At 47.1% G+C, this 72,089-nt stretch overlaps 3 protein-coding genes across 10 annotated transcripts in view; 1 reads left to right on the top strand and 2 right to left on the bottom strand.

Moving 5' to 3' along the window:
• The window catches only part of LOC144945293 (adenosine receptor A2b-like), a 23,489-nt gene extending 10,936 nt beyond the window's left edge, over window positions 1-12,553 (bottom strand). The window contains exons 1-2 of the mRNA XM_078873701.1: window positions 11,932-12,553; window positions 30-758 (exon numbers count right to left, since the gene is read on the bottom strand). Coding sequence (XP_078729827.1) covers window positions 30-388 — 359 coding nt within the window. The 5' untranslated portion in view covers window positions 389-758; window positions 11,932-12,553. The remainder of the gene's footprint in view (window positions 1-29; window positions 759-11,931) is intronic.
• A 12,220-nt stretch (window positions 12,554-24,773) lies between these two features.
• On the bottom strand, window positions 24,774-61,269 carry SPECC1L (sperm antigen with calponin homology and coiled-coil domains 1 like). 8 transcript variants are annotated; one of them, XM_078873693.1, is made up of 18 exons: window positions 61,127-61,269; window positions 56,081-56,297; window positions 54,090-54,219; window positions 48,411-49,567; window positions 47,152-47,535; window positions 46,503-46,826; window positions 45,491-45,686; window positions 44,685-44,758; window positions 43,097-43,320; window positions 40,631-40,818; window positions 38,483-38,583; window positions 35,498-35,591; window positions 34,760-34,834; window positions 33,994-34,165; window positions 33,538-33,646; window positions 31,863-31,979; window positions 29,930-29,989; window positions 24,776-29,699 (listed from the first exon to the last, which is right to left on the bottom strand). In XM_078873693.1, exons 2-18 carry the CDS (start codon window positions 56,258-56,260, stop codon window positions 29,610-29,612), a joined length of 3,675 nt encoding a protein of 1,224 aa, XP_078729819.1. In that variant the 5' UTR covers window positions 56,261-56,297; window positions 61,127-61,269; the 3' UTR covers window positions 24,776-29,609. The 8 variants fall into 8 exon arrangements, with proteins under 8 accessions (XP_078729825.1, XP_078729819.1, XP_078729820.1 ...); XM_078873694.1 differs by lacking the exon at window positions 61,127-61,269 and adding an exon at window positions 60,982-61,116; XM_078873695.1 differs by having other exon boundaries at window positions 24,777-29,699; window positions 33,544-33,646.
• Window positions 61,270-66,241: 4,972 nt separating this feature from the next.
• On the top strand, window positions 66,242-71,351 carry TIMM22 (translocase of inner mitochondrial membrane 22). Its single transcript, XM_078873704.1, has 4 exons — window positions 66,242-66,541; window positions 67,640-67,836; window positions 68,741-68,813; window positions 70,115-71,351. The coding sequence occupies exons 1-4, from the start codon at window positions 66,292-66,294 to the stop codon at window positions 70,189-70,191; spliced, it is 597 nt and encodes a 198-aa protein (XP_078729830.1). The 5' UTR covers window positions 66,242-66,291; the 3' UTR covers window positions 70,192-71,351.
• The last annotated feature ends 738 nt before the right edge of the window (window positions 71,352-72,089 follow it).

Below are 72,089 nucleotides of genomic sequence, written 5' to 3'. Positions count from 1 at the left end.
GCGAGACGCGAGCGTGTGGACACACTCACCGCAGCGGCTGGCGGATGGCGATGTAGCGGTCGATGGCGATGGCGAGGAGGCTGAAGATGGAGCTCTGCGTGAGCACGAGGACGAAGCAGGCGAGGAAGAGGCAGCCGTGGAAGTGGCACGCGAAGCCCGCGCTGATGGTGACGGCGAACGGGATGGCGAGCAGCCCCACCGCGATGTCGGCGGCCGCCAGCGACAGCAGGAAATAGTTGGTGGGGTTGCGCAGCGCGCGGTTCAGCCGCACGGCCCAGCACACCAGCACGTTGCCGCCGATGGCGAGCAGAGCCAGCACGAGCTCCAGCGCGATGTACACCACGTGGAACGTCTCGGCCGCCGTCTCGTCGTGGGGCAGCGCAAGCATGCTTGGCGCCCCCCCCCCCTCCGCCTCACCCCCGACCCTCGCTAGCGAGCGCAGATCGTGGCCTCCGCCGCGCCCTCTCCCGCCGCCGTCACCACCGCCGACGCCGTCGACAACGGCGACGGGGTCGGCGGCAGCGCCGGGCGCTCGGGTTCCCTGCGGTGGAGGCGGTTGTCCTCGTGGTGGCGGCGGTGGTGGCGGCGGAGGTGGTGGCGCGGGCGCATGCTGTCCGAGCCTGCCGCTGGTCCTCCTGTGTCCCCGGTGCCCCCGACGAGTTGGGAAGCGAGTGCGTCGTACGCGTCACCTTCGCCCGGTCGTCGTTCCGTTCGGGATGTTGTGCGCGGGGCCACCGGTCGCTGGTGCAGGTCGGACCCTGAAAGAGAGGCGCGTACAAGTCTGGGTGTGTTCGCGCGTCGTGGAACCGACGCGATCGGTCCGTCGGGTCAATCGCTTTGTGTCACAACCACTGCTGACCATACTTCACCACGCCGGCCAGTGCAGCTCAGTGAAGAATCATGGTCTTGCAAACTTAGATTGCGAGAAACCTGGCAGAAAGCTGTATTTGTGTTAGCCAACGACAGCAGCTCGCTCTCCGCGCCAACGATTAAACGGCGCCAGTACCTGGCCTCACCGTGGGCAATGCGGAGTTGCGGGACGATGTTCTGTTCAGTCCTGGTGGTGCTCACGAGATGGGCAGCCGCAATAAATACAGGGGAGCAACTGGGGGCTTCGATGGGCCATGGCTGGTAGGTGGGTTTTTTGAGTTTGGGTGGATGGGTGGGTTTCGGTGGATGGGTTTGCGTGAGTTTGGGTGGGTGGGTGTGATTTGTTGGGTGGGTGGGTGAGTTTGTTTTATGGGTTTGGGAGGGCGAGTTTGTGTGGTTTTGGGTGGGTGGGTGAATTTTGGTGGGTGGGTTTGGGTGGGTTGGGGTGGCGTTTTAGATCTCTTCTGCAAATATTCATAATCTTGCCGCCATCCCCACTGTGTAAATAACGGCACGCGATTTCCCCGAACCAACACCATGGCAATGAAGTTGAAAATACCACGAATGAAAAGCAGCCAAACACTGACGAATAATCATCATCATAAGCTCAACTTGTATCGCGCACAGTATTGGCTCACTCGGAATTGTCATAAGCCATGATTATTCCTACGCTTGTTTCAGCCAGGAAAGCCTCACCGAGTCTCAAGAGGTCCTTTTCAGCAGGAACTTGGCAGATGTTATTTCTGCAGCAGTGAGGTAGTGGCGATGAGTGCTGTGTATCATCCCAAATGAGTCATTTGCCTTTTTACAAATTGGCCCATGACGTATGTACTTATGTAAGTTGAACTTCTTTTGCACCGTACGTAGCCAACCGTGCTAATCGGAGGTGGGGGGGAAGGACGAGGAACTAAAAACCGGACACAATGGCCTACTCTTGTGAACGGCGTCACGGGATCATTCAAAGTCCACTGTGAAGCACACGGCAACGGAGTATTAAAACTAAAAAAACTTTTTTTTTTTATTTTACCAGGTAAGGCCCACCGAGCTATTTAGCTCTTTTTCAGAAGTGATTCTAATTGTGGAGGGAAAAACCGGGGGGACCCGGAGAAAAATCGACATGACCACGGGGAGAGAGACGCAAACTCCAAATATACAGCAAACGTCAGGGTCGGGATCGAACCCACGACCACCTGCATACCAGGCGAGGTAGTTGTTGTGATTAACGCACCCGCGCAGTAACAACCAGGGCGGCCGCTGCAAATGAACCGCCAACGTATGCAACTACCCAGCCCCTAATATTACCCCTACCTACCTAGCCCAGCAACTACCCAGCCCCTAATACTACCCCTACCTACCTAGCCCAGCAACTACCCAGCCCCTAATACTACCCCTACCTACCTAGCCCAGCTTCTACCCAGCCCCTAATACTACCCCTACCTACCTAGCCCAGCAACTACCCAGCCCCTAATATTACCCCTACCTACCTAGCCCAGCAACTACCCAGCCCCTAATACTACCCCTACCTACCTAGCCCAGCTTCTATCCAGCCCCTAATACTACCCCTACCTACCTCACCAGGCAGCTACCCAGCCCCTAATACTACCCCTACCTACCTAGCCCAGTAGCTACCCAGCCCCTAATACTACCCCTACCTACCTAGCCCAGTAGCTACCCAGCCCCTAATACTACCCCTACCTACCTAGCCCAGTAGCTACCCAGCCCCTAATACTACCCCTACCTACCTAGCCCAGTAGCTACCCAGCCCCTAATACTACCCCTACCTACCTTACCAAGTAGCTACCCAGCCCCTAATACTACCCCTACCTACTTAGCCCAGCAACTACCCAGCCCCTAATACTACCCCTACCTACCTAGCCCAGTAGCTACCCAGCCCCTAATACTACCCCTACCTACCTAGCCCAGTAGCTACCCAGCCCCTAATACTACCCCTACCTACCTCACCAGGCAGCTACCCAGCCCCTAATGCTACCCCTACCTACCTAGCCCAGTAGCTACCCAGCCCCTAATACTACCCCTACCTACCTAGCCCAGTAGCTACCCAGCCCCTAATACTACCCCTACCTACCTAGCCCAGTAGCTACCCAGCCCCTAATACTACCCCTACCTACCTTACCAAGTAGCTACCCAGCCCCTAATACTACCCCTACCTACCTAGCCCAGCATCTACCCAGCCCCTAATACTACCCCTACCTACCTAGCCCAGCAACTACCCAGCCCCTAATACTACCCCTACCTACCTAGCCCAGTAGCTACCCAGCCCCTAATACTACCCCTACCTACCTTACCAAGTAGCTACCCAGCCCCTAATACTACCCCTACCTACCTAGCCCAGCAACTACCCAGCCCCTAATACTACCCCTACCTACCTTACCAAGTAGCTACCCAGCCCCTAATACTACCCCTACCTACCTAGCCCAGTAGCTACCCAGCCCCTAATACTACCCCTACCTACCTTACCAAGTAGCTACCCAGCCCCTAATACTACCCCTACCTACCTAGCCCAGTAGCTACCCAGCTCCTAATACTACCCCTACCTACCTAGCCCAGTAGCTACCCAGCCCCTAATACTACCCCTACCTACCTAGCCCAGCAACTATCCAACCCCTAATACTACCCCTACCTACCTTACCAAGTAGCTACCCAGCCCCTAATACTACCCCTACCTACCTAGCCCAGCATCTACCCAGCCCCTAATACTACCCCTACCTACCTAGCCCAGCAACTACCCAGCCCCTAATACTACCCCTACCTACCTAGCCCAGCAACTACCCAACCCCTAATACTACCCCTACCTACCTAGCCCAGCAACTACCCAGCCCCTAATATTACCCCTACCTACCTAGCCCAGCAACTATCCAACCCCTAATACTACCCCTACCTACCTTACCAAGTAGCTACCCAGCCCCTAATACTACCCCTACCTACCTAGCCCAGCATCTACCCAGCCCCTAATACTACCCCTACCTACCTAGCCCAGCAACTACCCAGCCCCTAATACTACCCCTACCTACCTAGCCCAGCAACTACCCAGCCCCTAATATTACCCCTACCTACCTAGCCCAGCAACTATCCAACCCCTAATACTACCCCTACCTACCTTACCAAGTAGCTACCCAGCCCCTAATACTACCCCTACCTACCTAGCCCAGCATCTACCCAGCCCCTAATACTACCCCTACCTACCTAGCCCAGCAACTACCCAGCCCCTAATACTACCCCTACCTACCTAATCAAACAGCTAACCAGCCACGAGTACTTATAGCACGGGCACTGACCCGACTTTACCGGAATCCAAAAGCACGTGTTGTTGTTGTTCTATGGTCAGTCGTGTTACGTTAAACAGCGGCCCCGCGTTAAACAGCGGCCCCGCGTTAAACAGCGGCCCCGCGTTAAACAGCGGCCCCGCGTTAAACAGCGGCCCCGCGTTAAACAGCGGCCCCGCGTTAAACAGCGGCCCCGCGTTAAACAGCGGCCCCGCGTTAAACAGCGGCCCCGCGTTAAACAGCGGCCCCGCGTTAAACAGCGGCCCCGCGTTAAACAGCGGCCCCGCGTTAAACAGCGGCCCCGCGTTAAACAGCGGCCCCGCGTTAAACAGCGGCCCCGCGTTAAACAGCGGCCCCGCGTTAAACAGCGGCCCCGCGTTAAACAGCGGCCCCGCGTTAAACAGCGGCCCCGCGTTAAACAGCGGCCCCGCGTTAAACAGCGGCCCCGCGTTAAACAGCGGCCCCGCGTTAAACAGCGGCCCCGCGTTAAACAGCGGCCCCGCGTTAAACAGCGGCCCCGCGTTAAACAGCGGCCCCGCGTTAAACAGCGGCCCCGCGTTAAACAGCGGCCCCGCGTTAAACAGCGGCCCCGCGTTAAACAGCGGCCCCGCGTTAAACAGCGGCAAGTTCGAGTCATAAGGGGTGTTGGGGGGGGAGGGGTTAAACAACAAAAAAATCCAGACAAACACGAACATCGCACCGCCCGGGCTCGGGGTGCGAACTTGGGCTCCGACAACGGAGAAGGGAAGCGACGCCTTTGCAGGGGGAGTGCTGATAATGGAAGGGGGTGGAAGGGGGTGGGAGGGCGAGAGCAACATCGGAGTTGTTCTACATTCCCACGGGAACACTGTGGGAATGTGGAATATCCACTTATTGATTCCGGGCGGGCAACTGAGAATAGCCGAGCGAGTGAACACTGTTCGCTCGAAATGTGAACTGGAAGAGGAGAATCTCTGTACCACCCTACCCCTTACGTGTCGTCACCATCAAACGCTTCCTCATGATCGCATAGCACGAGTATCGTAGTCGTGCTAACAACAGTAACATAATTTCGATTTAAAGCTTTCGTGACTGCAGGGATTAATCTTCTTGGTTCTTTCGGTAAAGTCACGTAGAATGGAAATAATAAAATAATAAAATAAACATTATAAAATAATTCTCACGACGTTTCGGCCACAACGCAAGCAGCCGTCCTCAGGTGGAGAACAGGTCTGTCGGAAAGACAGCGTCTGAATGGTCTTTCCGACATACCTGTTTTCCACCTGAGGACGGCTGCTTGCGTTGTGGCCGAAACGTCGTGAGAATTATTTTATTATGTTTTATTTTTATTATTTTATTATTTCCATTCTACGTGACTTTACCGAAACAACCAAGAAGAAGTAACATCATTGATCTGTCCAGGAAAATACCGGCGAGTCTCAAGACCCTGTTCCTCGGCAGGGCCACGCTAATGCCGGGATGGTTGCCCACATTTATTTTAAGATATTAAAGTCGCTCCGCTCGCAAGAAAGCAACGAGTGTCCCCGGAGAATGCCCACCACGGTTTACGAGAGAGCACAGCGTCGTTCATTAGACCGCTTACCGCACGGATGCGTTCATGAACCAACTCTCCCCACCATTTCAAATCCTGGCCACCACCTGCCGAGCAGTCCAGCGAGGTTTTGATGTAGTTTCAGCACTCTCTGTGTGATCCACCAACACCTGGACCACAAGGCGTGCGCCAGGTGCTCTACTGTGAAGCAGAAAGTGATGTTTCGGTGCAACGGCCCTCATTCAAAGCCACCCCACTGTATATGCCACCGTTACAGCTGTAGGCGCAGCCCTGCAATCGCTCACTCACGCCACACTGCTGGTGGAAGGGCCTCCACTGGAGAAAGCTCAAGAGACCCCCCGCACCCACGCTCGACCGCACCACCGCACGCGAGACCGCGGCTCGACTCACTGCGGTGTGACACACGCACACTGCGGGGTCAGGGGTGAGGCAAATCTGTGGCTCGGGTTAGCCGCGTGCGGCGGCCCCTTGAAACGTCGTACTCAAGATTGTAAATTCTAGATTTTAAGCTTTCGTGACTGCAAGGATTCATATTCTTAGGTTTTTTCGGTAAAGTCACGTAGGTAAAAAAAATTAAATTAATTAAAATAAAATAAAAAAAATAAAAAAAATCACGACGTTTCGGAGGCAACACAAGTCTCCGTCTTCAGGGTGGAACAGTCACAGCACGACAGCTGTATCAAGTGAGAGAAATTCCAAGAACACAGTAATTGTATATATACTGGTTGAGGGTGGGGGGAGCCAACGTAGGCCCTGGATATTATTATTGTGAGGTTCGGTGCGGCTGAAGCACGCTGTTAGGAATGAGCCTTTGTTGTGTAAACTAGGTGCGGATGATGTAAAGGGGCGTGTAAAAGGGACTGAGCCTTTTTGTTATGTAGAGATGGTGCGGCTGAAATCGCTGCCAGGAAATTAGTCTTGTAAATGTTGTGGCATGGCTCTCCAACACACCGGTGTGCTGTACTCGTAACGAATTGGCACGTTCTGTTGACGTGGCAACCCTTACTAGTTGGCCGTGACGGGTGGTGGCGGGTTTAACGACACATTTATATATTTACGCGATCTCACCCAAAAAAATCTCTATTATGGATATTACGGAAATATTACATCTAACACCGCGACGTCAAAGCGCGGACCTCCCCGGCCCCCAAAGCGCGGGGCCCTGGGCGCTCGCCCTACGTGGGACGGAGGCTCTGGCCGCAGTAATTATCGCTCGACTCTTCCGAGGGCGCGTTCTGGTGCGGTGCACGACGCGAGGCGACGGGGGGGGGGGTAAGGAGGAGAGAGCCATTCCGCGGGGTTGACGAGCGCGTAATTAGGGGCTGGGGGATAAGAGGTGGTGGGGGGGGTAGGGGGAGGCTGGTGTTGTTGAATGTCTGCTTTTGTTGTCGATGCGGTTGTTTAAAAAAAAATCTCGAGTCCCTTTACGACGAATGCGGCACGCGCTGTGCGAACGCACTCGGCACGCGCACGACCACAGCCAGCAGGCGCAACTTAATTACTTAATTGCACACGGAGAAGCGGATTGTGTGTGTGTGTGGCTAAGCTCGTGGGATAATTCTGATGCTGGTGCCCGTGTTGGTATAAATATACCCAACTGTATGGGATTGCTCCTCGTGTTGGTGATGTTGGCCTGTAGTGTGCGTGTGTGACGATGTTGTACTCTACCGATGAACGGTGCAAATGTGATTTGCACGGACCAAACTCTTAAAACACGGGACATTTGATTGTATTTCGATTTAAAGCTTTCGTGACTGCAGGGATTCATCTTCTTGGTTCTTTCGGTAAAGTCACGTAGAATGGAAATAATAAAATAATAAAAATAAAATGTTTTCTTTTTATGATTTTATAATTTCCATTCTACGTTTTATTATTTCCATTCTACGTGACTTTACCGAAAGAACCAGGAAGACATTTGATTGTATTTAATATTGAGAACCTGTAACGCGGTTGTTTTTGTTTCATGGGACCTCCTTTGCCAGTATCCAATTATAAGAATAGGTTTTCCCCTTTTTTCTGGCAACAAAACAGGCGTTAAGATGCCAAAAGGTTGTTCGCCTTTTGTCGTCCTCTGGTCTAACACCATTTGAGACTAGGCTCTAAAGAAAGCCGTCTCTAGTGTGGATCAATCAGTTTCAAAGACAATGCATATACTGTCAGAGCATGTTTTTTGTTTGTATTTTCACCACAAGTATCTGTGGTTAATACAGACATTATTCCTTGCAAAAAGGTTCCAGTTTGGTAAGTTTACATCTTAACGCCTGTTTTGTTGCCAGAAAAAAGGGGAAAACCCTATTCTTATGCGGTTGTTGTTGTTGTTGTTTTTCACTCATTTCTATTCGCATAGAAATGAATGCGGTTTGGTGACCCCGGGGTCACACCCGTCCAAACGAGTTCATCGTTCAAACGTCAAAACTGTCCAAACTTCCACAACGTCCAAATTGTCCAAATGGTTTAAATCGTCCAAACGAGGCTCATCGTGGTCTTTCGAGTGCTCACTCTCCTGCTTAAACAAAAATCCACTTGATTGCAAACAGCCGCGTTCACTCAACTCGCACGCGTCCAATATTGTGACTCACAATTGATTTCTGCGTTGTTGCTCTACAGCCATGTGCGTGATGATTGTGTGCAGCCCCATCGTGTCTGATGGAAGGTGGTGGCTGCAAGGGGGCTCAGCCCCCCCCCCCCCCTTTTAAATTATTCGTGTAAAGTTGAAAAATATATCGCTACAAATATCAGAAGAACGAAGCGACCGGCTCACCCCCCAGCCTTGCCTCGTTGACGCAGGGCGTGACAGATACCGAGCGGATTGCACAACCGCATAACAGCAAGCGGCAAGATCGTATCGTCACTCGCTGTTGAGCGTGTAACGGTCAAGGTTTGTTTAAAGTTTCTTGAACACCGACTTTAGCGTTCGTAGTCCCGTCCGCCCACCCACTTGAGTTTTTGTTGTTATGACCCACCCCCACCCACCCACGCTCCTGGACTGTATGTGTTTGACGCGAGACGCGACAACAGGTTGATAGGAGACGGTGGCTCGCAATCGATGATCGTTTTGATCATCGAGATGTTCGTTGGGTAACTCGGAGGGCGCGTATGCACGCGCGCGCTCGTGTCAGCGACACGAATGTTGAGCTGATGATGATGACGACGACGACGCAGATTACTTCAATTATTTCAAATTGTAACGCACCTTCGCCACGCGGCATTCGACTCTCTGAAAGACGGGGAACGACTTGGGTGGTGCGAGGAGGAACAGGATTCGGGATGAACGATTCATCGATTTCAAATGGAAGTCGCAATTTGAAACAATGCGATTAGCAAATCGCAAATGCTGCGATTTTTTTGCGATTTTAAAAGTCAAATTACTTATTGGAATTGTTTTATTTGGTATTACAGTATAACTGTTTTTTAAATGTAACTTCATTTGATTGTTCTATTTCAATTAAAACGTTTTAATAAATACATATTGGAAGCAATTCATATCTTAAGTTCTCACCCTTGCATTAGAATATATAGAGCAGTTCATAGTTTGATGGTATCATGTGGTAGCGCTCCATCATCACATGTTTTAAATCTATTACACAGTGAATATTGAACTGAAGCTTGACTTTAAGAAATATAATCGCAAATCGCAATCGCAATATCTGTCAGAAAAATCGCAATTAGATATTTTCCCCAAATCGTTCACCCCTAAACAGGAGTCGAGCGTGGAAAGGCAGCAGCAACCAGCAGCAGCAGCCAGCCACGCGGTGAGCCGGTGCCAATTTCTATCCAAAGCTTTGCGGTTATCTATACGTCGTCAGAATATTTATTTAAGCTGGAGGAATTCGATTAGCTATAACGCTCCTTTTCACAGACGTCAAGTCGGTATATATGCAAGGCGTTGTCGGCCAATGAATGAGTGTTTACACGTGGGAGGAAGCTGACGCACCCCGGAGAAAATCCACGCGTGCGAGGGGGAAACACTCTATCCCGTACAGACGGAGTCCACACTTTTGCTGTACCGCCTTCTCCACGCAGAGCCTGTGGTTACGGGCGTTTCACACCATCTGTGTTGTGATCCAGCAACCCTCGCAGCTGTCCCCACAGCGCTGGGTTACAGGCAGCCACGTGCTAAGCCACGACAAAGTAACGGAACGACTTCACCCAACAACGAGAGATGATTATCATCAAGGTGCTCATATTTTAAATCATTATACGATGATAATTCTGAAGAGCTGAACAGACGATGACAATCGCGGCGATGATGGTGATGTTGCTGCTGCATGAATGAATGAATAAACCAACCTCAACACATTCGTGAATAACAATGCTTTCAAGGGAGCATTATAACGGCCGACGATTCGGGCAACGGCCCTCTTCCATCGCACATTAATTTACTTACAATGACAGTGACGACGCACGAATAAATCGCCGAATACAGTAGTAGATGATGGTTATGATGCATAAATACATCAATGACTGGATGATGATGATATACATCCATGCATTATAATTAAGAGGCGTAAATGACTCACCATGAAGTACACGGTGATATGACGTGTCGGTCAATCAAGAGATTCTAGATTTGAAGCTTTCGTGACTGCAAGGATTCATATTCTTGTTACTTGATACAGCAATCGTGCTGTGACGGTTCCGCCTGAAGACGGAAGCTTGTGTTGCCTCCGAAACGTCGTGATTTTTATTTTACTTTTATTAATTTTAGTTTTAATTTTTTACGTACGTGACTTTACCGAAAAAACCCACGAATATCAATGAAGAGATGCTGATTGCTGCAATGAATGGATGATGATGAATGGATGATGATGATGATGAATGGATGATGATGAATGATGATGATGATGATGAATGGATGATGACAGCATTCTCTCTACAAAGCAACTCTTGAAGACCCTCGCTTGCCGAGGAACGGAGAGGACGAGGCGAATCGGAAGCACCACGACCATCGCTAAGCGCTTGAGCCGCAATCACCGAGCACGATCCCAAATACAAATCTCCACTTCTTATGCCCGTGACACTGTGTATTAGGTGACACAAGGTGCGATTGAACAGGCAACATGCACATTAGTGACGCAGGTGCAGTGCTTGTGTGTGCACGTGTGTGTGTGTGTTATGAGTGCCGATTTTATCTGAACCGGTCATGGGCCTCCCCTAAGTCGACTCAGCCTCAAATGAGTACCCGGTTCGGTGTGTAAACGTCCCCACTGGGGAGACAAAGGCGGCCGGGCGTGGTGTTGGCCACCCACCCCCTCGTGTGCCGTGCCGGCCTTCATTAGGTGCTCGCTAACAGCACTTGCCCCAACAGTCTGTTCCAGGCTATACGGGGGATCTTTGTCTTTATACGTGTATGATGTGTGTTGTGTGTGTGTGTATGTTGTGTGTAGTGTGTGCATGTTGTGTGTGTATGTTGTGTGTAGTGTGTGTATGTTGTGTGATGCATGTGTGTGTATGATGTGTGTGCGTATGATGTATGTGTGTATGCTGTGTGTATGTATGATGTATGTGTGTGTGTGTTGTATGTTGTGTGTGTGTGTATGATGCATGTGTGTATATGTTATGTGTGTGTGTGTATGATGCATGTGTGTGTATGTTGTGTGTCTGTGTGTGTGTATGATGCATGTGTGTATGTTGTGTGTATGATGTGTGTGTATGTTGTGTGTGTATGTTATGTGTGTGTATGTTATGTGTGTGTGTGTTGTGTGTCTGTGTGTGTGTGTATGTATGATGCATGTGTGTATGTTGTGTGTGTATGTTGTGTGTGTATGATGTATGTGTATGTTGTGTGTGTATGTTATGTGTGTATGTTATGTATGTGTGTGTGTGTATGTTGTGTGTCTGTGTGTGTGTGTACGTTGTGTGTCTGTGTGCGGTAGTGTGGTAATTAGCGCGCTGCGCTACGAACCCCACTCACGGCCAGCAACCCCAGTTACGAATATCTGAACCGGTTCTGGGCCACCCATAGGTCGACTCAGCCTTAAATGAGCACGTTGGTGCGGCGTGTAACACATCAGCAGCAGTGGGGAGACAAATGCGGCTGGGCGTTGCCAACAGCACTTGCCGCAAGTCTGTTGATGCGATACGGGAGATATTTGTCTGTGTATCTGTCTGTGTATCTGTCTGTGTGTATGTCTGTGTGTATGTCTGTGTATCTGTCTGTGTGTGTTCGTGTGTGCGAGATAAGTTGACTGCGCAACAAACTGTCTCAAACTTTTACCACCTCACCTTTTACTTCGGCTGCAACTCCATCTCCAGCACCACCACCATCACCACCGCCGCAATCACCACATCGTTCTCCATCCTCCTCGTGTCGAGCTGTCCAGCGATCACGCCGATTAGGGGTACGCGTGTCGAGGGACGTTGCGACATTGCATCAACCCCACCCAACCAGTCACCACCACCACCACCGTTCAAACCCACAGCTCTTGGGAGTCGTAGGTCACAGGTGAGCGCAGAGTTCAATCCCACTCCATCGCTCCTCGGCGAAGACGCCTGGGTGAAGATGACGAGTCCACCAGGGAGGTGTCAGTAGCACGAGAAAGTCAAATAGCCCGGCGTGTGGAGGAGGCTCTTCATCCAGTGTGTGGATTTACGAACGCGCTCGAAGTGGACACGCGCACGTGCAACGGCGTGTTGGATGGGTTGCTGGACGATGGACGGATTTTGATGTTGTTGTGGTTGCTGCTGCTGCTGCTGTTGTTGTGGTTGATGTTCGTCCACTGCGCGAGTTGCGCAACAGCACCCGGGATCTCACCGTCGTTGTGGTGGTGGTGTTGTTGGTGGTGGTGTTTGTGTGCGGGCTGCTCGACGGCGATTTCAAAACCTCCTCCACCGACTCCTCGGCCAGCCCCCGCGCGTGTGACGACTCCACCCCGCGGCTCACGCTAAACACGCTGCCTCCCTCCCACCCTCCACACACTCACCCACCCACCACACACTCACCCACCCACCACATACACACTCACTCACCCTCCCACCCTCCACACACTCACCCACCCACCACATACACACACACTCACCCTCCCACCATCCACACACTCACCCACCCACCACATACACACACACTCACCCTCCCACCCTCCACACACTCACCCACCCACCACATACACACACACTCACCCTCCCACCCACCACACACTCACCCACCCACCACATACACACACACTCACCCTCCCACCCACCACACACTCACCCACCCACCACATACACACACACTCACCCTCCCACCCACCCACCACATACACACACTCACCCTCCCACCCACCACACACTCACCCACCCACCACATACACACTCACTCACCCTCCCACCCACCCACCACATACACACACACTCACCCTCCCACCCACCACACACTCACCCACCCACCACATACACACTCACTCACTCACCCTCCCACCCACCCACCACATACACACACACTCACCCTCCCACCCACCCACCCACCACATACACACACTCATCCTCGCACCCACCCACCACATACACACACTCACCCTCCCACCACATACACACACTCACCCTCCCACCACATACACACACTCACCCTCCCACCCACCCACCACATACACACACTCACCCTCCCACCACATACACACACTCACCCTCCCACCCACCCACCACATACACACACACTCACCCTCCCTCCCACCCACCCACCACATACACACACACTCACCCTCCCTCCCACCACATACATACACTCACCCTCCCACCCACCACACACACACACTCACACTCCCACCCACCACACACACACACTCACCCACCCACCACATACACACTCACCCACCCACCACACACACTCACCCTCCCACCCACCACACACACACACTCACCCTCCCTCCCACCACACACACACACTCACCCACCCACCACATACACACTCACCCTCCCACCCACCACACACACACTCACTCTCCCACCCACCACACACACACACACACTCACCCTCCCACCCACCACACACACACACTCACACTCCCACCCACCACACACACACACACTCACCCTCCCACCGACCACACACACACACTCACCCTCCCACCCACCACACACACACATACTCACCCTCCCACCCACCACACACACACACACTCTCCCACCCACCCACACACACACACACTCACCCTCCCACCCACCACACACACACACACTCACCCTCCCACCCACCACACACACACACACTCACCCTCCCACCCACCCACCACACACACTCACCCTCCCTCCCTCCCTCCCACCCACCACACACACACTCACCCTCCCACCCACCACACACACACACTCACCCTCCCACCCACCACACATACACACTCACCCTCCTACCCACCACCACATACACACTCACCCTCCCACCCACCACACACACACACTCACCCTGCCACCACATACACACACTCACCCTCCCACCCACCACATACACACACTCACCCTCCCACCCACCACACACTCACACTCCCACCCACCACACACACACACTCACCCTCCCACCCACCACACACACACACTCACCCTCCCACCCACCACCACATACACACTCACCCTCCCACCCACCACACACACTCACCCTCCCACCACATACACAAACTCACCCTCCCACCCACCACACACACACACTCACCCTCCCTCCCACCACATACACACACACTCACCCTCCCTCCCTCCCACCACATACACACACTCACCCTCCCACCCACCACATACACACACTCACCCTCCCACCCACCACACACACACACTCACCCTCCCACCCACCCACCACATACACACACTCACCCTCCCTCCCACCACACACACACACTCACCCTCCCAACCACCACACACACACACTCACCCTCCCACCCACCACACACACACACTAACCCTCCCTCCCACCCACCACACACACACACTCACCCTCCCACCCACCACATACACACTCACCCTCCCACCCACCACACACACACACTCACCCTCCCACCCACCACATACACACACACTCATCCTCCCACCCACCACACACACACACACTCACCCTCCCTCCCACCCACCACACACACTCACCCTCCCACCCACCACACACACACTCACCCTCCCACCCACCACACACACTCACCCTCCCACCCACCCACCACATACACACTCACCCTCCCACCCACCACATACACACTCACCCTCCCACCCACCACATACACACTCACCCTCCCACCCACCACATACACACTCACCCTCCCACCCACCCACCACACACACACTCACCCTCCCTCCCACCCACCACCACATACACACTCACCCTCCCACCCACCACACACACTCACCCTCCCACCCACCACCACATACACACTCACCCTCCCACCCACCACACACACTCACCCTCCCACCACATACACAAACTCACCCTCCCACCCACCACACACACACACTCACCCTCCCTCCCTCCCACCACATACACACACACTCACCCTCCCTCCCTCCCACCACATACACACACTCACCCTCCCACCCACCACATACACACACTCACCCTCCCACCCACCACACACACACACTCACCCTCCCACCCACCACATACACACACTCACCCTCCCTCCCACCACACACACACACTCACCCTCCCAACCACCACATACACACACTCACCCTCCCACCCACCACACACACACACTAACCCTCCCTCCCACCCACCACACACACACACTCACCCTCCCACCCACCACATACACACTCACCCTCCCACCCACCACACACACACACTCACCCTCCCACCCACCACATACACACTCACCCTCCCACCCACCCACCACACACACACTCACCCTCCCACCCACCACATACACACACTCACCCTCCCACCCACTCACCCTCCCACCCACCACATACTCACCCTCCCACCCACCCACCACATACACACTCACCCTCCACATACACACAATCACCCTCCCACCCACCACACACTCACCCTCCCATCCACCCACCACACACATACTCACCCTCCCACCCACTCACCCTCCCACCCACCACATACACACACTCACCCTCCCACCCACCCACCACATACACACTCACCCTCCCACCTTTCACATACTCACTCATCCACCCTCCACATACTCATCCACCCACCCCTCAATACACACTAAACACACGCGCGCTCACTCATCCTCCCACCCACCCCACAATTCACACTGAACTCACAGCCACCCAAACCACACAACCACCAACCACCACCACAGCTCACAATCTACACGGAGCACACAAGACAAAGACCCCCCCAGTCTAGCCTGAACAGACGTTAGGGGCAAGTGCAGTTATCGAGCACCGATGATAGCCGGCACGGGACACGAGGAGTGGGGTGGCCAACACCACGCCCGGTCGCCTTTCTATCCACCTACACGGACATACCCACACACCACTGCCACCCCAAACATACACTCACCTACACATCGTCAACCAACCACCCACACACATTCACCTACCCACCTATATACATGCTCAGCTACGTGAACACATACACACACACACTGACCTTCAATTACCGTGATAGCACACACACTCTCACCCCGCACACACACACACACATCCTGCACTCACCCCACACTCACACACTCACATCCTGAACTCACTCACACACTCACCCAGCACACTCACCCCGAACACACACACACACACATCCTGCACTCACCCCAAACACTCACACACTCACATCCTGCACACACTCACCCCGCACTTACACCCCAAACACTCACACACTCACATCCTGAACTCACTCACACACACTCCCACACTCACTCACACATTCACACACACACACACATCCTGCATTCACTCACCGCACACACACACACATCCTGCACTCACTCACCCCACACTCACACATCCTGCACTCACACACACACCCCGCACACACACACATCCTGCATTCACTCACCGCACACACACACACACATCCTGCACTCACTCACCCCACACTCACACATCCTGCACTCACACACACACCCCGCACACACACACATCCTGCACTCACACACACACCCCGCACACACACACATCCTGCATTCACTCACCGCACACACACACACATCCTGCACTCACTCACCCCACACTCACACATCCTGCACTCACACACACACCCCGCACACACACACATCCTGCACTTACACCCTGAACACACCCACACTCAACCAGCAGACACACACACTCACATCTCACTCACACACACATCCTGTATTCACTCACCCCACACTCACACATTCACATCCTGCACTCACTCCCCCCACACACACACTCACACACACTCACCCCGCACTTACACCCCGCACACACACACACATCCTGCACTCGCTCACCCCCCACACACACACACATCCTGCACTCACACACACACTCACCCAGCACACACACTCACATCCTGCACTCACACACACACTCACCCCGCACACACACACACTCACCCCGCACTCACACACTCACACATTCACATCCTGCACTCACTCACTCACCCCGCACACACACACATCTTGCACTCACCCCCCGAACACACCCACACTCACCCAGCAGACACACACACACTCACATCTCACACACACACTCACCCAGCACTCACACACACAATCCTGCACTCACACACACTCACCCCGCACTCACACACTCACACCCTGCACTCACACACACACTCACCCAGCACTCACACACACAATCCTGCACTCACACACACACTCACCCAGCACACACACACACTCACATCCTGCACACACACACTCACACCCTGCACTCACACACACACTCACCCCGAACACACACACACACATCCTGCACTCACACACACACTCACATCCCACTCACCCAGCAGACACAGACACACATCCTGCACTCACACACACTCACCCAGCACACACACACACATCCTGCACTCACTCACACGCTCACCCCGCACACACACACACATCCTGCACTTACACCCCGAACACACCCACACTCACCCAGCAGACACACACACTCACATCCCACTCACACACTCACCCAGCACACACACACCGAACACACACTCACACACTCCCCACGACCCAGTCAGAGGAGTGTCTTTCTCGCTGCGGCTGTAGACAGCTGTGTGTGTGTGTACGTGAGGTTGTGTGAGAGTGTACGTTATGGGGGGGGGGGGTGTTACAGTGCTTGCCAGGGAGGTGTTCGTGAGAGGGGGAGCGGTGGCGCAGTGGTTAGCGCGCTGCAACCGACGAACTTGACGAGCCGAATTCGATTCCTGCTCACAACCAACGTGAAGTGACGAACGACTACCATAGGCTGCCAACCCCTTATCAGTGCCCTCCCTACCTTATCACAGACCAATTCCAGACCTTATTGGTCACCCCGTGCCCCTTAAAAAATCTCAACCTTCATCCTACAGAGTCCCATCCACATGGGAGAAACACAAACGAATAAGACACAGCACTTTCTTGCCCGCATTCGAACGGCTGTTACGCCGTATGGACCAGAAAATGTTAAATTTCCCTGCACAAGAATACGGACTAAACCGTATGGGTTGACAGGTATGGGATATCTGCACCGGTTCTGGGCCTCCCCTAGGTCGACTCAGCCTCAAAACGAGTACCGAGTGCGGTTGTGTGAACATCGTCACTGGGAAGACAAAGACGGCCGGGTGTGGTAACCGGCCATCCACCCATTCGTGTCCCGTGACAGACAGTCTTCTATCAGAGGCTGGGGGCGGGGGGCATTTGTCTTTTGTATCTGTGAGTGAAGTGCTTCAGTGTGCGTGTGTGAGAGGGGGGGGGGGTCGCGTGTCTTGAGTGTTTACGTGAGTGCGTGTGCACGCGTGGGATAGTGCACAGCTGTGAGAGTGAGTGTGTGTGTGTGCGCTTGTGTATATGCGCTAGATGAGGCGCATCTGTATCCGTGACAGTGCGTGTGTGCGTGCGTGAATTTGTGTCCGTGACATTGTGTGTCTGTGAGTGTGTGTGAGATTGTGTATGTTTGTATGTGAGATTGTGTGTATATGAGAGTGTGTGTGTGAGATTGTGTGTGTACGTGAGATTGTGTGTGTGTGTGAGAGAGTGTATGTGAGATTGTGTGTGTGTGTGTGAGATTGTGTGTGTGTGTATGTGAGAGTATGTGTGTGAGATTGTGTGTGTACGTGATTGTGTGTGTGTACGTGAGTGTGTATGTGAGATTGTGTGTGTGTGTATGTGAGTGTGTATGTGAGATTGTGTGTGTGTGTATGTGAGAGTATGTGTGTGAGATTGTGTGTATGTGAGAGAGTGTATGTGAGATTGTGTGTGTGTGTGAGATTGTGTGTGTGTGTATGTGAGAGCATGTGTGTGAGATTGTGTGTGTATGTGAGAGTGTGTGTGTGAGATTGTGTGTGTGCGTGCGAGCGCTCACTATGCGCGCCCCCGTGCGCCTGGCAAAGAGACCGCACCCCAAGTGTCACCACGCACCTAAAAATAGGGTTCACATCCACACAACCACCACAACCACACATCCACACAACCACCACAACTACACATCCACACAACCACCACATCCACACAACCACCACAACTACCACAACTACACATCCACACAACCACCACATCCACACAACCACCACAACTACACATCCACACAACCACCACATCCACAAAACCACACATCCACACAACCACCACAACTACACATCCACACAACCACACAGCCAACACAACAACCACCACAACCACATAACCAACACAACCACACATCCACACAGCCACCACAACCACACATCCACACAGCCACCACAACCACACATCCACACAACCACCACAACTACACATCCACACAACCACCACAACTACACATCCACACAGCCACCACAACCACAGTCACCACAACCACACATCCACATAGCCACCACAACCACACAACCACCACACGGCCAGCACAACCACCACAACCATCACAACCACTACAACCACAACAACCACCACACGGCCAGCACAACCACCACAACCACACAACCACACAGACAACACAACCACACATACATCACAACCACCACAACCACACATCCACACAACCACCACAACAACCACACAACCACCACAACCACCACAACCACACAACCACACAACCACCACAACCACCACAACCACACATTCACACAACCACACAGCCAGCACAACCACCACAACCACACATCCACACAGCTACCACAACCACCACAACCACACAACCAACACAACCAACAACAACCACACATCCACACAGCCACCACAACCACAGTAACCACAACCACACAGACATCACAACCACAACAACCACCACACGGCCAGCACAACCACCACAACCACACAAGCAACACAACCACACAGACAGCACGACCACACAGACATCACAACCAACACAACAACCACCACAACCACACAACCAACACAACCACCACAACCACACTTCCACACAACCACCACAACCACACATCCACACAACCACCACAACCACACAACCACCACAACCACACATCCACACAGCCAGCACAACCACCACAACCACACAACCACCACAACCACACAACCACACATCCACCACAACCACACATCCACCACAACCAACACAACCACCACAACCACACGTCCACACAACCACCACAACCATACATCCACACAACCACCACAACCACACAGCCAGCACAACCACACAACCACCACAACCAGCACAACCACCACAACCACACATCCACCACAACCAACACAACCACACAGACAGCACGACCACACAGACATCACAACCAACACAACAACCACCACAACCACACAACCAACACAACCACCACAAGCAACACAACCACACAACCACCACAACCACACATCCACCACAACCACCACAACCACACAGCCAGCACAACCACCACAACCACACAACCACCACAACCACACATCCACACAGCCAGCACAACCACCACAACCACACAACCACACATCCACCACAACCAACACAACCACCACAACCACACGTCCACACAACCACCACAACCATACATCCACACAACCACCACAACCACACAGCCAGCACAACCACACAACCACCACAACCAGCACAACCACACATCCACCACAACCAACACAACCACACAACCAACACAGCCAGCACAACCACCACAACCGCACATCCACACTGGGTGACGAGACGTTAATGCCGGGGTCGGGAAGAGGAGAAGGAAACTGCGAACGTTCTCCTGAAGTCGTGATTCAGCGAAACGACTGCGGCAAGCAGTGTCACACAAGACGGGAGATATGGGCATATATTGGAATAATGAGTAATCATTTACAGGTCTTTTGTCGATATACTCTTTAATAAAAAAAGCCTCCCCACACCGCGAGTTGTTTGACCATACTTCACCATCTTCTTGGTTCTTTCGGTAAAGTCACGTACCAGGGAAATAAAAAAAATAATACAAATAAAACATAATAAAATTCAAATAAAGGGAAATAATAAAATAATAAAAATACCGAAATAACCAAGAAGATGAATCCCTGCAGTCACGAAAGCTTTAAATCCATACTTCACCACTTTGCTCGGTGCGGGCTGGGTTGAGGTTTGGGGAACGCGGGTCTGGTTCAGATATCCCTCGCCCAGGGAGTGACACCCCAGCCCAGAGCGCAGTCTGATATCCACCACACCGCCATCGTCCCCAGCACGACGTATCGCCACTGATGTTAGTTAGCCTTGGATCGGAATTCAACTCAGGTTTCGTGCCGTGGGGCGGGGGGGTCAATATTGCAAAGGGCGAACCACTCCGCCGCTGGAACCCGTCTCCCCACGTTGAGATTCGCAAGCGCTGTTTTGAATTCAGTGACTAAAACGATGAAGCCACGTTGGTATAAGTGCACAATCACGCACAATTACACAATCAATCACGCACGCACAATCACACACACACTCACACGTAATCACGCACGCACAATCACACACACACTCACACGTAATCACGCACGCACAATCACGCACAATCACACGTAATCACGCACGCACAATCACACACACAATCACACGCACAATCACACGCGTAATCACACGTAATCTCGCACGCACAATCACACGCACAATCACACGTAATCACGCACGCACAATCACACGCACAATCACACGCGTAATCACACGTAATCTCACACGCACAATCACACGCACAATCACACGTAATCACGCACGCACAATCACACGCACAATCACACGCACAATCACACGCGTAATCACACGTAATCTCACACGCACAATCACACGCACAATCACACGTAATCTCGCACGCACAATCACACACACAATCACACGTAATCACGCACGCACAATCACACGCACAATCACACACACAATCACACGTAATCTCGCACGCACAATCACACACACAATCACACGTAATCACGCACGCACAATCACACGCACAATCACACGCACAATCACACGTAATCTCGCACGCACAATCACACGCACAATCACACGCACAATCACACACACAATCACACGTAATCTCGCACGCACAATCACACACACAATCACACGTAATCACGCACGCACAATCACACGCACAATCACACACACAATCACACGTAATCTCGCACGCACAATCACACACACAATCACACGTAATCACGCACGCACAATCACACGCACAATCACACGCACAATCACACGTAATCACGCACGCACAATCACACGCACAATCACACGCACAATCACACGTAATCTCGCACGCACAATCACACACACAATCACACGTAATCACGCACGCACAATCACACGCACAATCACACGCACAATCACACGTAATCTCGCACGCACAATCACACGTAATCACACACGCAATCACGCACGCACAATCACACGCAATCACACAGTCACGCACAAATGTCGTCTCTTTAAAAGGGGTATTTGATCATAATTAGTATGCCCGTCTGATAAAAGGAACGTGATGGTTTTATTGATTTATATTTTTTGGTTAAAGGCAGTGTGCTAATAATGGGGGCGAGGTTTTTTATTGTCCTTATAATGGAGAGAGCGGTGGCGCACTGGTTAGCACACTGCAAATGTTAACTCGGCGACCTGCGTTCCACTCTCGGCCATCAGCAGTGGTCCGTGATATCTAAACAACTTCCTGGGCTACCCTTTAATAACGCCGCACTGACCAGCGTAATCCAGCAGAGGATATAAGAGCGGGAGACAGAGCAGAGCCTCACCATTCTGGCGAATTGCCCGATGATGCTGGATGCAATTACCAGCGAAACGTCGTACTACTCAAAAATTGAAAATGTCGTGGTTTCACGCTTCAACACACCGGTGGGCTAAAGCAGTGAACTATTTGTCTTTTGTCAACGTGACACTTTTTTACTGATTGGCCGTGTCGGGTGGTGGAGGGTTACGACACATTTATAAATAACGCGATCTAAACCCAAAAACGTTGATTATGGATACAAAAAGGTCTGTAAATATTCATAATTGTGACGATACGCGTGCTCGTAGTCCACCTGCTTCTCTGTTCCAGCAGCCTCTTGGAGAAGTTCCCAGTCCACCTCCACTACACGTGGAGGTCGCCTTTTATCTGCTGCTTCAATAAATCTCGAATTCCCCTTCCACCAGCGAGCTAGCCGTGCTGTCTGTCGACACCTGGCTGCCCCCCCGTTCCAGTGTAGCCCCACGACCGTCCTCCGATGACTGGCCATCTCTCCTCTACCAAGTGTCTGAAAAATTGGACATCTCCATTTTATATTTTGTGCGGCGCATTTGCACGGACCGGCTTTATAATTCCCCCCCCCCGCACCCCTTTTTGTTATTCGAAATCTGCGCCGTTTATTTTATACAAATAAGTTGTTCGTAAAATCGATGGCGAGGATTTCAAAATGCACGTCCTTACAAAAACTTCGTATCCTCCCTCCCGTGGTGTCACGCAATACTCAATGGGAAAGTGGAAGTTTCGGTTATCTAGGCTCGAAACCTTTTTCAAACTGTGTTACTTTTGGTGTCAAATTCAACAACTGATAATGTCACTCTCCTCTCTTGATATTAACGACAGGTTGCTGGGGATTCCCCCCCGCTCTCCCGCCTCTTCTCCTCGGTTGCTTTGCCTCTACACCAGTGTTGTTCACTCATTTTCAGAGGGGGGTCACTTTCGCCGATAAGACATCATCACAGTGTGTGAGGGCAGACGCACATTGGGAGACCATTGCTGGGTTAGACAGCAGCGCGATGATGATGATGATGGGGAGTGTTTACACGCGTTGTGTATTGTCGGGGGCCGCACATCAGGGGACACACTACAGGCTACCAGGGACCGCCAGTAGCCCGCGGGCCTGGCACTAAAGAACACCGACTCTGTGTATCGGCTGTAACGCGTCTTTCAACTTCGTTGTGCAACCGGTAAATATTGAGCGTGTGACTTAACTCGTGATGCTTCGTTGCAACAGGAAAAACGAATATAAAAAGAGAAAGTTGTGAACGATCAAGGGAAAAAAAATTGATCTCTGAGTAGCATTCTACAGCGTGAATATGCTATTAATATCATGTAGATTTTTTTTAAACGCATTACGAGTCGTAGTGAATGATTATAAAGTTACACGTTACCGAGTCCATCCAATCACAGACAGCTGTAATCCGAACGCAACTGGGAAATAATCCACGCAGCGATTATGACCGGATAATTGGAAATCATCCAGTGATTATTACCGGATGATTGGAAATCATCCAATCAGAGTGATTATAGCCGGATGATTGGAAATCATCCAATCAGTGATTATAACCGGATGCTTGGGCATCATCCAATCAGAGTGATTATAACCGGATGCTTGAAAATCATCCAGAGCGATGATAACCGGCTTGGAAATCATCCAGTGATTATATCCGGATGATTGGAAATCATTAAATCGGAGTGATTATAACCGAGGCGCAAGCAGCGGGATTTTACGGAGACGCAATTCAGTTTTTGGAAAAAAGTAAGTTATTAAAACAATTCAATGAATACAACATAAGGACAATTCTAGATTTGAAGCTTTCGTGACTGCAAGGATTCATACTCTTAGTTCTTTCGGTAAAGTCACGTAGGTAAAAAATGAAAATAAAATTAATAAAAAAATTTAATATAGTTTTTTTTTTACCTACGTGACTTTACCGAAAGAACTAAGAGTATGAACATAAGGACAATGTTGTTCTCTATGTACGTTCAGTTAACTTATCCATGCTTCGCAATGGAAATCCAGTTCAGATGTGCGTGATGCAGAAAATTGTACACGCTCTAGCTATGAACTGTACTTTAATAATACTAAAACCACTCGACAAGGTTAATTACGCGTGCCCATTATGACAAGCAATGGGTTTGGCAGAACTTTGCGTTCACAGGGAGCAAGTTGATTTTAACGGAAAGCAAGCCTCGCCATAAATCCGCGTGCTGATTTTTTTTCTGCCGCGTTCCCCGTTGGATTGCAAGGGAACTTTCGCCCTCTATCGGTCGTAAATTAGCATCACCGTACATTGGTTAACATGATAAGCACCTCGTGAAAAAGACCGACTCGGACGATCCCTGGCTGGCTTCGTTCGATCTCAACCGCATTCGCACAAAAAAATACCACGGCAGCATGGCAGCAGGTGATGCACAAATGGGAAAAAAACCTTCGGCAGTGTGCGAAGACTGTGTGGTTACCACCCATAATACCATGGAACTTATTATACAACTATCACATTTTTTTTTTTACCAGGTTAGACCCACTGAGCTAGAGCTTTTTCAAAAAGCCATCTGGCCACAAATGATAGCTCAACGAAGTGGCTTATCATGTGGAGATGTATAGCAGCCAAATACTCTGAACGGCATGTTTCTAAATGTGGAGAGAAACCCCGGGGAGAGAGAGCACGCAAACTCCAAAATATACAGGCGTCAGGCTCGGGATCGAACCCCACGACGTATCCCGTCTCTCGTGACTGGTTAGTGTGGGTCGTGTGGGGGACAGGGTGAAGAGGGGTGGTGGGGGAAGAGGATGTTTGGATCAGTTCATAAAGATCAAGATCCTGTCTGTCCTTCGCTACTCCTGATGTTACCCGTGGCTGGGGATCCAACTCAAATCGCCAAGTTCATAAAAAAAAACAGGATCGTGCCACCACTCTCCCCATGACCGTTCTAAAATCTTCACGGAGCAACACGAGATGCTCATGCTGCATGCTGCGCGTTCATTTGCAGGCGAAGGAATCGACGTCAAGGACAACAACGTGTTTCAACAACCAACCTTTCACAATCTGGGCTGAGCTGCGACACAGGGATAATATGTACTGTTTATTGTTGTCAGCAATATCACTTATCGAAAATAATGTATGTAAAAAAAAAGCATAAAATATGTGTTCATGTACGAGCCAAACGGCTATTTCACGCGACAAAACGTGTACAATCAATTCAATGCAAACCTGCACTTTTGCTTGTAGAAAAGGGGCATTTGAAATTTGTTGAACACACGTCACCATTCTGTCCGTTAACAGCACGGAAAAAAGGGGCACGGGGTGGGCAGTGAAATCCTACAAAACCGTTAAATGTGATGGAGTCTCACCTCGACCGGCCGCGTGGCTGTTACTCCGAACGCTTTACTCGGCAAGAAACACAAGGTGGCCAGAACTATAAACCCATCATCTCTCAGTGGTAAATAAAATGAATACGATACCGCTTTGTTGGAAAGTCAAGCATGGTCCATACGATAATACTGGTCCCTGTCATAGGAATGTAGAGTCTTCACCGCTGGTTCACAGCCAATGACAGACATGAGCATCACCTCCACCATGGCCGTTGGAACAGACACACATTTGGGACTTGATACGTATCATATTCATGTACTGTTTCAACCGTCATTCACTTTCACCGAGGTCTATTCAAATGACCTAGGTAGCATTGCATGGTTTTTCTCTTCCATCGGCATTATCTACGGATTACACAAACCAAAAATGCAAGTGCCCCGAGGTATCTTGAAACAGATCTCAATGGAAGTGTGAGTCAGCTAAGCCACGTAACAAAAATAAGAGCAATTTATGCAAAACGTCACCTCCTTTACAGCACCATGCTTGTCCCTAATTAGCCAGAATTGTCTTCACGGTGTGCACATTCCACACACCGACCTGACATTACACCACTGACAAGGGGCAGTCGTGGAACATGCAGGGTAGTGGTTGGGGGGGGACAAGGGGGTAATGAGGAGCATTTCTATAGAGAACCGGATACACCCCCCCCCCCCCCCATATTTAGGAGTATGACCGCCAATTAATGCCACCTTGAACATTTCCACAATTTCCGCCCGGGTGCGTAACGAGAAAATACGGGTGAACTTTATAACGTAACGTCGAGTTTGGCGGTGGTTGGGGGGGGGGTGCATGAGAATGTACATGTGAATAAGCCGTTATTCATTTACATTTTCAAGCCATGCAATCGTCCACCATACAGTTGTCGCTTGTGCAAAACTGGTTTTAATGTATTCCTTTATCGTTCAAGTATTGTGTGAAAATACCGGACACGAATTCCAAAGGACGGTTTCACGCCATTCCAACAATCCCCCCCCCCCCTACATGCGGTTTTGCTAGATGGCATTCATTGGCTAGCTGCTCAAAAAACAAATGGATGACCTCACTTGTGTCGGAGGACCCGTCGTTGATTGCGGTAAATTAGTAGCAGACGCACGCGGCACACATTCAGGCCAACCCTGTCCGTGCCCTCACCGCGTTCCCATTTAAAAACCAGGCAGTGACCCAGCACCTTTGAGCACATGTGACCCAATTGGCGTTGAACTGTCGGGAGCAGGGAAAGTGAGCGAGCGAGTGGTGCAAGGTACGGGATATTTCTCACCGCGCTACATCGCCATTCAGTGAAGGAGCCACCCCATAGGCGTGGGAATGTAGGCGACGACGGGAATTCGCTCCCTCTGTCCGTTACACTTTGCGCAGGGGCAAAGCATATGACGTGGCCCCTTAATTGCCTTAATGAACTCCCCATCACTACTTAATGCCTCCCCCACCCCAACTTGCAAAATGTTCCCACGCGCCTGCATCCACCAACCAATGTGGGCGAGGCACGGCTTAACAATCACAAGAAATTCGCCAGCAAAATCATCGGTTCACGCTGCTCTCTATGACCCTTTTCTTCAACGTCCTTTCCAATTCCACTCGACAAAAGCCGTCCGCAATTTTCACCTTCATTCACGCTGCTCTACCTCGCCTACAACATGCAAGTACTCTCTACACATAAGCAAGCAAGGGCACTCACCCACTAACTCACTCCCCCGCCCCCTCTCTCTGGCCAGGACACAGGCTCAAGAGCTGCGTCGGTCGAAAGGAGGACACCATCACCAGGCAGTATAAGAGGCGGGCGGGCGCACAACAAGAGGCACGGATTGATGGGAGCTCACCAACCCAGTGTTTAACCGTTTACCGTTCATTAAATGTTTCCAGTGCACTTCACATTAATCGCCGACGGATGGGAATGCTCAGACCGCGGTGGTGGAGGGGGGGCGGATACCATGAATGTACAAGCTCATGCACCGTCAATGTCATGTATTGGAGGGCGCGGGAGTGCATTTTATATCGCGGCGTGAAAACGTCAAGTCTTTTCCGCGTGTACATTCCGCGTTCCCTTCTGCTTGGGGCCACTCAAAAAACACTTGGCTCAAACGTGATTATAGAAAAAAAATACATTTCAGAACGTGACCATAAAACAGACAAACAACCCTGGCTCGAACAGCATGAGTAATGCCAGACAAACTACAAATCTCGCCAGTCCTCTAAGTGAATTAAGCATCACACGTTACCACCATAAATATTTCTTTAGACAAAACGAGGCAGAAATCTTCTGCTGAAATGCCACATTGTCTGCGTAGTGTAATAAAATGTGGAATGTAAGGAACTTGTTACAAAAAACTAGTGTCAAAGACTTCAGCCTTATTTCCCTACACATTTGCAAAATACCAGCTGTTTTAGTGTTTCCTTCATTTATCTACTTGACAACAAAAGACAAATACTGCAATGTAACATTGCAAATACTGGAGTTGTGTTAAATAATTCACAATAATGCTTTCTTCTCCATTGTTTCAAGTGACTGCCCCCCCCACCACCCCTAATTACACTTCACCTTCAATGTAAAGTTAACGCTACATAAACGCTCATGGAATGACGGTCGGCCATCCGGAACGGGTGACATAATCCATGCTATCAAGGCTGACTTGAAACAAAACAAAAAATCTTTTAAGACCTTTGGTCAACGACGTTTTGGAAGCGCGACTGCGGGCCGAGGCGGTTCAACAGACCCACGCCATCCAGCCTGCTGGCCACCTTCACAACCTGAGCCTCCTTGTCATCCCCGTACCCAATTCAGCTGACGCACTTGACCCCATCCTGGCGGCTTCGTGTTCCCATACAATGTAGCATCAACACGGCGCCACGGTAGCGAGACGTTAACCAACTCGCCTGGTATGCAGGAGGTCGTGGGTTCGATCCCAACCCTGACGCCTGCTGCTGTATATTGGGAGTTTGCACGTTCTCCCCGTGGTCGCGTGCATTTTTCTCCGGGTCCTCCAGGTTTTTCCCTCTATTTTTAGAATCAACGTCACACACATAGAGTAATTTGGCTATCAATTTCCACAGGATAAGTCACTTTGTTGAGCTATTATATGTGGCCATGTCGCTTCTGAGCTATAGAGCTCAGTGGGCCATACCTGGTAAAAAAAAAAAAAGGGGAAATTCTGGGAGGTGTGCGTGCAAAAAGCCCTGCCAACATCTTCAGGATGGAATCGCTGGTTCATTTACGGAGTGTTCTAGAAGTGAAAGGACAGCGATGCGAACGTCTTTTTACGTTCAAGTCGATGACGTTTTTGCTCCCGCGCTTCACTCGGTAAATCAACGAGATTTCATCGAACTTTGCTTCTCGGACCTCCGAAGATGCGTTCGCCAACAGCCGCTCAGGTCTCAAAGTACTTGTAAATGGCTGTAACGTAATGCATGACACTCTGCCAGTCTGGCCGCTCGGTGTGTACCATGTCATTGATATCCTGCAAAGAAAAACGTGCAAACAACGAGGACATGTCAATGTACAAAGTGTTTCCTTCGCGACATTGCCACACCATTATATGGCAGAGGGTGCTTCATGCAAAAGTTCTGCATGTAAAAAAATTCTAACCAATTAAAACTATTTGCTGATGGTTATCCGAAAAATACAATTTGTATCGAAGTTCAGGGACACTAATGAGTTATATTCCATCAATGTAGCCTGAAGGCTTACCAGCGTGGGCTTGATTCCAACACTTTCCGCAGCCTGGAAGGCAAGTGTCAAGTTTCTCTTCTATGTGCACACAGCAACAAAATGACAAAAAATGGAAAACACAGATTAAATATACACAAGGTAAACATTGAAACAAATTAGAATGATGACATTTTAAAGACAATCTTGATTTGAAGCTTTCGTGACTGCAGGAATCCATACTCTTTGGTTCTTTCGGTAAATTCACGTAGGTAGAAAAAAAATCACGACGTTTCGATCGCAACACAAGCGGTCGTCCTCAGGCGGAAAAAAAATGATAATCCAACAGTGGAACTGCTGAACCAGCGAGACAGCTGTTACAACAAGAGGTTATTTATGTGGCGATGGGCAAGCAAGCGGGGTCTGAGCTGGAAGGAATTCCATCCCCGGACGCAAGCACGTCAGTTGTGTTAATGGGGGAGATTAGGGAGAGAGATTAGGGAGAGAGATGAGCATGAAATGAGCTTCCGTCGCGTCCGGGGATGGAATTCCTTCCAGCTCAGACCCCGCTTGCTTGCCCATCGCCACATAAATGACCTTTTGTTGTAACAGATCTCTCGCTGGTTCAGCAGTTCCACTGCTGGATTAGTTTTGTCTTTTCCGCCTGAGGACGACCGCTTGTTGCGATCGAAACGTCGATATATATATATTTTTTATACCTACGTGACTTTACCGAAAGAACCAAAAAGTATTTTAAAGACACGCAAACATTCTAAATATCAGGTAATTTTGGTTTTAAGCGATTGATTTCAGGACAAATTATTTAACTATGCTGCGTTGCCCAAAATTACACCTATTTTATATATATTCTTTAAGGCAGTGTTATTGACGAGTGTGTTGCGTTTCAGGACAGCACCTGAAGTCAAAAAGTTTCCATAGCTCAAGTCGTAAACAGGGTAAACAGTATGTCATGTGGACACACTTGATGTTGAAATGGAGCAGAGAATGCTTAAACCCAAACCTGCCCATTTTAAATAATTCACAACACCGATTTGTCCGTTAGAAAATAGTTTTAAGTAAAAATTCGGAATGTGTGCTTTACGGCAGTGTATCCATATAATTCGGGCTCAAGTGGCCAATGATGCACATCAAACCTAAGAGAACATGATATGATTTAATTTTCCTAGTCAGGCCTGGGAGGCAGGAAGAGGGAGACAAGTTGTGAGGTCAGGCCAAAGTGCCTGCTAAATGTTACGTGAATATAAAACCAATTAGATCCATTCAGATATGCTGCCATGGATTACAACACTGGACTGCAATCCAGAGTTTCGCTGGACCGTTCTCCTGGCGCGGTAGCTGAAAAAACTGGCAAGTCTCTTCCCCCTCTCCTGTTCCGAGATGTCTGCAAGTCGCCTGGTGGGTCCAGTTTACCGCCGAATCTCGGAACACGCAAGCGTTGAGTGTCAACTTTCTTTACAGCGGCAGTGCCGCCGTATTTAAAGACATTGTCCTCACCACAGAGAGCTGTTGGCACCATGTCCGCACTCTACGATAGCTGGCGCCAAACTGTGCCACATGCCCTCCCGCATGGCCTCTTACTTCCGATTCTTTTACGATGACGTATGTGTACGTCATGGGAACAGAATAAAAATACTGATGACGTACACGTGCGTCATCGTAATGGGAAAGGGTTAAAGACTGTTCACCCTGTAGCGTCAATCGACAGGTCGCACGTGGTGGGGTAAAGTGTGGGTCCTCGCACCTCTGTCTTAAAAGACGTCTGGACAGTGTGGAAGAGTAGGCCTATATACCCTCTGGTCTGGAGGGGCTCTCTAAAGCCAGATGACCTTCTCCAACAGTGGCGTGAGCAAGCAATTTGCAGGGCTGCAATTACACCTTCTGATTACCTTTTACATCCATTACATCATTATACCTAATACAAGCACACAACCTAAAGCCTTTTCACTGCACTAACCTTGTCCTGGCTGCACAGCTCGGCATATGGGATGTGAGCTGGTAGGTAGGTGTGCAAAAGCGCGCAGAATGCCAGGCCGTCATTCCAGCTGCTGCTGAAGTTGGTGATATCAATGTTCTGAGAAAGATAAAGGCATGTCATTATTTAAAAGGTAAAAACAAAACACAAGTCACCTCTGTGACCCACAACATTTCAGCTTTGTTCATCATATGTCGGCCACAACAGACTTAATTACAAGACTCCAGTGGCTGTACGCAATTAAGATGGAAAGCAATGAGATGCAATCTATCATAGTGTTAGTTTATGCGATAATTAACAATGTTGAGATTTACACTGCAAAAGGCAGCTTTTATGAAGATGCGGTGCCTGCAATTTGCCCGGATGCAATCCAGAGTGCGGATTCTCTTCAAAATAAATATTTTCGTATCCCTCGAGCTCGATGTGTCTGCATCATAATGGGATGTCTGGAGCGGCATAATGGCAGTGTTTAGTGCACTGTACTTTCACAAAAGGTGAGCTGTATTTTGATGGCAGCCTCAAGGCAGAAAGTGTGGAAGCCGAAAAAACCTAGCCATGAAGGGATGTGGCCGTGTCACAGACAGAAGGGATAAGATGCAGCAGTCAAAAAGGTAGACCCATTCACCCTTTTGCGCGTCAGATCAAGAAATATAAAAAGACCATAAAAAAAGTGGGGAAGGCATCCTTTTGTTGCAAGCAACAGGTGTGCTTTGTCGTGCACGCTCAACGCGTCCCGTATATTTAGTCTGACGATCCTGCATTTGGAATGTGATTTCAGGATTTGGAGATTCTTTTTCACCTGGTTTGTTACAGCAAAAAACGTTATCGGCGCGATCGCCAGCGCTGATAACTGTCACAAGCCGCGTCGTGCGCATCACATACAATTGCGTGAAGGAGTGGTCCCTAAGCAAGTTTGTACCTACAAATCGGCCAATATGGAGCTCCATAAAAGCAAACAAATATGATTTGGAGAACTGTAAATGTGGCAGTGCGGTTCCACTTCAATTTGTTGCAACAAAAAAAACCGCAACCCATTTAACTCCATCTCTCCCTGTCAGCGAGCCTTGTTATTCAACCATTTACAGCAGCAATTAACTGGGCGAGGTAGAACTTCATAATGAGGGTTGTTGCTATTAAACAAGCGCGATGTGCACTCACTTAACTTAAATACAGCCCCAGTGCGTAAATGACTTAAGTTGTATCAGTGAAATAGAAATTTATTCGGAGTAATTTCTCCTTGCAGATTGGTGTAATTGGATGCTATTTCAGAGACGCATGATTAAAACCAACACTGCCGCAAACATTTATCCGCCCAACGTTCACAAGAGCCGTTGTGACCACCAACACGTTAATTGCTAATGAGTTAGCACGTTTAATTGAGGAAGAAATAAGCTAATGCGTTGAGTTTACGTGGCGAGTGCTACAAACGTTGCTTTAACTCGGGAACAAAAATACAACTCCAAAGGTTGAACGTGAAGTGCAATTAGTGTGCACTGCAGGAGGCATTTCGGTCAGTAGTTGGCAAGAACGCACGCCGCGATTCGCCAAGAAAAACAAATGTCAGCGTACACGGTGACCCCAATTAAACGTATCGCGAGGAAGCCACGTGGAAAGGTTGAATCTCGGTGCAAGTCAACAGAAAGGGTGCTTCGCTCACACTCACTTGGTAGCCCTCCGTTTTCTTCTGACACCACTTCAGCAAGGCGTTGCGTTTGGAACCCCCGTACTCTCTGGCCAACGCCCCGAGAGGGTCCTTCCTCTCCTCACTGACACACATACACAGTACGGAAACCCAGTGGGTAGCTGTTAGAATAGAATGTGTTTTATGCATCTCCGATGGGTATATGTCGGCAAAATGGGCTTGCACTTTTGCAAAGCCCTAGTTGTTCTTGGTTTTTATATTCAAGTTTTGACCGACAAGTTGGTTAAATTAGCCAGTTTTCAAAATGGTAATTCCCCAATACCAACACAACGATGCATTTAAGTTTGGTTTACATTGCAGACGGACGCAATGACAGCGAGAGCTAACGCATAAATGCTTTCAACCTCGGTTGAAAGAACGTTAAAACACCTCATTGCACTTCCTTGCAGGAGAGGTGGGTGGACCGCGCACCTGATGCGGCTGCGTGGGGTTGGGCTGACGGACATTGTGGCCGATCCGCCCGGCAGGCTCAGCTTGGGGGAGACCGAGGCCCCGGGAGGCAGGGTGGCGGACGGCGATGGTGACGTACCGTCCGTTACCATCAGGTCCCGGCCGGACTCATCTGGGCCCCGCCGCAGAACTCCTTTGCAAACAGACACCGTCACGCCACGCAATGAACATTGAGAATCACGGCAAAGGCAGCCGTGGTGTCATTTATTTGTACGAATACAAACAATAATATCCATAAAAACAACAATATATCTGTGACAAGGAGCTTTATAGCTCCTCGTATTCCTCCAAGATAAATATTCCGATTCTGATATGATGTGACTGCATCTCTAGATGCTGCGAAAAAGAAAAAAGTTTTTTGCAACCGATGGAGCAAGGGCAAGCAAAGAATAAAAGACTGGTCTCTTTATAAAATATTAAACATCAACAATCCAGTGCTGGATGAAGCCTCGGCAATCCGTTGTGTTCGAAAACAATAGATTGTACTGCTGTGTGAGATATTTGAATGGATTATAATTATTCATCACGTGATATGCTTTCAATAGCACAATCTGGATAGACTTGGGAGAACAATGTTTTTGCAAAAACATAAGGAAGAAGGGTTTTTCCTATTTTATTTTTTTCTCTGGCAGCAACGTGTTAGAGCCATGCAGAGCCCAGCTGTAGCCCAAAAGCGCAGGAAGCAAAAAACACGAGTGAGTAGCAGTAGCGGGCAAAGCAGGCGCACCAGCTGAGTCCAGAGCACTCGCCCGACCCAAACCGGTCGTACCTCGACTTGCTGCCGCCCTCATAATCAAGTCGCCTGCGAGACAACGATAAAGGGCATTCATGAAGGTGACAAAACAGGAGTAACGACATCTGAAATTTTACAACATTAGGCTAAGTGCCCATTGGTCAAACAGTCACTTTCAATTTCAGGTTTGAGCACGCATGAACCGGAAAGGCAATGGTACATAGCAAGGTCGGCGTGAAACACCCCCAAAAGCTCACATTGCTTGGCAAGTGGCATAAAAACAGCAACTCATGTCGCTACTCATACCTCTTTGCCACTGGACATCTGAGCCGTGCCGAACCAGGGTGATTTATCACTGCGGAACCGAGCCGTGCCGCAGCCGTCACATGTAACGAACGAATCGAGTCTCATAGTGGATTCACAATGCCCCTGGTCCTGCTTCATCCCGAGACAGACTCTGACGTCTTGTGAGGCCAATGGCTTCACAGTTTGCTTCTGGCTCGGCTTATTGCCATTGGAAAAGCCACCCGGCTGGATTTTGCCGGTGGAAAAATGGGTGAAAGTACACCGAGGCTATCACGAGCGCTGTGGCGACACCGCTGGGTTGGAAAACACGTATCCGTGGGGGGATCCAGTGCTAGCGTGGCTCAATTGTGCCAGAGGAAAAGGGGCATCAGATGTGGGCTGTGATGGTGTTTCTACGAGTTTGGAGGGGGCATGGTAACTATCCACCTGTGGTACTCAGGTCTCCAAAGCTGGGCCGCTTGTCGGTGAGTGCCGATATTGGCTTTGCAGCTGGCGATCCGGGTCCCGCAATCGAGTGTCTCTGCAACAAGACACCAGAAGCAATTGCAGGGCCTGCTTTTGAAACCAATGCGGAGTGACACGAGGTGGCCTGTTTTACCGATATGCTCATTAGTATGAAGGAAAATGGATTTAATGGGCATGGCATGGACGCATTTAATACTTTTAAATTAAATGTACTGGGGCACTGACTTACGCAAAGTGGAACTGCAGCTGGACTTGTTTTGTTAACCTTGTGTTATATAAGAACACTAGCGGGAGGTACCCGGCGTTGCCCGGGGGAAAAATATATTTCAACATATACATACACATTTTTCGATTTACACAAATACTAAACTATTGTGAAAGCCCGGCGTGCCGTTTGTCTGTCCATTTGTCCGTCAACAAAATTATAAGAGGCTTGCAGAAGTCCAACAATTTATAGAAAGTGGGGGGTAAATAGTTGATCTAAAAAATTTCCGAAAATATTTTTACCCTCGGCATAGGCATATATATCTACACACCCTACATACAAGAGTGAGTAGTATCTACCGACTCTAGAGTAGTATCTACCGACTCTAGAGTAGTATCTACCGACTCTACAGTAGTATCTACCGACTCTACAGTAGTATCTACCGACTCTACAGTAGTATCTACCGACTCTACAGTAGTATCTACCGACTCTACAGTAGTATCTACCGACTCTACAGTACTATCTACCGACTCTACAGTACTATCTACCGACTCTACAGAACTATCTACCGACTCTACAGAACTATCTACCGACTCTACAGTACTATCTACCGACTCTACAGTACTATCTACCGACTCTACAGTACTATCTACCGACTCTACAGCAGTATCTACCGACTCTACAGCAGTATCTACCGACTCTGCAGCAGTATCAACCGACTCTGCAGCAGTATCAACCGACTCTGCAGCAGTATCTACCGACTCTGCAACAGTAGTATCTAACGACTCTATAGTAGTATCTAACGACACTACAGTAGTATCTAACGACACTACAGTAGTATCTAACGACACTACAGTAGTATCTAACGACACTACAGTAGTATCTACCGACTCTACAGTAGTATCTACCGACTCTACAGTAGTATCTACCGACTCTACAGTAGTATCTACCGACTCTACAGTAGTATCTACCGACTCTACAGTAGTATCTACCGACTCTACAGTAGTATCTACCGACTCTACAGTAGTATCTACCGACTCTACAGTAGTATCTACCGACTCTACAGTAGTATCTACCGAATCTACAGTAGTATCTACCGACTCTATAATAGTATCTAGTAAGTATACAAAGTGCCGTTGTGAGGTCTAGTCCCGTGGAGAGCACCCGGCCTTGCCTAGATTGCCCAGCTGGCCGAGGTGGCACCTTGGCAGGATGGGGCTGGGCTGCTATCTATACCCCCCGACCGCCCGCTCTACAGTAGCAGTAACTACAAACTCTACAGTAATATCTACCTACTCTATGGTCATATATACCGACTCTATAATAGCATATATCGACTCTTTAATACTAACTTCACAGAGTGTAGTGGTGAGGCCTAGTCCCGTGCAGAGCCCCCGGCCTCGCCTCGATTGCCCAGCCGGCCAAGGTGGCACCTTTGCAGGCTGGGTCTGGCCTACTACCCCCCCTCACCATTCCCCCCGCCCACAAAACAGTGATCGTATCTAAGGACTATAATAGTAGTATCTACCGACCCTATAGTAATAAGTGCACACATTGGGAAGAAGAGAACTTCACACTGTGAAGTATTTACCTCAGCGTGTATTTTTTTTGCATTTTTTACACGAATGAGAATTTCCCCCCACCGATCGAGTGTGTGAGTTGCTAGGGCAACCACCACCACGGAACCGGCGTGCTACCGCATGCGCAGATGCGTGCTCTGGTGCCACCCTGTGCTGATGAAAGGGAATAAATTGTTAAGTTAACTACTTCAAACTTGACAGATGTGAAATACGAATAGTGCTTTTTCGTCCCGGGGCATACGGCGTGGTATCCGTGTACTTTTTTATACGTGAACCCCACAGTTTGTCAGTTAAAAAGGTCTCAAGGTACCCACGCAGACTGACATGCAGACAGACGAAAAATTACGTCTATAGGTGGGATTAAAATTGGACCCAGCAACGGTGCTGTCTGCAGCTAAACGCAATGTTCTTTGCAAAAATGTGACTGCGGTTGCTACATAACCATGTAATTGCATGGTGCCATTCAGCCACATCCATACACCCACCCACAATAACTTAATGAAACCCTAGAAAGAGCCCTCCAACGGAGCTCTTGTACACTTGACAATTAAGTTATTTTGAGGCAGGCGAAAGATGCTATGCGGACTTTCTAAACTAACTGATTTGAGTAAAATTGTATTGTTTTTCTTTATTTTCATTAAACGGTTTCATTTAACTTTGAAAATCTAAAAATTGGCAGCCTACTGCTGAAATCTGTGCAGTTGGCACGTACGGAACTGCGTTTTTGAACAATAAGAAACAATAAGTGCATATAACAAAAACGGAACACTTTTGTCAATAGCACTGGGAAAATGCACTTCTCTCTGCAATAAAGAATTGCCATTGCCCAAAACGTCACCTATCATATAATTTTCTCTCTTTCGGGCAGTGGAACTGATGTGTCGAGGTTATTTTCAATTGCGTTTGTACTCCGCCACAAATTATTTTTAATGAGGAACAAGACCGAGAGACCACGGTAAGATGCATGTTACAGCGGGATAGAACGCAGATGCAACGTGCGGTATACAGCTGACAAGAGTGGGTGCGAAAGTACTGGGTGGTCTTTATCGCGACAATAACAAGGGATGATTGCCGACGAACGAGGCAGAGGCGAGACAAGGTTGAGACCGTTCAGCGGGGCACGAGAGGTGGTGCCAAGTGGCAGCGCTGTGCTCCGGGCACCTGCATGGGTGAGACGGCGGCAGCAGGTGGCATCTTGACGGGACTGGGGCTGAGCGGCGTGCGGGGTGAGGTGGGCACGGCGCTGGCGGCGCCGCGAGAAACTACGCGAGACGAGACACAGAACGTCGATTACTCAGCACGGGGTGGGGGGAAAAGACGTGGGAACATTGAATTAAAAGCCACCTGCTGGAGACGCCAAACAACCCTTGACATTATCTGCAAGTACGGGTTCATTGTGTGCAGGTGTTGTAGCCCGAATGATTAAAAAGGCTTCCAAAAGCGTGCCGGTTAGGGTGCCACTCAATACGGGCATGAAAAGGTAAAGTTTAAGTTTTTTGGGATCACACCCTCCTCTCAATTTGTTACTTTTGGTATAAAAGTCAACGGTTCACACTGTCATTCTTATCTGTTGGTATGTATGGGTTGCTCAGGATCTCCTCTTCGTATCTGCTTCTATGCCGATACTCTGACTATGTGCATTGACCGTAATGCATTTTTTCAACTCAAGCAACCAGTGAATAGTGAGGGATTGTCTTTAAACTCACAGTGCCCTCAGTTTAACAGGCAGACGAATATAATCAGGAGGCATGGCCTTGAAACCAACATGAATCTTAAGTGGCACCCTAGTCCTCAGTTGTGGGAGTTCTTAACCATACTTCCCCCTGCTGATTAGTGTGGATTTGGTGACGGGGAGAACCCAGAATGGAATCAGATATCACTCGCCATTAATGTTAACCATGGTCATGAATAGAATTCAGGTAGTGGGAACAGAGTGCAGTGCGCTAACCACTGTGCCATCAGTCCACTTCCAGATAAATTGGAATAACTGAATTACTATGAATGCATTACTGATAAACTGCTTTGTACATTAGTTTTATATGTACCAGATCTGATCGTACTGTAACATATGGGTAAATTCGGTCGGAATTCTAATGCAATTTTAAATATATTTATTTGTAAAAACGTAACTGCAATGTGGACCATGTTTTCCACAGAACCCGTACTCAGTGTGGTAAGCAGATTAAACGTGAATTGCACACAGATGTATTAATCATTCAATTAGATGTACTGGACAGCAATTTCTAAACCCACAACTCCTACCCACCCAGCCATGCCAACCAATCAGTGGAATAAATAAAGCTTCTAACCTACTTAATATATCAATGACTAAATATTAACATATAAAGAGAGTCTCTAAGACTTGACTGAAAGTGTTTTTAATCAACGCCCCATTGACCACTTGAGTGCGTTAACAAGCAACGGGCAGCAGCACTACTAATATATGGTTTTGCAAGCGTCACTGAAAATATATAGTGCAGCATAAACAAGGCAGGTGCATCATATTCTAGCATTTTCTAATAATGTAGTTTCATGGCATGCTGATAGGTTTGCTGTACAATTTCAAACGCAAAGTAGTGCAATTGCTTTTCAAAAGCTAAACCCGTCCGCACCACCACGACTTATTTTTATATCAGCCGCAGATGTTATCGATTCACTACATTTCCCTAATGAGCCGCTCGCCATTAAGACTTCAAAGGAGAATATTGGTAGCAGTGGAAAGAACGACTTTGAATGTTTCATCTGGGTTAAATATGCATGAGCATCAAGCGAATGCTGTCTGATAATGTACAGCATATGTAGGCCTGCGTGTTATGAAATAGCCCATGTAATGAGATACAAGAGCTACCTCTCAACTCCCTTCATGTGATTACCGGTCGACAAAGTAGGGGACAGAGCACTTCCCCACGCGCTCTACCACTAATGGGCAAGTTAGTTGAATGACGGTAAAGGCTTACCCCACATTTTATGCGACATCCTTTGTGTAGTAACTGCTCATTGGGCTGAGACTCGGACTTACGACACTTGAGAACCTATATTATGATCACAAGCAGCCGACTAGAATTGAACCCAGGATCTCAGCAGTACACACGGTGTTGAACTTCTTTCGCACCATACGTAGCCAACCGTGCTAATCGGAGGTGCCCGGGAAGGGGGGGGAGGGGAAGAACAGTGCCATCCTCCCGACATCCTATAAACTTAACACAACATCCCATCGTAGCAGCAGCTGTCACCCCGAACAGTAAACCGTAACCCCGAGAGCCACGCACGAGGGCACCTGCGGCAACGTGGGTGGGGGGGGGACCCGACCTTGAGAGGCGCTGTTGAACGACTTGATGAGCGTTTTGACGGTGGGCGAGGGCTCGGCGGCGAGCGACGACTTGCGGCTGCTCACGACGCTCTGCCTCAGGGCGGCCAGGTCGCGCTCCACCGCTGGGCTGAACTTGAACATGCGGCTCTGCTGCTGCTGGGCCTGCTGCTGGTGTTCCTCCTCTTGCCTGCGCGCGTGCGAAAAACCACACAGGCACGGCGATGCTCAAACATCCTGTGCGTGTGCACAAACTCATTCTTCCAGGTGGACGGACCTGGGGTCAACCACATCCGCAATGGAATTTCAAAACGAATCCTGTTAATGTTGTTTGTAATTGTATTTACAACTGCTTCCAGGTACTTTCCATTCATTCAACGGCCTAGGCCCTAAACGCGTCGTGTTCTTCTGCCCCTACCGATAATTCGAGATGACAAACCAATTCCTAGTCATCTAATTTTTAAATCCTTTATATTAAGTTCACTTGCTTGCTTGCTTGCGCGCTTACGACTGTGCAAATCTTTCGGTCGTTTTTGAACCCACTTCCCGTGATCCAATCGAGCTGACATTTTGCACACAGACTCGTTGTGCGTGACAATTTATTTTCGTGAACATTTTTTTCCTAAATTTTTCACTTTTTAGGAAAAATTTTTTTTCATATTTTATTTAAAATACCAATGTGATAAAAATGAAACTCTTACTCAAGAAAAACAGAAATGAATAATAAAATAAAACCGATGCCACGCATATAAAGGATTTATAGTGAAAAACTTTGTTTTTACGGGTTAATTTTTTTCCATTTCATTCGTGGAGTTTATTGAGTTTTTACCAGTGAACTAGCCTCTTTGTAAAATTACCATACAATTTCGATGTAATTGGCATAAATCTAATATGATAAATTCACAAGAGAGACATTCATGATGAAACACACTTATCGCACGTGAAAGAATCCGTTTCAATTCACGATTCAATGCCTTGGTAGATGCCGAATAGCAATATAGGTGACAAAATGGAGGAAACTGCTATTCCAACTTTTTTACAGGGCACACGAGCCACTTGTATTGCACCATAAATTAATACCCTTTAAGGATCCCCGCCCCACTCCACCCTTTAGCCAATAGCCCCCTAAAACTTTGAAATTGTTTGCACGTACACGAGTTTTGACACGCACCGCATCGTGAGTACGTATCCATTGCCGATCCTGCCTGAATCATATCCTGCAGCGGCTGTAAAAAAGGCATATGCCTTTTGATTGTACAGCTGACCATATAATTACAATGCACAACTATAACAGGCGCAAGGAACAAAACCGATATGGTACACGATGTACCACATTCATTCATGTTGGCATACAGCCATATTGACCGTCGACAATATCCGTAGGCAATTATAATGCCAATTGGTTTCAAGCTACTTTTTCAATTAATTTTAAACACGTCTCTCGAAAACAGCACCGCACCCAGTGGCACACCACGGACTGGATATTACATATTGGATTAACTACATAGGTGACTATTTACTACTGATAAAAATAAGAGGGAACGGCAAAGCAAATGCCAATATTTGGAATCTACACATTTGCCACGGCAAGAAGGCAACAGACGGCAAGAAGGCAACAGACGCAAAACAAATGGCAACAATTCAAAGCGCTATCAATCTTAATGGAGATGATCTCATGCCTTGTCAGCACAGAAGTAATGATACCATCCATCAGGAGGAAAAGTGACAGCCAAACACCTCACCAGTCGACTTCTCTCTCTTTTAATTCTCAGCGAGACTCTGCCGCTTTTAAAATGTGGATTGGGTTGTCCATGAAGACGTTAACTCAGTAATAATACTTATATATACAGGATATGAACATATATGATGTTAGTCATACATCATCAATTACATGACCTAACAGCATTAATTAGTCAGCAGCGCCAAAACCCCTAACCCTAGTTTGTCTTATTTTATCACTTTAACTGCAGCTCATGGCTGGGGTTAGTCAATTAAAAATTGTCTTAAAAATAAGAAGAAATATTCTGCACATTATTTACTTTACATTTATGTATTTTTGTTTAAGTGAGTAAGGAGAAACAATCTACGAGTGATAAGTTGCATTCAATTTTTCGATTTAAAGCTTTCGTGACTGCAGGGATTCATCTTCTTGGTTCTTTCGGTAAAGTCACGTAGAAGGGAAATAATAAAATAATAAAAATAAAACATTATAAAATAACATAATAAAATCATGTTTTATTTTTATTATTTCCCTTCTACGCGACTTTACCGAAAGAACCAAGAAGAAGTTGCATTCAATTATAGACAGCTCTCAACAAGACACAAGATACACTGACACCAGTGGGCAGTTAAGAATACATTTAAATTTACACCGATGTCAGCGGGCTAGTTAACAGTCAAGTTACTCAATTCGAGTTATCAATGTGGTAAACTTTGACGAAAATAAGTTATCGACTTATTTCTCCTACTTCTTCATGGAAGCCCATTGTGTGGTACGTTTGTGGTGGCCTTCGTGCCTGCGGTTCTTGAGCTCCTCGCACTCCATAGACAGCTTATGGTTCCGCTCCTGCTCCTCCTGCAGCTGCCGTTTCAGCTCGTCGATCTCCTCCTGGGCCTCGGCCTTGATCTCGTTGGCTATCACCACGGCCATCTGCAGGTCGGTCTGGAACTGCCGCCACTCTTCCGATTCATCCTGCGTTCACCACGGGTAAACATGGCGGGAGGTGATGTAGCCGAGCGGTTGCGCGCTTTTCGTCTTTTGCAGAGATTCACAGTACGAGGCCCAGAGGTTTGCCCTGGTTAATACCGTGGGTGTATAAACCAGATAAGTAGACTCTGGATTATCCGCGTGCGGTTTATCCAATTTGTGGATTAACCGCGCACCTGAGATTGAAACATAAATGAATAACTCGTTTTTTTTCCATTAAGCCCAAATTGATCATCTGAAAACAAGTTATACATTGTTATTTTTGGAAATGTTTATTACAAGTCACGTGTTTAAACTGATAAAATACGTGCCCCGGTTAATCCAAAATCCACGTGATCGTCTCTACAGTACAGTAGTTCCACATCTTTACAACAGTGGGCAGTTTGATTGATTTTGATTGGCGTGGCACTGCTATCCATTTACTGGGCGGAATCTTCTGCGCGGGAGCAGAAAAGTGTTATCACGGAGCATGCGCATCCATCAGTCGATCGTTAGTATTTGTTCTAAATCAAATGAGTAACAATCAAAATCGTCAGTTGTGCTTCATTTTGAGTGATTTATCCGACTATTTATTTTATAAGTTTAAAGTTACGAAAGTGTGCGATGGCAAAGAAATGTTAGCGTGTTGTTTTAACTTCAAATCAGAAACTGGATATTTTATGTAAATTGGAGTAAAAATGTATACCTATATTAGTGTTTTTTGGCATAGAGACCCACGGAAAATTTATATTTTTAGATTATCCGCAATTTAGAATCATCCGTGTCATTAGCGCGGATAACAGAGTGTCTGCTGTATATACGAGCCGCCTGCTTTACAGTGGCTGTCAAAGATTACGTGACGCTATTAAAAACGAGGAGGCAAGGAGTCTCGGCGTCGTGGTCCAAATTACTTGATTGGGGAAAAACACACGGCAACATCGTCCCCCCCCCCCCCCGATTGTGAAACTACTGCAGAAAATAATTGTCCTAAACAAAGCGCCTTCCTGACAGCCTTGTGCAATCAGAATGATGTGAATACCAAACGTAGGAATGATTTATTTGATTAAGGGAGGGGGTGGAATCATTTTTTGTTGCACTCGGAAGGGTTAATCCCATTTAGTTGCAATTGCGCTGTTAATGGGTTTCTTATAAATCATGCAACCGCTCGGCTGATTCATCAACTGCCCATGAGATGTGAGACATCTCTACTTCAACATACGACTGCAGATACATTAGACCAAATTAGGCGTGCATCTTATGAAATTCGGAAATCAATACGATAATACAGTCTAAGGAGAAAAGGTCATGTGCAAATGTACCGTGCGTACAATGAAAATATTATTTTGCAAAGAGAAGGATGATGAAATTACCCGCAGCTTGCGTCTGAGGATCTTGATTTCCCGCTCATAGTCGTGCGTTTGGTCCTGCAGCTTTCGAACAGTGCCTAAACAAAGAACAGCAAAGCACACAAAACCAATATAATGAAGCAACATATTAGAAGCTAAAACCACCTCTTCTTCATTCCGCATCATTTCAGTTCAACTATCCTCTTGGAATAATAACATATACAATACAATTATTGTCATCGACTTCTACACTCCCGAATCTTTGCTCCCCACTGACCTTCTCTCCCAACCTACAAATGACCAGCCTGAAGTATGGATAAATATCCACAAAAGTAACCCCCATGATCTGGATGGATTGATAAAGGTTGCACATGTACAGCGATCACAAAGATGACCAGAAAAGTGACAGACAGATGACATGCGGATCAACAAACACAACAAAACTGGCGGCAAGACAGAAATGGAAGAGCTATGCTGCACACTGCAAACTCTGGAAAGAGGGCGGCACTAGCTGATGATGATCGCCACTTCATTGAGCTATCACTTGTGGCCAAGTCGCTTCAGGAAGAGAGCTGTATAGCTCAGTGGGCCTTACCTGCTAAAATAAAAAAGTTTTAGTTTAGAATTATATGCTACATGAAGCCTAATTGGGGTAAACACACAACTCCGATTCCTGAAAAGAATCGTGACCCTCAATCGCGCCAATCAAATTCAGCACGCGTGAATTGTCACATGTCTACTTGTCGCACCGGTGACACCAAGGAAAACAACAACATTCCGCATGGTTCACGAGTGAGCAGGTCGCGGAGGTAGGGAAGACGACGTCTCACCCTCGAGTTCGGAGATGATGAGGTTGTCATGCAGCTTGAGGGCACGGTGTTGCTCCACCTCGTCCTCCAGCTCGAAGATGGTCTCCTTCATGTCGGCAATCTCCGTCTCCTTTTCCTCGAGCTCCCCGCGCAACTTATCCAGCGTGCGCGCCATCTCCGAGCACTGCCGCTTCTCCTCGTTCAGCTCTTCCGACAGCTGCACGCGCCGGACGAAAACGTCAGAGGAAAAATCGGGGGAAGTGTTTCATTTCAACTTTCCCGCAAAATGAGACGTGTTTGAAATTTACTTTGCCGATGATAAAATCACCCACAGATCTTATTAGAGCTCAGAAGCTAAGCAATGTTTGAGCCTGGATGGTGCTTGAAAAAGCAACCACCATGCACAGCTGTTTGTTATAGGCCGATGTGGAGTTCTACTGTCAACAGAGGGCAGTGCCGAAAATTCCATTGTTTGACTGCGCTATGCTCCAAAACCTGGGGGCTCCCTGACTTCACCAACCCGTACTGCCCAGCAGAGAGAAGTATGGTCAAATAATACACATGACCTGCATGGCTTGAGAATGTGTACAAAGTGGTGTACCATAGTGGTATACACTACACCTTAAAATAAGCCTGGCAGTTATTTCTTACTTAAAAATATGATTTGAAAAATGTTAGTCCTTTCGAAAGCTTCATAAGAAACCAATAAAAGTAATGCAGAATGCAACATGACATCCATCTAATGTGTTAGTGTTGAAGTGTTTAAGGATGGTACAACCAGGGAATGCCTGACAATCATTCAACCAAATCAAAGGAAACAAAACATGTTGTAACCTACTGCACATTGCATAACTGAACCTATGTCATTAAAACCAAACAACATAAGAGAAATAAGTTTTCACCTTTCTGAAATTAATCGTAGATGTACACCGACAACTAAGCGTACTAAATTAACAATCAAGCACAAACAACTAACGGAATAACAAATTCGACGCAACTTAGCCATCTCCCTCTGCCCAATAACAACACGAACCTTTTCAATTTCGGTCTGCAGCTTGTGACCCTCGGCCTGGCTGTGCTCCAACTCCTCCTGCACGTTGGCGCACATGCTCTCCAGGCGCTCCTTGTCGGCCCGCGCTGAGTTGAGGAGGACGCACAGGTCCAGGTCTTCTCCCGCGTTGTGCAGCGAGTACAGCTCGGCCAGACGCCGCCTCTCCTCGTCCAGGTGTCCCTTGAGGCGGGCGGACTCCTGCTTGCCGGACGTCACCGCCGCCTGGTAATCTTCCAGGGATGCTGCCAGCAGGGCCTTGCTCTTCTGCTCCGCCTCCAAAAGCCGCTCCAGATGCCGGTTTCGCTCCTGCGTCACCACCACGGTGAGGCAAGAAGACGGGAGTTTTTCACGAGCGCGCGCGCACAAGCAAAAAACGTACGCAAGTGCTACGGCCACGGTCTACGACGTAATCCCACACAGGTGCGTAACGTGGGCACACACAAAAAGGAACGTGAGCAGATTTGGCGCGTGAAGGCCATGGCAAGCTTTCAAGCAAACAACGCACGCAAACGGATGTAACGCTAAACCAAAGATTCAACTGCCAGGAGCATTGCACAAGATCCCACACCACGCTATTGAAATTCACTGAATATTTTAAAGCGTGGAAGCGGGCACCGGTTAGGCACCAGACCTTGAGGTTCTGTATGATGCTCTCCGCCTCCGCGTGCTCGTTCTCTGCCGCATGCAGCGCCGCCGTGAGCCTCTGCTGGACCCCCAGCAGCTGCTCCTGCTCTATCTGCGCGCTCTCTGCCAGCTGCAGGTAGCCCCTCTCGAGCTCCTGCACGCGCCCGTCGCTCTTCAGCCCCAGCGCGTCTCCCGCTGCGCCGCCGCACGCGCCCATGTCGCCGGCCTGCAACGGTGGCATGGCACCGCCATCCTGGGCCAGCATGGCGCGGTAGCAGTCGGCCTGGCGCGACAGCTCGTCCAGGCGCTCGCCCTGCTGGCACAGCGACTCGAGCAGCAGGGCGCGCTCCTCGCTCAGTCGCTCGTTCTCGTTGCTCAGCTCCTGCGCCACCTGTCGCCGACGGGAATGCCGGTCACGGTGTTGTGTTGACATAATAGGCATGTGACGGTGTATCGATTTTTATTCATTTTCATGCTTCTCCTACTTTTGTGTGGCACAGTGACTAGGAAATTAAAGACCGAATTACGCATGAAGGAATGAACTATATTTGAATTGTCATATGACGTACTTGGTCACATTACACTTGCATCTACTAAAGGCATGAACGGAGTACTACACTACTTGAACCAAAGTTCAAACCCTTACAATTATTTTAATCGTGAGGATGGTCGATCGCGACATGCCTGTTACTTAGCATTTAAGATAAACATTTCAAGTCCATCACTTAGTAAAAAACTGTACGTCATGCTAAATAAAACAAAATACTGATAAGTATGAACATACTTGAGTATGAAATGCGATTAAATTAAAAACACAACATGGAAAACACGTATGTATTTACGGAAGACCCCATATGATACATTAAAATAAGACTCGGTGTTAGCTGAATGCAAAGAACCGCAATCGGCTAATTAGCCCAGCAGATTTACGTTTCATTGCCCAAGAATAAATTTAGCAAGTAGGGAGCATTTATTGTCCACACGTAAATTGACGTTGCTTTCTGCCAAAACAATTCACAAATTAATCACATTAATGGAAGCTGAGAAAGCAAAAAGGCTCTGTAGGAAAGCACACACACGCACCTAAATTCTGATTTAAAGCTTTCGTGACTGCAGGGATTCATATTCATGGTTCTTTCGGTAAAGTCATGTAGAAGGGAAACAACAAAAGAATATTATTAATGGAAATAATAAAATAATAAAAATATAATTTTGTTATTTCTCTTCTACGGGACTTTACCGAAAGAACCAAGAATACACACACACCTGTTGCAGATCCTGCAGCTCCTGCAGCGTGGCCTGCAGCTCCTCCGACGTGCTGTGCTGGTTCTCCTCCATCTGGTGGATCTTCTCCGTCAGGCACGCCACCGACACCTCACTCGTCCCGGTTGCCCCTCCGACACCCGCCTTGCCAACCGCCTGCACTACCCGCGGCTGCCCGCACTCCGGCCGCAGCTCCAACTCCGGCTCCGGGTCGCGCTCCACGTCCGGGGCAGGCGTGGGGCCACCCTCCGACTCGGACGAGGCGTCGAGGGCATCGTCGCTCGAAGTGGCGCCCCCGTACGGCGGCAGCTCGCTCGACTCGCTGTCCAGGTTGTCCACCGAGTTGCTGAGCGGCTGAGACTCTCCCAGTGTGCAGCAGCTGCTGCCATCCTGGCTCAGCAGGTCCTCCAGAGAGCCACGCGACGAGCCCTCACGGGACGACGCCGACGCCGGTAGCGGGTCGATACCGCCGCACATGCCCAGACTCTGCAGCCGCTCAGAGTGGTGCTGCTGCAGGTGCTGCTGCTGCTCCAGTGAGAAGCCCAGTGCATTCAGACGGTCCTTCAGCATGCGGTTTTCGCTCTTCAGCTGGCTCAGCTCCCCGCGGATGGCACGATTCTGCTCCATCAGCTGGCCCAGTGCTGCCTCCACATCGCACGAGATGCCCTGCGCCGCAGGCGCCTGAGTTGGCTCCGGCTCAACCTCGGCTTCCACCTCTGCTTCCACCTCCACCTCAGGCTCAGGCTCTGCCTCGAGCTCTTCCTCCATGCCGAGCTGCGCCTTCATGGCACGCAGCTGCCCCTTCAGCTGGCCGATCTCCGAGTCCTTGCTCTCGGCTAACGCTAGCAACGCCTTCACGCGCGCCTCCAGCGCCGCCTGCTCGCCGCTACCACCTTGGACGTGCCCATCCGTTGCGGCCGTCCGGGTCCGCCCGCCACCGCCGGGCCGCGTAGCATCGCCCGCGTCGGTGAGGCGGCTGCGCGACGGACGCCGTGAGGCCACATGCTCGCTCGTGCTGGGCCCGGACGATGAAGACGACGACGCAGGCCCCGATGAGGATTTCTTGCTCGTCCCCTGGCGCAGGCGATCCTTTGCCTTGTCGCGGGACGCCGACGCCGAGTCCTTGGAGGCGGCGGCACGCTTTGCCGCTGTGCTCATGCCTACGGTGGAACAGCGCCCACCGATTACAGCAGCAAATTACGGAGCGAGACTGGGAACTGAACGTTTAGAGACTACGGTAGTGCAATGTAATACTGCGGTAAGCTTTCGTGGTTGTGCTATGTAGCCCTCCGATGTGTTTTCGGGTTGTGTCGTGTGTTGTTCAGCACGATATTAAACGTTTCGCTACACATGTTGGCAGATTCCATTACAGAAGCTCCAAGTGATGGTAGCTAATTCAGGAAATGGATGGATCCGAAGAACTGAATTGTTTCTGTAACAGCTCCGGGCACGTGAAGCAAGATGTTACGCATCATGCTTAACAACATTTGGTTTAATTTGAAAAGAAAAATAACTTTAGTCTCCCTTGCCAAAGAGATGTCTATCTTGATAAGCTCTTAATTGTAATCTGTATTCTCCGTTTATGTTACACATTGAAAAATGCGTGATTTTCGCTGTAACGAATTCATGTCTTATGGTGTAATACATCAATTATTCGGAAATTATTGGAATCAACTAATAAAGCTTTTACATTCAACAACACAGCCTCAAACGGAAACAATATATCGCAGATGATATTCCGGGCAAAGGCCCGTCTTCATGGCACATAACTAGAGAGGCCAGTCAGATAAGAGTGTACAACTTGGAGATGACACTAGCGAGTTGGAGACTGTAATAAACAGAATCAGAATATGTATTAGTACTGGAGGAATACAATGAGCTATACAGCTCTTTTTCACAGATGTACAGTATTTTCACAGATGTCCAGTAAAACCATTGGGCTGGTAACAAGTACATTTTAAAAATGTTTCCTAATTAACGGCTTTATAATGAACGCTTACACTATTTCAGTCATAAGAAGCACTCGCACATGAAACTTTGTAGCGAACGAAAAACAGACAATACATTTTTAACTCAAGCAGTGTCGTCAAAACAGGTTCGACAGTAAAAGTAAAACAGTACTGTCTTTCAAAATACATTACAATGACAACGGAAGAGTACGTGAACACGTGAAGAAACCGAAAAAGCATTTTTAAAATCTCATACCTCTGCAAGAAATGCACCACATATCTGACGAGACTCTGCGGCACGAAACAGAAAAAGATTTCTTCTCTCTGTTTCTGCCGAGGCTGTTGTCGTTATGTTGAACACAAATTAAAACTTCCTGAGAGACCTCAAGGCGTAGGAGGCTATTGTCTTGTGCGCCGACACAAAAAAAACTCCGCTTTAAGCTCTCAACAATGTACAAGCCCTGGCTCTAAGAATGACAAAAAGCATTCTAAACCAGGTAACACGGAGAAATACACCTTTTATTCACCACAGCCCAAGCTTCCTTAAACCGTGAGTCACACACGTTCCCACAAGTAGGTGGTTGTTAAGAGTTAGCATCACAAGGAGAGGATGTCGCGTGTATTATCTGGTGCAAGGCGGAAACGCGTCCTTGGGCTCATCATTTTGAAGGTATGCAGAACCCCAAGCCATTTTTAGATATTATTTAACCCTTTCAACAGCTGACATTACCCTTCACAAAGTTATGCCCATTCTTTCAAGAAACCGCAAAGAAATAAATGTTAATCCCAACAACGCTTCTCGGTTTAAAAGTTCAAATTAATTATCATAACTGGATTATTGTTTTCAAGTTAGTTTGTTTTTCCTGGGAAATGCTACTTAGTTGATACATATAGTTAGAGATTAATAATTATAATTGGAATTCGTTTTCCACCGTGTATAAACTCACAGAAGAAACAACAAAAAAACCTCTTAAAATTTAAAAGGCATATTTTGGACAGCAGGAGGGTTAAGCTGTCTAGCACATGTAGCACACTGCCACTAGGCAGACTACCCTCAGGCTGAACACCACCTCATACCTAACTCATGCGCAGACAGACATTGGTCATTACACCTGTCACGCTGACATGGGTGAGCGAGGCACTTTGGTAAATGACTGCCCAACACATGTCCTGGCTCAGACCAACGCCTAGAGAATTACCCAACTTGTTACAGGAAAACAGATGACACAGACGAGTCTCCATATTGTCAAATCACTACCCTAATGACTATCAAGTACAACCTCAACAACTTATACAAATCGGGAGTTTGGTATAAAAAAAAAATCCTAACAGGACATTAAAACTCACCTTGCTTCCTCCACCCGCCTCTGTTGTTCTGTGTAACCCGGTATCGAGATGGATCCCGCTTTGTGTAGAGAGTACGCCCTCCCTTGCACGGCACACTGGCCCCATTGTGTCTTCGGAGACTCTAATCACTCCCACATTGTTTGTGCAGGCTAACTGAGCTAATTTGTAATGCAAAGCCATTATGTGGAAGAAAAAAATCGGGTTGCATACTGTACGTCTCGGTGTGGTCCCACCCCTCTCTAAATAATAAATGAATGTTTTTATAAGCCCATTGTTTTCTTCAAAAAGGGCATCTGCCCCTGTTTGACAATTTATACGCAGGTGGCGTACAAGAGGCCTACGTTGCTATGGGATATTTAATTTCCTTATGCAATCTCCTGGGAACTGTCCAACAAAGTGTAACCAAGTAGCCCCAAATCACTACATGGCAACAGCTCTCTCCAATTTCAAATCGTCAAGCATTCGACTGCTGGTATCCTTACTAATTTACAGTGGGGAAACTCTTTTGTTATATACCACTGCGTAAGTTTTCGCGGTTGTACCGCATAGCTCTCAGATGTATTTTTGTACTGAGTGTTGTTTGGCACGATGTCTGACGTTTTGCTAAGCCACGTGCTGGCAGCTGCTTCTGGAAAATTAATTTCAGTTTTTTTTAATTCCTCCATAATTTCTCATTTCTTCATTGCTGTACTTTATTTTATTTTATCGCTTTTGTCATTTTCCTGACCCAGTTCACTCTTGCAAATGAGAATACCCTGGCCTCTTGAGTTCTCACCTGGTTAAACTAATAAACTTAACACGCTCAAGCCTTCCTGTTTTTACAAATGTAAACATCAGTGGTAACTTTTACATTAAACAAAAAAAAATCCGCCACAGCGATGGAAGTGAACGGCGCCCTGGCCACAGGCCTCCCCCTGGGAAGGCCTTGCAGCTGCTCGCTTCCTGCCGAGCAAGCAGCACAATAACAGGGAGGGAGTGAAGCTCTTCCACACGAACGCCCGATGCTAGAGGGGCGGGAGGGAGGGATCGGCTGCCTGTTTGCACAGATGCATTCCGCGAGACTGAGGTCGCACGGCAGCTATATACGCATAACGTCAACAGCTCACTGCTGCTGTTCCGATGAAAAGGAAAAAAATTGTGAAAATATAATAAATTTGCTCCATGGAGAAACCATTCTGCTGCCAGGGTTAATAGTTCAAGGTTAGTTATTTCGATTTATGCTACGTATACTTCAACCCGTGTAACTTTTTGCGCGGCTACAAACAAACACAGCTTTCTGCACTAACGTTGCGTGTGTTTACCAGGATAATACATAGTTATTTTGAATATAGATATACGATACACATGGTTCATATCACACTATCTTAATCAAGATGCAGTATATCCTTCTGAGCAGCTGTGTCAATATGGAACATTTGTGTGATCGTGCAAAATTACATCATGTTGGGATTATTATTTATTTGAAAATAACACAAATGTTTCTACAATGATTATTCATTATTGGCACCATACTAAAAACACCAGAAACTTTGCATTTTTGATAGCTAAATTTTTCACAAAAATTAATGCAATCAATTAAAGCAAACCTTTTTGGTCTGCAAGCACCGACCAAACTAAATGTCAACAAAGCTATCTGCAACATATTATGGAAATGTTTCACGAGCTCTGCCATTGTAACGGATGCTGAAACCAGCTGGCAGCGCAATTAGGAATGCCCATTTCACTCCTTATTACTGCACAGTCATTGTCATTTTGTCAAAGAAAACAGCTGTAGTGGAGGATACCGCATTTATGGATCACTGGAATTTTTTTTTCAAGAGCAGAAAACACTCTACTATAAGAGACAAGTAAATGAAATACAGGAGATATAGGGATTGACAACATAAAAGATTGGTGTCAGAAAGATGTGCAATACTTGAGCATATTGGCACAAGACAGAGGAAAGTGGAAACAAATTATGAAATGTGCAGTTTGACACCTTTGTTTTATCTGCCCATGGATCGTGATGATTACGATACATCCATATACATTACTTTTGTCAATCCACTGCTGGATGAGGACCTACCCACACCGTGTGGGTTACGGCAGTTATTTTACCATACTTCATCATTTTGGTCAGTGCGGGTTGGTGAAGACCTGGAGCGTGGGTAGTAGAAATTATTAAACATAGTACAGCACTGCCCTCTACTGCTCACAACATAGCTCCGCAGAAGCCTATAGCAACCTGTTGTGCATAGCGGTCACCCATCCAAGCACTATTCAGACCCAACCCTGCTTAGCTTCCAGGCGCTAACAAAATCGGACACATTCCAGGTGATGTGCTCAATGGCAAATTTGGTTATAGGCAAAATGAAACAGATACAGTAAACGGGATGAATAGCCTTACCCGTGGTGGCTTTAGCTTTCTGGTCTGTGACGCTGGCCGAGGGCACCGAGTGTTTCCTTGCTGGAGCTGCACAGCCCTGGGCAGCCACACTGCTGCTGCTGCCGCCCAGCAGGTCATCCCTGCTCTGGCTCTGCACACACATGCACGCACGCATACATGCACACACGCATAACACACACACACGTGTACACATGCACGCGCGCACACGCCCGCAGGTCCCACGAAAAAAAGTCTTCTTAAGCACTAGGCCAACAGCCAAAACACATTCATTACTTTTAAAGTACATTCCTGTATTACAAAAGAAAACTACTTTTATTTTTACCACATATCCATTGCTATTCCAGCCAAAGCGTAACTTTTATTAATAGTTGACGATTTCTCTCTGTTGTTTCGAGCACTGTACGACAATAACACATAGGAAAATTACTGTGATAAAGCTGGTAGGTGTACGGAGAGCAGAGCGCCGTTGCTTCTTAGAATGCTGCTAACAGTAAAAGGAACCAGGTTGCCATGGTTTAGAGTTACGAGGTGCTAAACAACTACTTGGCACACTGCAACAGTGTTCAATTGATTGGAGAAGGCAAAGACAACAGCAATGCCAAGGTGTCTTAAGTTTTCCATGCAGCCTATTCCAATGGCAAATGTACACACACACTGCACTTATTCTGGCAAGACTGGCTACATTCTCGTGTGTTGTGCACCGGCACCTTCACAAGAAGGCTGTGAGTTTTAGCGAGGTTCCAACTACATTCAAGGTGTTTCCAAATGCCTTTCGCGGAGAGAAAGCATGTAAAACTACACGTAAAAATTCCAATATAAACATAAATTAACTCTAAAAATTACTAAACGTGTCAAAAAAATGTTTGATCAGCGAGTAAGAACAATATTTATCATGAGGAACCAAACCTATAACACCAACAATGTGATGTAGAAAATACGTAGATTTTACTATTCATATTGAAAAGTTAAAAGTAATAATAGTTTATATTTATTCTGTGGCTCATGAAAGATGTATTTACCCAGGAAAGCTTCCATTGAGCCATTACACGTTTTTGGGAGGATTCTGCAATGGAACATTTGACCAATTCCTTTTGTGACGAGCGTTTTGCATGTGGAAGGAAATCGAGTTCCTTAGAGAAAACAACACAGGAATGGATACTACTCAACGGACCACACACGTGAAAACACAAAGACACTAGCTGTACTGCCATCTACAGGCTACCTTGCAGTCTAGCAGGTTTAGAAGTTTGGCAAATCTCCATAACCCTCAAACCCTTGCTTCTAAAGCTCTGCGTTACATGCAAAATCATACGGTGTATATATTACGTGTCTTAAAGTGTATACCACTACCATTATTAAGCAATACCATTACTTGTGGTCTTGGTATCACTTTGTAGAGACCAACAGAAGAAATGTAACATATGTAACAAAAATAATATGACACTACTTGTATGACCAAATCACCCTACATGTGGCTAATTTCGTAAGATCTCGGAAACTAGGGATTATTGAAGCTGGTTAGTACTTTGATGGGTGAATTAACCACCAGGGCTTTAGAGGAGTTATAAGCGTGGGGCTGCAAGTGGGCTGGGAGATGGCAGTGTTTAGGCGGTGCTCCTCCTAAGCGTGGATTTTCTCGAGGCAGTTAGTATTTCTCCCCTCGTGTAAAATACTCATTAATGCACATGGACGAACATCCAAATGCAGGACCCTCCTAAAAAAAAATTCCTGAGTCACAGTGAGGCTTTCATTAGTACTTTTTAAAAATCTATAATCTGTGTAATGTACTCAGTGAGGCTATCTATACTGTGTAAAGAATGTATTTTGTTGTTATAACCTTTTCTAGTATTAATAAGTTTACAGTGAAAGTGGTAGCATGAATGATATTACCAGTAATACCCTCTTTACCTTGTGAAAACATTTTACCATTAAATCACGTGATGTGCTCTTTCCACCACACACGCACAATGGGGGCGACGGGCACGATGTACCTTGGTAAGTCCCGACATGCCGCTGCTCCCCGCAGAGGCCTTGGCTGCCTTGACGCCGCCGTGCCCGTGCGAGGGCGCAGGGGCACGCTCCACGTTGCCGCCGGCACTGCCGTGCGGAGGCCCTTTAGTGGGCCCCGACGGAGGGGCGGCCGCGCTCGGTGGTCTGCTTGTCTTCTTCATCGTGGGCTCCGGACGGCCGCGGCATTTACACGCGCCGCTGCGGGGACACGCACACGGAACACCCACTTAGCACTCAGTCCGTCCTGTGTCACCGACACATCGGGCAACCCAATGCCTCCACTTCTCAAGCGTAAGTGTTGAGTTTTGATATCATGTGTAATGCTTATAAATGGTCTTCCTAGTTCATATGTGTAGATGGTATACTGCAACATATACAGTATAGCGAGTTTTAAATTAACTTCAATCTGAACCGGTCCTGGGCAATGTACCCATTCAATAACCTGTGTTGACTAGCCGTGAAGTATGATAAAACCCCCATGGCTAAAATGGCATGGGAGGCCTTCATCCAAATGTGGCTTGGCAAAGGGCTGTATGTTAAGCACTGTTGATTTGATAATGTTTGGATATTTATTTAATTGTGCATTCTTTAAAAAAGCCCAACCGACTCACAACCAAGATAAAAATAGAAGTTTCTTTGATATTTTTAAAATAACTTAATAGAATGCAGCAAGTTAGACAAAATGAGAAATATAATTGAAGTCACAAATGTTACCCAATCATAGATGGCTCAAATCAAGGAAATGTGAAAACAAAACATTTAATCAGTGTCCGACACCAGTTGTCTTCTCAGAAACATTGTTTTAAAACAATTCCATTTCGGAAAATGGTTAACTACTCAAAACTACATGAAAATAAAATGTACATTTTAAAAAGTTGAGTAACTTTTACTTCTTTTAAAAAATCCCAGTGACAGTCACGATATTTTCTTGTATTAACCATTTTCTTTTTATTATAAACACAGATTGCTCGAAATGTACACAGCGAGTGCTTATATGGTTCGGCCGCAACACAAGCCAACGTCAGCCCATGGGTGGTCACTGGTCAATTTGAGGACATTCGGTCAAGGGATTACAACATTTATCTGCCATCTACAGCACAATTTGGGTATAACAAACAGCTAAATTAGAACAAACATGCTACTTCCCGTATAACAGCAATTATGTTCATACATACAATGAAGAATATAAAAATAATAACGTATGCTCCAATCCCTTGGAAATCCACTAATCGATGCCTCACCACGCTGGTCAGTGTGGGATGGTGAAGGGAACCCAGGATCAGTTCATATTTTACTTGCTAGTGATACATCATGGTAAAGTATATATATTAAATATACTGTCAACCGCTACTTAAAAAGAGAACTGGCCACACATCCTAATGCAATACCCTCCTGAAAATTAGCCTCGAGTCTTAGTAAAGCTCTCCTAGAATAACAAAAAAACATTTTCACAATACGCAACATGCGCTTATTGAACTTCAGCAGAGTGCAATAAAATTGCATAACTGTACACAGTGACTAAACCTACACGAGTATGATTATTGCTTAAAAGATGCAAGGGGGGCAAAGGGGCGTTATTACTCACAAACAACAAATGCTGCGGTCACATTTCAAAAACCGGTCACGTTTCAAAAACCGCAAAAATTTAAAAGAATGGGTAGTGTCGGCACAGGTAGAGTGCTGTCAGGTGAAGGTATGGTCGGCATGCTTTTTAGAATCCCGTGTTGGCTTTCATGGGCGTGTCGGCCCGCGTTAACAGTTGGACCCGATTCAACGGGGAAAGTACTATCTGCATGTCGCGATTGCGCGTGCGACGACAGATATGAATATACATGGACTGTGACCCAGTTTCCTTTTCAATTCATGAGATGTACCTCTCAACGAACGAATTCCATCGTATTATTTGCAAGCACTGCGGCAAGCTTCAAGACAGACAACCCGATTCAGTTGGGAAAGCAATAACTGTGTGTGCCCAATTGTGTGTGGCAAAAACTGAGAAATAAATATGCACAGAGACCACGTTTTTTTCTACCTCCAAATCACCAGAACTACCACCCATTGAAATGTCTCATCTTTTTACTTTAAAGCACTGCAGCAACATCTATACTACAGAATATGTTAAATCTAGAGACAAGATAACAATTTGGACAAACAGATGACCCTTAAAGAATATATGCAAGAGACGAGTCCAGTGGTTTTGACACGTGTCTGGAATGGATCAGGAAAGACTATAAAACATAGCATTACAAAAACAAATGGGAGCTTGGAACATAAAATAATGGAAAATGTGCCGGACTGACACAGTGAAGAATTATTTCAAACTAAGAGGGTGACAAGTCCAGGAAGCCGTTAGGCTGTTGAAAACCGAGGTGAAAGAGGTATAATTCAACCCCGTCGTTGTCTATAAAAGGCAGAAAGGAATTTTAAACGTAAAAAACACTGCCTGCCCTTCAAGTCTCCCGTCTAAAACCATCGGTGAGAAAGTGCTTAAGGCAAAGTGAGAGGGAAGGAAAAATAAGTCATCAAGTTAAGAAAACTCCAACCAGGATGTTACTAATTTTAAGAAGCTGCACAGTTAAAGTTTCATCGTAAATATATCTAATGAGGGAACAGAGGAAACATCATGGGACTGCATTGCCAGTGGTGTGCAGGCACAACAAAAATGGTTTGTAATGAACTTTTTATCTAAGTGGTGTTTATTCAAATAACGTTTTAAAAAAAAATAAATGATAGGTAGGATGGCTAAATTTATATATACACATATCCTTAAATAATTTATAATATTCACAAAAAATAAAAACACTTAAAAAAATAAGTTTTCAGTCAAAATACGCTGTTTGTCCTGGATTCCATCCAAATCACAGGTCGTTAAAACCAGGATGCCACTGTAAAAACAAATCATTACTCAGCAAACTAAGCCCATCGTGGCCATTAAAGAGAACATTACAAAATGGAACGTTATTTAACTTACACAAATACATTTTGTTTCTAAAAAGTCACGTAATTTACTTTAGTTCTTCATTCAAAACCAATGATACGAGGATTACTGCTCAACAAAGTCTTTTGTTGTTGTAAGGATGTTGTAAAACATAAATTGTATCCACCGATTTAAAACGGTAAGTTATACTAAAGAGCGAAAAACAAGAAATCTCCACAAAGAGCGAAAGTGTCTCGGTGCACACGAGTGAATCATCCAAACTAATATGACATTTCAAAGCCACGGGAAACAAGACAGCATTGTAGTGAAACTTCAAGCAAGTCAGCTGCACCAACTAATAACAACACGATGAAACAATGCATTCATTTATACGGGATAGCCTCATTGAATCTCGTGACTTTTCAAGAGGGTCTTACATTGGGGGATGTTAAAGTCAAACCGCAATGCAATTTTGGCCATGAAACCCACACTATGAACCACACACTGCAGCCTGCGTTCCCTCAACAGATCAGACTTTCCAAAACGACATGAACTCTATCCTATACAAATCCTCTCGTCGTGGCTAACAGACCTCGGATATTGGAATTTAGCTCCTTAACGTATTGCCATCACACGCACGAACAGAATTGGGATGGTGTGTCAAATTCCATTCATGAGTGACAACCGTCAAAAACAACCAAAGGCCACTTAAACCATCCGGATGCTATGTCCACTAGCGCTCGAATCACAACATGACTTTTGAAATAATTCCCCCTAAATGTCCTTGAAACACCACAGTTGCATATCAGAAGTTTAATACCATATATAGAGAATTAATGTAAGCACGCTTAACATTTATGCAGTCACTACATTAAATAATAATAAAACCGTATGTCAGATAGGTTAAACATGTAAACACATTGCTACTTTGAATGACCATTATCAAACACTGTAAATTATTACCAGCAATAGCCATGGTCAAGCCACTGCTGGATGATTGACTCCTCACAAAGCAGCTACCATAATCTCAACATCCTGAGACCTAATAGTTACAATTATATTTAACATACATCTGCATTAATGCATTGTTAAAGCTTGGTAAGGGAAAAAAAACCCAATAAATACCAATACGGTAGTACATTTAACGCTGTTATTTAACTCGATAAAACACGTACATGTGCATGCATTGTAATACAGTAATTTACGCGGTGCAGTATACGCTCATGTCAAGCTGAAATTATTTGACTTTTAAGAAGGGTCGGTAGAAAATAAACAACCGAAACGTTATCGTCAGCAAAAGAAACACAACATTAAACGAAACAAAACGTCACTGCGAACAATAAAATCCGTTAAGTCACTAAACAGCGCCTCGTCACACATTAACGCGGGCAGCATCAACCACAGGCAACGCTCAAAGTTATATAGCGAAAACAACGACAGGTGAATATTAATAATAATCTAGCCGTCGTCAAGGAGGCATTAATTAAGAGGAAGCTACAAATAAAACCGTAACTAAGTTAAAGTGAAAAAAAGACCGACTAGGCCGCAGCCGAGCCTCGGTCTCTCCTGCCCGCCGGCCCCGAACGATCTCTCCATTCTCTCGACCACACACAACACAAAAAAACACACAAAAACACCACGTAAAAATAATAAATAAACTAAAAGCATAACAAAATCATTCGCTCCATTTTAAGGTGACCGGAACCTTTTTCCAAACGGGACATCGGGAAAACTAAATGATGACATTACCGCAACAAAGTTCACCATCAACGTGGAGATGGAGCGATGGAATCATCTGGCGTTCCGATGCCTACGGTGGACGATTGCATTGCAGAACCTTCATCCAGCAGTGGATTAACCATACGGCCCAATGATGCCCTCACTGCAGGTGGCCGGGCTTGGCAAGCGTTAATCCATCCAGCAGTGGATTTAGCACAACGCGACGCCAACGCCACAACTACTCACAAGACAGCGGCGACGGCTTGGGGAGGCCTTCATCCAGCAGTGGATTGACCATGGCTGAGTATAATTAAGAACTTAAAAAAACCACACGGAGCGGAGCAAGCACACGGATAAGCAAGCGCAAGATGAGAGCAGTTTTTTTTGTTACCACGATCGCCGCTTGGGTTGGAGTCTTTTTATTCTTTCTCCTCCTTCTCAAAGTTTGGAGAGAAACGCCTTCTCCTGCCCTCCCCTTTGCTCCCTTCTCTCTCTCCTCCTCCTTCTCCTCCTTCTCTCTCCTCCTCCTTCCTCTCCTCCTCCTCTCTCGCCTAACTTAGCGTCCCGAATGCCGAACAATGTAGCGAAGCAGCAGGGGGCAATAAGCCTTGAGCAGCTTGCTGCTGGAACACAACGCCCACAACGCACGCCGCCGCCAACCACCAATAACCACCGCCACCACCAACCACCACAACAACCAACCACCACCACCACAACAACCAACCACCACTACCACTCACCACCAACCACCAACCACCACCACCCACCACCACCACCAACCAACCACCAACACCACCACCAACCAACCACCAACACCACCAACCACTAACACCACAACCACCACCAACCACCGCCACCACCAACCAACCACCACCACCAACCACCACCGCCACCACCACTGTCACCAAACACCACCACCAACACCACCACCAACCACCACCCACCAACACCACCACCAACACCACCACAACCACCACGTGCAAGAAGCCAGCCGGGGGACACCGCGGCGAGAGAGAGAGAGGGCGCCCACCACTGAATTGTGGATTCACGTTTTGCGGTGGAGGAGTCGTTAGGAGCGTGGATCGTGAGAGATTCGCTCTATACTGTTTTTCTTGTTAGCACTATACATGTTTTTTTTTGGGGGGGGGGGATAACACGCGGCCTCTTTAAGGAGCGTGCTTCGTGGCTTTATCTATTCCGCACTGCATCGGCTCCTATGCACCACGTGCATTGGCGGTGGCTCTTGAAATTATTGAGTTTTTTTTTACCAAATTCTAAACAAAAATAATGTTGGTTGCCGATCTCTGCACTAGATGGAGCTCCGGAAAATATCTCACTCCAAAACCCTGGCACTTGGGAAATGTTATTTAAAAAAAGAAGTTTAACAAACTGAATAAACTTACCGGTTCTTACCATAGAGTGTGGTCCAGATGTCTTGTGCCCCCCAATTTACCGCCTCATACAATTTCATCATAATCACCTTCATCCAGCAGTACATGAGTAACGGGTTATCGCTCAAAGTTGCGCACAGATAGATTTAATAATTATCCATTGTTGTAGGGTTATCCTCCTGGCTACCTCTCAGCTCGAAAACCATCAATAACAATAATTACATTGTATATAGCGTTATTCATGCAATTGCACATTAATTGGCCAGTCCCTTATACAGATGATACAAAAACAAAACCCCACTATGCAGCAAATAAAAAAACGAAAAGATAAATAACAAAAGAAATGCACATAAGAAAATTATCATCACAGAGAAAACAAGTTGAAATAAATAAATATGTTCGGTCTCCATACCCCAGACCACAATCCCAACATTTCGCCGGATTTAGGAGAACCTTCACAGGAGGGATGATAGAGTGGACAAAAATTTGAGACAGGTTGACCAAAATATAAATGCTTATTTTCCAGCATATGCTTGGGCAAATAACTAGGCAAAACATGTATACAGGACTGTAATTCAACTCACACCGTTACACAATTTCAGTAAAATAAATTTAGTAGCTTCCAATGTTGCTAGGCAGCATCGTAAACAACAATTCATCATAAACGATGAGCATGAGGGTTTGTGGTGGTGGTGGTGGTGGTCGTGGTGGTGGCTGCGTGTGCACAGTGTAGCGTTGTCTCTTGTTCAATCCACACAGCTCGAGTTTTATTTGACTACATTTTATTGGTCGATATTTATTCGCACATTTCATGTCTTTTGTTTAGTGTGTATGTTGTGCGGGTTTCCATGGGCACCTGCAGAAGCTGTTGTATTTAGACGCAACTCTATATATAAATTATGTTATTGTTCCAAGTGACAAGAGCGGTAAGTGGAAAAGTGTTCCAAGTCATTTCGGAGAGAAGCATCGTGGGAATAAGTCAGAAGGAACTAAATATTTTACTTTTATTTATTTTGATGCTGTTTTTCGTATGTTGTCATTTTGAAACCGAGGTCTTGCTTAATAAAAAAATATTTGTGTAGTCTCAAAGTGTTCTCAAGTGGCTTAAATAAAAAAACATGATGTAAAAATGGAACAACAATAAAATGTAGATCATATGAATGACGAACACCAGAAAGTTTTTGCACCATTTTTTTTAATTAAAAAAAGACTAATCACCATGACGACGTGTCTATCATCTGCTGGATGAAGGCTTCCCATAATCACATCATAACGAAACGTTGATTATTGTTAAATAAAATATCAATGTATTTTTTTAAAGATGTCAAATATAACCCATCTAAATGAGGTACGTAATTTAACATTTTTTTACGTTTTGGTCGAATCCGTTAAGCTTTATTTAATTTAATGTAACTTCTATTTACTGACATAAAAAATGTTTAGGAAGCTATATTGTATAAATACATATTAAACGTGAAACTTTAATCCCATTAATTACCAGGAATATGTATGCTTACTTTGGCATGTTCCCTCATTTCACTGCGATGCCACCTTGTTAACGCAATCGTTAAATCGTTTTTAAAAATAGTTAAAGCAATGTCGAAACTGAACTCTTAGTAAACCTTGTTAATTAGGCAGTGTTAATCGTGGTTGTAGTGTCTTGGTTGTCATTATACCTAGAGGAATACCTTCCATAGAAAGGTGGAATTCCCACAAATGGCTTGTTTTGGAATGAGAGACACAGACTTTTGACTTGGAACCATGCCACGTTTTAGAGACACATAAACCACCTCAGCACACCCACATGCTGTTGAGAATCGACTCAGCTGCCAAAGAATCGCATTACTCGATTGTCATAAGACGTAATCGGATTGCTAATGCACCACACATGTCCTTATACAGTACTCCAAATGTTGGCAGTTTTTTACAAACATTACAAACGATCGAATACCCGAGAACGTGGTGATAAATTATGGGCTGTTGCCTTAATACTACCATCCACAAAATCTTAGACATTCCACAGCACAAATGCATTGTACAGAGAGAAAAAAAACTCATGGCCCTTATTCCATATTAATGCACCAAACACTTTCGCTAAGGAATGGAATTCCTTAACGAAACGTATTTTGGTTATTCTCCCATCTAATTCATAATATCAGCACCTCTGATTATCACGGTTGGCTTCGTACGGTGTGAAAGAAGTTCAACATACTGTACATACATTTAATGCAAAGCTGTCGATTTTCTTTTATACTTGAACTTGCATTTGATATACTGTATACAGGAAATATCTCCTTGTTTGTTGACATGTTCTTATAGTCAACCTATATCTGTTTAATGTTTCTGTATAGCTTAGTTTTGTCATTTGTGCTGTGACCGATCTGGGAGCCAGAGCCAATTTCCCTGCAGGGAATATTTTACTTCTATTTAATATTGCTTTATGTTTGTGCAATATTTTCCATTCCTCTTGAGATACAATGTTTTTTTCGGATTGCTATTTTACTTCATTGCTGGCGAGATGTTAAACACTTTGCCTGATATACAGGAGGTCGTGGGTTCGACCCCGAACCTGACGCCTGTATATTTGGAGTTTGCATGTTCTCCCCGTGATTGCGTGGAGTTTTCTCTGGTTTTTCCATCCACATTTAAAAACATGCGTTTAGCGTTTTTTGGTTGCTATAAATTGCCACATGATAAGCTACTTCGTTGTGCTATCATTTGTGGCCAAGTCGCTTCTGAAAAAAGCTATACTGTATAGCTCAGTGGGCCTTACCTGGTAAAATTAAAAGTTTAGTTTTGTTACTTTATTTGTTTTGCTGGTGTAATTTGGGTGACCCAGGTCACTCTCGTGAATGAGGCTATCCTGGTCTCTTGACCTATTACCTGGTTAAACAAAATAAACTTCAAACTTGAGCCAGACAACCCAACAGCATTTAGCTGGCGAGTTCCTGCTGATGAGACTCAGATAACTCAAAACCGGTCCTGAGTTTTCCTGCTTCAACAAATGCTGCTCGTTTGTCAATCCACTGCTGGATGCGGGCCTGTCCATTCTCATCAGGCCCCATGGTGGAAAGTGCAGTCTCCAACTCTTATCTTATCCACCACCTCTATGTTACGAAGAAGGACCATTGTCCAAAATGTCGCTTATTATATACAGTAATTTATTATTTTAAGGTCACAGTGTCATTCACAAATGCGTTGAGTATGTTCTTGTTTTATTAAAACTAGCAACGTGCATGTTATTTGGATGTGACCGTCAGCTCTCTCCCTCCCTCCAGCCAGCAAACCTTTATTTTTTCACATAGTGTGATTTGATTTTAGCATTAGGAGCTGTAGTCACAACAGTTACATGAATCTGAATATCATACCAGAACTCATACAAACCACGATTAACAAACATATATTAAAAATATTTTTGTTCAAAATGCTATTTTACTTCACTGTTGGCAAGATGTTAAATGCCTCGCCTGGTATGCAAGAGGTCGTGGGTTCGATCCAGACCCTGACGCCTGTGTATATATATTAATATATAATTATATTTTATTATTACGTTGGTAGTACACTACTAACAAAAATATTGTTGTTAAAACGAACAGCACCTGTCAACCCTTTATAAATTAGAATAAAATCAACGATTATACTATGTATGCATACCGGTCATCCCGTTATCAGTGCCCTACCTTAATCAGACCTTATTGGTCACCCCGTGCCCTTATAAATCTCAATGATCATCCTATAAAGTCCAATCCACATGAGAGAAAGACACATTTTTAGTTTTTTTTCGGAATTCAATCGGCTGCATGCCGCGTGGACCTTAAAACTAAATTTCCTTGTGCAAGAATACGGGTAAACCGTATGGGTTGACAGGTATGTGTATAGTAGTGTAGTGTATAGTGTAGTGTACAGTAGTGTGATGTATAGTAGTGTAGTTTATAGTGGTGTATTGTAACAAACAGACGAATTTTTGGTTTTGCCCGTATTGAAACGGCTGCACGCCGTGTGAACCTAAAAACGAAATTCCCCCGCACAAAAATAGGAGGTATAATAAAAAAAAACCCGATGGAGGTTTAACAAGCACATGCGTTCCTATCCACTCAGCGTGCCGCGGTGACCTTTGACTTCGAGTAGGGGGAGGGGCTGTGGTGGAGGTTGTTACCCTGCCAACATGGCGGCGCCCATGAAGAGCGGCGTGGGTAGCGGCGTCCCCGCCGCGACTGGCGTAGCGGAGGCCGGCGAGGACTACGTGCAGTACAGCCTCCTGCTGCGACACCTCGTCGGCGACAAGCGGCAGCCCAGGGAGATATCCCCCACGGTGTACGGCGGCTTCCCCGCGGCGTCCAAGAGCGAGCAGCAGAAGATGATCGAGGCGGCGATGGAGAGCTGCACTTTCAAGGCCGCGCTCGCTTGCGTTGCAGGTGTGCGGGGGGAGGGTGGAGGAGGCTCGTGAAGGACGCTGCTGCCTCCAGCAGCAACAACGGATGGCAGAGGAGCGACGCTCACAACAACGAGCGGAGCGCCGGGCGGATAAAGTGCAGCAATATGGCACAGTGGGGGGGGGGGTTACAGCTGGTGGTGCATCTAGCGGTCATCTCAGTCAGACAACCCACGGCAATTTCTAGGTCTGTCCCGTGACCAGTCAGCCTTCGACACTTCACATGGCAATAGGTTTTTACCCTTTCAACTGGTACAAAAACTGACACCTTTATACAAGGGATCATGTTTGCAATAACCACAACACAAGCAGTCAAAATGCAAACAAAAAGAAACAACTCTGATAATGATATGCACTGCATATTGTTTCTTTTTGTTTGCATTTTGACTGCTTGTGTTGTGGTTATTGCAAACATGATCCCTTGTATAAAGGTGTCAGTTTTTGTACCAGTTAAAAGGGTAAAAACCTATTACTATATTTTGCCACTGGTAAAGGAGGTCTCATCGTGTACTTCACATGGCCTCAAAGTGCACCCAGCCTGGCACAGGCGCCGTCACCGTCACTAAGTGGCGAATGGCATTGGTGTTGGGTATTGGTGGGGTGGTGGTAGGTGAGGACGCTCAGGTCGCCTCCTTGCAGGTACAATAACGTCCCATGTAATGAATACCGTATCTGAAGAATGGCATGTGTTGCAAATGCATTGTTTTGAGTGGTGTGTTCGTGCGTTATTGACGTAAATCGTACCACCGATTAGCACGGTAGACTACGTACGGTGCGAAATAAGTTATACAGTACATCATGCCCATAGACTAACACTGCCCATAGACTCAACACTGCCCATTTATTCAACATTGACCCCATAGACACAACACTGCACCTCCGATTAGCACGGCCGGCTATGTACGGTGCGAATGAAGTTAAACATACACAGTGAACGAGGGGGGCAGGGGATGAGAGACTAAAGTGACACTAGCCAAGGGGACAACGTTTGAGAGAGAGGGACAAAGGGCGACAAGTTGACGGGGAGGCCTAGGACTAACTCAGACTTGTTTCTTCAGTGCGCTCGTCTTTTCTGCTGCAGGCTTTGTGCTCGGCGGAGCGTTTGGAATCTTCACAGCAGGAATTGACTCGAACGTGGGCATCGACCCGAAGGACCCAATGCGCACACCCACGGCCCGCGAGGTGCTGAAGGACATGGGCCAGCGCAGTGCGTCCTACGCAAAGAACTTTGCGATCATTGGAGCGATGTTTTCCTGCAGCGAGTGTGTTATCGAGTCGGTGAGTAGTAGATTCTTTAAAAAAAGATATATTTTAAGGTCGCATTACATTTATTGAATCGAATACGGAATTCATCTTTTCCACGATACAACCGAGCCCAGCCAGAGCTGTGCAGAGCCAGACTGACGTCGGTAAGGAGGCTCCAGGTTCTTGTTTTTCCACTGCAGAAGCCGTGCCGTGACACTGAAATGCAATTAATTAGTCGAGTCGCATGTAGACGACGCGGTGACGCCGTGTCCCCGGATTGTACTGGCTGATGTCACTCGCAACGAGCGCATCATTAGCCGCAACCCTGGCCCTGTTTGACCCTGAGCCAGATTAAAATGTCACGTGAGGTTAGCGTATCATGGTCTGGTACCGCCTCGGCACGTCAGATATCTAGTGGAAAACCACCCGTACCATGGGGCCCGCCTGGCTAAGCTCGGACATGGCAGGAAAAAAGGGCTTTAAGATTCTATGATTTTCAAATTGTATTTGTTGTTTATAATGGGTTCACTTTATCCTTGTGAACATTTAAGGTGCCACATTCATGATAATATATATAAAGAAATATATACTGCCGTGGATGTGGTGAATCATTAAATACCTTTTGAGTGGTTGCACATAAACCAAAACACGGAATTTCAACTCCAATTATGTGGATAGGTGAAGCAAAGTAGAATTTTAACTTTAAGAACCCTCTGGATGGAATGTAACAACAATTATCCACATGTTAATTCAGGGACACCTGCATGTTATATTAGGGGGGGAAGCTCACATCAAGATGTTTTATCTTTGCTGTATCGAGGCTTTTGTGACACAAGAGTAAGGTATTTAAAGGCATATTATACTGCTTCGGCGATGAAAAGCAGATGTGGAGGATTTAAAGGCTGATTTGAATTCACTGGTGCCTTTTGTTTCTCAGTATCGGGGAGTGTCTGACTGGAAGAACAGCACGCTCAGTGGATGCGCCACAGGAGGAATCATCGGATTTCGGGGTGAGACGCAGCCGAGGGCTTTCAATTTAAACAAAATCGTGTTTTGGTGCAAAATTGTCACCGTCATTATAATCATCATCGTCAGCCTTATCGTCAGCCTTGGTCAATACACTGCTGGATGTTCTCTCCGAGTTGCGATGTAATAGTCGATATTTTGTTGGACATTTTTTGAGAGTCAGGTAGAGTTGCAGCCCTGCAATTTGCTTACTCATGCCACTGCTGGCAGAAGGGTCTCCGCTAAGGAGAACTCTAGTCTTTCTTGAGGGTACTTGGTCTACTGTTCCACATTTACCAGGCCTGTTGGAAGTGATGGACGTACTCACACCTTACCCCACCACACACGATCTGTCAATCAACTATCTGGTGTACCCATTTATGCTGGTTGGACAGCAGCAGGAGTTTTGAGAGTAATGAATCAAATTACTCGTAATCATACTATCACACACTGTACACTACTCGTTCTGAAATAAATCCTGAACTTTACAATTATTTTAGGGCCACCTTGCCGCTAAAAGTGACTAAACAGTAACATTCGTGCCAAGCATAAGCTGCACCGTGAGCCTGGATAATGTTAAGTGTGCATGCTGAGCACTCCATTCTCATACCTTAATAGGCAACAGATGATTGCAGCCTATTTTCCATTTTCTGCCCCTTTGGGACTCCCCGGCCCCTCTCCAGCTACATTACATTCCTTGGCATGGTGATGAAGTCTGTGGCAGTGGCAGCCATATATGGTTACCTTCGCACGCGCACCACTCGGTGCGATGGAACTTGCCGTTTTTATATATATATATTTTAATCCCATTAAAGCGGCAATTTGACGGGTGTTCTAAATGAAGTCGGGTTTTGTCAAAGGCTAAAACTGCGTGGGCATCAAATATTTTCTGTTTGGATTATAGTAATAGTGCTTAATTGGGTTGAGGTAAAAGGGGCAGCCATCCAATTGCTTGCTCGTGTCACTGCTGGAGGGAATGCTCAAATGCCCCCTCCTAGATGTTGTCTTGGCCTGCTCTTCCACGTTGAGACAGGCATGTTGGAAGAAGTCAGAGCGCCCACACTCTACCACACCAGCACGCAACCTGCCGATCGACTGACTAATCGTGTCGAAACCGTTTATTTATAGCGGCTGGGTGGACAGAACCGATGGGATGGATTTAAGAAACTTGCCCCATTGTTTCAACTACCGCGTCGGCAGATCGGACCGAACCGGCGACCTCTGACTTTTCAAGTCCAGCGTGCTGACCGTTACACCGCGGCAACATCCCAGATTAATGTACCCCTTACCCTTTCTTGTTTTTCAGCTGGCCTGAAGGCAGGCGTACTGGGCTGCGCAGGATTCGCTGCTTTTTCGACAGCGATCGATTATTACCTCCGCTGAGCACCGCGAGAGGCCCGCGGTTGAATGTGTCGCGTATGTACATGTATGGCCCTTTCTCAATCCACTGCTGGATGAGGGCCTCCCCCACACTGTGCGGGCCATGGGGGTTGACCATAATGGTTTGTGACCAGTGCGGGTTGGTAAAGGTGGGGAACATTGACGTTGGAGCATAGAATAGAGTACAACAGCAGATGTTACTGCACTGCCCTATTGCTGACAATGTAGCTTCGCAGCAGCCTTTAACACCTGTTTTATGCATGGCAGTTGCCCATCCAAGCACTGTCCAGGATTGTTGCGGCTTAGCTTTCTAAATCTGGCACATTCCGGGTGGTTTGTTCATAGGTGTATTGCTTAAATCTTAAATATATATAACTTATGGATTACAAGATTACGTTTTCTGATAATTTAAGTATATTATGTTTCTGGTTTTAACAAAATTAGTTTAAAGAAACCATTTTACATTCAATTATTTTGCATGTATTTTGAAAAGTAACAACCCCTGAACAGTTACACGCGCGTTTATTTGTGCAAGTGTTCCCGTTTATGCTTTTCGCAAAAGTACCACTATAATGTTCAGTTGCTATTTAAGAACGAAAAAAAATCCAAATATTCGTCAAAAACACTGCCTGAAAGAAGAAATGTAATGAAATAACAGGCGGCGATTTTGGAAATCGTCCATTTTTTGTTGGAGAGAGGTGACCAGGCCAGAGAGACCGAGTGAATAATAGTTCGAATTTTCTATCGGAGCCTCGTGATGTGTAGTGTAGTCTCCCAATGATTCATTCCATGCCCCTGGCCTCTGCCATTGACCACATAACTCATTATACAATTCTTCAAAATTATGGCGGTGTTATTGATGAATGTCTTGTGTTTTCTGTTATTTGTGTTTTTGCACCACTGCCATCGCAGCATCACGTGTTTTAGGCTTGAAATGGCGTGCGGGTTCCCTTGCACGCCAGCTTTTGGGCCTAACTTCACCGCCAGCGGTGACAGTGTTTATGAAAGCAACTGTGATTTGTCTTCATGTCATTTGAAAGGTTATACATCTTAGCAAAGCCAGCAGAGAACAAACTGTGCAGTCAATGTTTATCACAGGCATGTATTGTTAAATGTATATATGGATGTATATAAGTATGACACACAACCCTATTGGAAAGTGACAAATTTAATAAAGCTCTTCCAACCGATAGAATCTGTGAGTTATTTTCCCAGTTGAGAGGCCATTAAGTCTGCAGGAGGCAAGAGTAATGCAAGTATTTTATGAAGGTAACATGAGTCAAGTGATGCATCAGTATTATTTACCTAAGAGAGCCTCACTGAATCTCAAGACTCTTTTTCAGTGAGGGTGCTACACTGGAACATTTTGCCAATTCTCATACTGCGAGGTGTTTGGTGTGTGGAAGAAAACCAGAGTACTGTACCCATAAAACATCCATGCATCGTATGAAGGGTTAACAAAGCTCCACACGGATAGATTCAAGAATCCATCCTGTACTGCGATCTGGCCATTTCACAGCCCAAGCCTTCAATAACCTAGTATTACCTGACATTCTCTGGGATGTTTGGCCAAATCCATTACCAGGTACATATTTGTACTTGTCTGTACCCCCATGTATGGGGAGCAGTAGTTGTGGTTAGCGTACTGCTACAAATTCAGCGACCCGGGTTCGCTTCTCGCTCACGGCCACCACCAATGACTTCCTGAACCGGTCCAAGGCCTCCCCGTGGTCAATTCGGCCTCAAATGAGTACCTGGTGCAGTGCGTAAACATTGTCACTCGGGAGATGGAGGCCCGGCGTCGTGCTAACCACCCACCCCCTCGTATGTCGTGCTGGCCTTCATAGGTAATCGCCGGCAGCACTTGCCCCAACAGTCTGTTCGGGCTACACGGGAGGTGT

The sequence above is a fragment of the Lampetra fluviatilis genome, chromosome 37, assembly GCF_964198595.1.
Source record: "Lampetra fluviatilis chromosome 37, kcLamFluv1.1, whole genome shotgun sequence".
Lineage (NCBI taxonomy): Eukaryota > Metazoa > Chordata > Hyperoartia > Petromyzontiformes > Petromyzontidae > Lampetra > Lampetra fluviatilis.
The sequence above is the reverse complement of the archived record's forward strand: the minus strand, read 5'-3'. Positions and strand labels throughout refer to the sequence as shown.

Bases quoted from the DNA above. Each gene is read 5' to 3' on its own strand.
- SPECC1L (XM_078873693.1), bottom strand. From the start codon at position 56,260: ATGAAGAAGACAAGCAGACCACCGAGCGCGGCCGCCCCTCCGTCGGGG. The intron at 54,220-56,080 runs GTACATCGTGCC...ATGTGTGTGCAG, and splicing joins GCATGTCGGGACTTACCAAG to AGCCAGAGCAGGGATGACCT. The intron at 43,321-44,684 runs GTAATTTCATCA...TGGTGAACGCAG, and splicing joins TCCTCAGACGCAAGCTGCGG to GATGAATCGGAAGAGTGGCG.
- TIMM22 (XM_078873704.1), top strand. From the start codon at position 66,292: ATGGCGGCGCCCATGAAGAGCGGCGTGGGTAGCGGCGTCCCCGCCGCG. The intron at 66,542-67,639 runs GTGTGCGGGGGG...TTTCTGCTGCAG, and splicing joins CGCGCTCGCTTGCGTTGCAG to GCTTTGTGCTCGGCGGAGCG. The intron at 67,837-68,740 runs GTGAGTAGTAGA...TTTGTTTCTCAG, and splicing joins GCGAGTGTGTTATCGAGTCG to TATCGGGGAGTGTCTGACTG.